Source organism: Quercus suber, unplaced genomic scaffold (genome assembly GCF_002906115.3).
Source record: "Quercus suber isolate HL8 unplaced genomic scaffold, Cork oak 2.0 scaffold_516, whole genome shotgun sequence".
NCBI lineage: Eukaryota > Viridiplantae > Streptophyta > Magnoliopsida > Fagales > Fagaceae > Quercus > Quercus suber.
Window position 1 is genome coordinate 452,878 of NW_027069965.1, and position 70,459 is coordinate 523,336.

The 70,459-nt window shown below is 35.6% G+C and overlaps 8 protein-coding genes and 1 long non-coding RNA gene across 13 annotated transcripts; 2 read left to right on the forward strand and 7 right to left on the reverse strand.

The window, feature by feature from the left end:
• The first annotated feature begins 363 nt into the window (after positions 1-363).
• On the forward strand, positions 364-9,141 carry LOC111986015 (light-mediated development protein DET1). Of its 3 annotated transcripts, XR_010625036.1 has the most exons (8): positions 365-493; positions 671-727; positions 6,616-6,696; positions 6,779-6,943; positions 7,158-7,253; positions 7,497-7,596; positions 7,802-8,011; positions 8,788-9,141. XR_010625036.1 is itself a non-coding variant. In XM_065763606.1 (7 exons), exons 3-7 carry the CDS (start codon positions 6,664-6,666, stop codon positions 7,939-7,941), a joined length of 534 nt encoding a protein of 177 aa, XP_065619678.1. In that variant the 5' UTR covers positions 365-493; positions 671-727; positions 6,616-6,663; the 3' UTR covers positions 7,942-8,173. The 3 variants fall into 3 exon arrangements, 1 of the variants encoding a protein (XP_065619678.1); XR_010625037.1 differs by lacking the exon at positions 8,788-9,141 and having other exon boundaries at positions 364-493; positions 7,142-7,253; positions 7,802-8,173; XM_065763606.1 differs by lacking the exon at positions 8,788-9,141 and having other exon boundaries at positions 7,802-8,173.
• LOC136063355 (uncharacterized) lies at positions 2,439-2,756 on the reverse strand. The gene is made up of 2 exons (XR_010625035.1): positions 2,659-2,756; positions 2,439-2,611 (listed from the first exon to the last, which is right to left on the reverse strand). It is a non-coding gene; the product is annotated as an uncharacterized LOC136063355 (long non-coding RNA).
• Positions 9,142-10,215: 1,074 nt separating the features above from the next.
• On the reverse strand, positions 10,216-10,548 carry LOC112002834 (ADP-ribosylation factor-like). The gene is made up of 2 exons (XM_024034980.1): positions 10,436-10,548; positions 10,216-10,363 (listed from the first exon to the last, which is right to left on the reverse strand). Exons 1-2 carry the CDS (start codon positions 10,546-10,548, stop codon positions 10,216-10,218), a joined length of 261 nt encoding a protein of 86 aa, XP_023890748.1.
• Positions 10,549-15,148: 4,600 nt separating this feature from the next.
• Positions 15,149-19,476, forward strand: LOC112002864 (uncharacterized). Its single transcript, XM_024035028.2, has 3 exons — positions 15,149-15,785; positions 16,351-16,557; positions 19,002-19,476. The coding sequence occupies exons 1-3, from the start codon at positions 15,255-15,257 to the stop codon at positions 19,143-19,145; spliced, it is 882 nt and encodes a 293-aa protein (XP_023890796.2). The 5' UTR covers positions 15,149-15,254; the 3' UTR covers positions 19,146-19,476.
• A 1,783-nt stretch (positions 19,477-21,259) lies between these two features.
• LOC112002838 (methylenetetrahydrofolate reductase (NADH) 2) lies at positions 21,260-26,559 on the reverse strand. Its single transcript, XM_065763611.1, has 11 exons — positions 25,999-26,559; positions 25,852-25,912; positions 25,684-25,766; positions 25,334-25,507; positions 24,675-24,848; positions 24,489-24,589; positions 24,257-24,368; positions 23,171-23,251; positions 22,908-23,085; positions 21,773-22,107; positions 21,260-21,654 (listed from the first exon to the last, which is right to left on the reverse strand). Exons 1-11 carry the CDS (start codon positions 26,395-26,397, stop codon positions 21,571-21,573), a joined length of 1,782 nt encoding a protein of 593 aa, XP_065619683.1. The 5' UTR covers positions 26,398-26,559; the 3' UTR covers positions 21,260-21,570.
• Positions 26,514-29,935, reverse strand: LOC136063356 (methylenetetrahydrofolate reductase (NADH) 2-like). Its single transcript, XM_065763610.1, has 6 exons — positions 29,315-29,935; positions 29,168-29,228; positions 29,000-29,082; positions 28,650-28,823; positions 27,988-28,164; positions 26,514-26,924 (listed from the first exon to the last, which is right to left on the reverse strand). Exons 1-6 carry the CDS (start codon positions 29,711-29,713, stop codon positions 26,514-26,516), a joined length of 1,305 nt encoding a protein of 434 aa, XP_065619682.1. The 5' UTR covers positions 29,714-29,935.
• Positions 29,936-31,855: 1,920 nt separating this feature from the next.
• Positions 31,856-41,000, reverse strand: LOC112002855 (histone-lysine N-methyltransferase ASHH3). Of its 3 annotated transcripts, none has more exons than XM_024035017.2 (14): positions 40,777-41,000; positions 39,981-40,128; positions 39,080-39,209; positions 38,579-38,690; positions 36,915-37,014; positions 36,217-36,295; positions 35,958-36,129; positions 35,789-35,869; positions 35,555-35,681; positions 34,763-34,790; positions 34,544-34,631; positions 33,425-33,473; positions 33,263-33,346; positions 31,856-32,367 (listed from the first exon to the last, which is right to left on the reverse strand). In XM_024035017.2, the coding sequence occupies exons 2-13, from the start codon at positions 39,996-39,998 to the stop codon at positions 33,275-33,277; spliced, it is 1,056 nt and encodes a 351-aa protein (XP_023890785.1). In that variant the 5' UTR covers positions 39,999-40,128; positions 40,777-41,000; the 3' UTR covers positions 31,856-32,367; positions 33,263-33,274. The 3 variants fall into 3 exon arrangements, with proteins under 3 accessions (XP_023890785.1, XP_023890787.1, XP_023890783.1); XM_024035019.2 differs by having other exon boundaries at positions 35,507-35,681; positions 39,080-39,158; positions 40,777-40,999; XM_024035015.2 differs by having other exon boundaries at positions 35,507-35,681; positions 40,777-40,998.
• An 8,313-nt stretch (positions 41,001-49,313) lies between these two features.
• LOC136063359 (F-box/kelch-repeat protein SKIP20-like) lies at positions 49,314-51,416 on the reverse strand. The gene has a single exon (XM_065763621.1). The coding sequence runs from the start codon at positions 50,918-50,920 to the stop codon at positions 49,616-49,618; it is 1,305 nt and encodes a 434-aa protein (XP_065619693.1). The 5' UTR covers positions 50,921-51,416; the 3' UTR covers positions 49,314-49,615.
• Positions 51,417-57,710: 6,294 nt separating this feature from the next.
• Positions 57,711-59,776, reverse strand: LOC112031058 (F-box/kelch-repeat protein SKIP20). Its single transcript, XM_024063735.2, has one exon. It carries the CDS (start codon positions 59,303-59,305, stop codon positions 58,013-58,015), a length of 1,293 nt encoding a protein of 430 aa, XP_023919503.2. The 5' UTR covers positions 59,306-59,776; the 3' UTR covers positions 57,711-58,012.
• Between the last annotated feature and the right edge of the window lie 10,683 nt (positions 59,777-70,459).

Here is a 70,459-nt window from a genome sequence, read left to right on the forward strand (position 1 = left end):
TCTCCTTTTATAGGAGCATGGTAGAAAGTAAAACCATGGGTTAGATTGGCGTATCTTTTTGGTTCTGTGATAATCTTTCATTTTTAATTCTCTTAGATGTTATTCAAATAATTTGTGGTGGACTTCCAACAAGCTCTATCTCAATGGTATCTTCTCCTCTTATAGCACCAAGGTAGAAAGTAAGGTCATGGGTTCATGTCCCATTGGTTGCATGTAATTACCAAAAAAGAAGTGGTGGACCTATATTACTTTTCAATTGTCATTAGCTTTGATGCATCAAGATTTATTACTGTTTCAAAGTTCCGCACCTAGTTATACATCCTTTTTAGTCGCATAGGCCCATTGAGTTTATGGGGCCTACAGCTGGAGATGGCTAATTTAATATCTATTCCATTGCTCTTACACCATCTTTTGGCTTCTGCAGAGGGTCCAGTGCTTGAAGAAGAAATTTTATTTCCATTTTCAAGATTATGTAGACTTGATTATTTGGAAGGTAGGTTATTGGCTCTTATTGTATACATGTTTGTGTGACTGTTTTGCAAAATTACTTAAAAGTGAACATTACCTGCATATCTTCCTTATACCATCTTTCTCAAATGTGTTGAACAAGTTTTATTGTGCACATCAAATTTGGCTAATAACAAGTTGTTTATGCACAACTCTTGGACAGGTACAATTCTTGGACCGGCACCACCTGCTGATCAAATTTGGTAGTGTAGAGGGAGTGGTGAGGCTTTCTTCTCCTTTTTGGGATTTTGGTTTGCAATGACTTAAACCTACTGCCTTTCTCCACATGCTTCCAAATAATTCAGGGATAATAGAACAGGACTGCTCTAGGGAATGAGCCTTTGAATCACTGTAGTTGGACTTTACTTTGGTTTCCCTAGATAAGACCACAGCTTGATATTACTTAAGAGATGCGTCTATGATGGTTATTTATCTCATTCTTTATGTTTTGAATTCATCGAATTTTTCATCTATAGAATTTTATTGTTGGTATTACCTTAATTCCATTGATTGAATTATGGTGGATGGAGAATTGACTTTGGATCCAGAAGCTATAGCGGAGTGTATTTCTTGCTTTTATAGGCGCTCTATTCTGAAAATGTGGCTCATAGACCTGTTCTAGATGATGTGGACTTCTTTATCATTTCTAAGGCAGACGCACTGTGGCTAGAGAGGCCATTTGGCCTGAATGGTTTTTCCATGGCTTTCTTCCAATCTTTTTGGAGTGTTTTGAAGGCATAAATTATGGAAGTGTTTCAGAATTTTCATTCTCAGGCTGTGTTTGAGAAGAGTCTTAATACTTCTTTTCTTGCCCTTATTCCCCAAAAAGTTGTTGCTATGGAGGTCAAGGTTTTAGGCCAATTAGTCTAGTTGGTGGGATGTATCAGATTTTTTCTAAGGTGTTGGCTAATCGGTTTCGAAGGGTGGCTGACGCAGGACAACCAGAACAAAACTGAAATAACGGAAAAATAAAAGATATGACCTAGGAGTCAGCACCTAGGCCTTGCTTGGAGTCAGCACCAAGCGGAGAAACCACTAGGAGTCAGCACCAGACCAAAGAAAGACCAAACGGCCATTGTTTTCATTCATCAAAATATCAACTATCTCCTCAAGGAGTACAATAGGTTGTTTATATAGGATTGCTAAACCCTAATTCTAATTGGCTAGGAAACCCTAATTGCCTTATTACAAAAATAACCTTGCTAATTGGCTAGGAAACCCTAATTGCCTTATTACAAAAATAACCTTACTTTTAAATTAAAATACTAAAAGCTCAATAACTAAAAGCCCAATAAACTAATAGACCTAAAACATAAAAATACAATGGGCTTGCAAACATAAATAATACTAAATAATAATCTTCTTGTGTCTCCCGCATCATTCTCCTCTGGTTGGAAAAAACTCGACCTCAAGTTCTAAAGTGTTGAAGGATTAGGATGCTGACAAGTAACACTTGCTTCAAATCTGGAATTACCTTAGGGAGCACAGGGAAAAGAAAAACCGTGAATTCCACCACATCAAACTCATTTGGAATAACAAAATCAATGTGTGGAATCAGTATAATCTCGTCTTGAACCTTATGAACCATAGGAAGCACTGTAGTTTTAACCTCTTCGACTTCACCAAGATTTAGATCTTCAAGGACTGTGGAGGGTTGATCAGAAACACATTCAACAACTTCAACTTTCACATCATGTGCACTTTTTTTTTTTTTTTTTTTTGGGGTATGTGATTTTTTTTTTTTTTTTTTCCTGATTCTTTCCTGCGGTAATTCTTCAACGGATTGGTGTTTGCTCTGATACCAAATATGACGCAGGACAACCAGAACGAAAACTAAACAATAGAAAAATAAAGGGATATGACCTAGGAGTCAGCACCTAAGCCTTGTTTGGAGTCAGCACCAAGCAGGGAAACCACTAGGAGTCAGCACCTAGGGTAGACCTGGAGTCAGCACCAGACCAAAGAAAGACCAAACGCCCATTGTTTTCATTCATAAAAAATATCAGCTATCTCCTCAAGGAGTACAATAGGTTGTTTATATAGGATTGCTAAACCCTAATTCTAATTGGCTAGGAAACCCTAATTGCCTTATTACAAAAATAACCTTACTAATTGACTAGGAAACCCTAATTGCCTTATTACAAAAATAACCTTACTTTTAAATTAAAATACTAAAAGCTCAATAACTAAAAGCCCAATAAACTAATAGACCTAAAACATAAAAATACAATGGGCTTGCAAACATAAATAATACTAAATAATAATCTTCTTGTGTCTCTCGTATCAGTGGCATATGGGCTTATTTCAGATTCTCATAATGCTTTTGTGAAGGGTAAACAAATTTTGTATTATGTTTTAATTGCTTCAGAATGTATTGATAGTAGATTGAAGTGAGGGATTCCAAAGGTGTTGTGTAAGTTGGATGTGGAGAAGGCGTATAATCATGTGAATTGGGGTTTTTTAATGTATATGCTTCAGCGGTGTGGTTTTTTAGAGAAATGGAGAAAAGTAATAATGTGTTGCTTTTCAACTGTCAAATTTTCCATTTTGCTTAATGGTAGCTCATCTGATTTCTTTGGAAGTTCTAGGGGGATTCAACAAGGGGACCCTTTATCTCCGTTGCTCTTTGATATTGTTATGGAGGTGTTGAGTTGTTTGTTGGATGTGGCTGCAACTGCTGGACAGCTTTTGGGTTTCTCTATAGGCAATACGGCTAGTTCTTCGATGACGGTGTCTCATCTGTTATTTGCGGATGACACTCTTATTTTTTGACATGCTGACCCTAATCAGTAAGTTATCTTGAGGGCGATTCTGACCAAATTTGAGGAGGTATCAGGTCTAAGAATTAATTTGGGGAAATTTGAGTTGGTTCTGGTTGGAGTGGTGCATAATATGGATGTTTTGGTGGGCTGTTAGGGTGTAAGCAATCTTCCCTTCCTTTGAAATATTAGGGCCTTCCCCTAGGTGCTAAATTTAAGGAATTGACTATTTGGAATCCTATATTGGAGAAGATGGAACGAAGATTAGCAAGTTGGAAGAGGCTATATTTATCTAAGGGGGTTAAGGTAACTCTTATTAAAAGCTCTCTCTCCTCTTTACCTACTTATTATCTTTCCATTCTTCTTATTCCTGGGAAGGTAGCTAATCGTATGGAGAAATTGTAGAAAGATTTTCTTTGGAGTGGAATTAGTGGTGAATATAAATTACACCTGGTAAAATGGGCTAAGATTTGTAAGCCTATGTAGGTTTGGGGGCTTGGTATAAGACGATTGAGGAATTTTAACTCTACCTTGTTAGGAAAATGGTTGTGGAGGTATGACATGGAGACATATGCTCTATGGAGGAGGGTTATAAAGGTGAAATATGAGAATGTTTGGGGTGGTTGGTGCACTAAAAAGGTGTCAAGTGCTTATGGTGTTAGCCTATGGAGATTTATTAGAAGTGGCTGGTTGAACTTTTCAAAACCTCTTAGGTATGATGTGGGTGAAGTTTTGGAAGCATGTGTGGTGTGGGGATTGTACCCTTCAAGAGGCTTTTCTGGAACTCTATTGTATTAGTAGGGCAAGGGAAACTTCAACGGTGGAGGTTATGTGTTGGTCTGATGGGAGAGTTCATATGGATGTTGAATTTTGTCATCCACCGCAAGATTGGAAGCGAGAAGCTTTTGATCTGTTTATAAATACGGTCTATTCTTCGACTGTGTGGGGGATTGGTCTTGACAAGTTTTGTTGGAAGCTAGCAAGGAATAGTGGTTTTGAGGTTAGAGGAATTTATCTTTCTTTTTACCCTCCTACCCTCTTATCATTTCCTTTCCTTGGAGAATGATGTGGCAATTGAAGGTTCCTTCAAGGGTAGCTTTCTTTTCTTGGCCTGCCTCCTTAGGTAAGATTTTAACTACCAACAGCCTTCTCAAAAGGCTTATTCTTTTGTTTGATTGGTGTTATATGTGTAAGAGTTGTGAGGAATCAATGGATCACCTTCTTCTTTATTACCCCATAGCTAGGGGTGTCAATGTTCGACCCAACCCGCGAACACGACACGAACCCAACACGGGTTTTTTCGGGTTAGGGTTGGGCCTTAATGGGTTTGGGTCATAAACGGGTCGACCCGAAAGCGACACGATAAGAAACGTGTCATAAGCGGGTCAACCCGCGTAACCCGTAATAGACACGTTTGACACGCCAATTTATTTGTGTCAACCCAAAATAATCCACTTAAAACAATCCGTTTAACTCGTATAACAAATAAATATATATTTTATTTTACATTTGTCAAATACCTTTTATATCCAACATATATTTTAAATTTAAAAAGAAAAGTGAGTAATTACAAAAATTTACAAGGGATATAATTGGAAATTGAAACTTTACAAACCCTAGAACTACTAATACTTTTTTTTTTTTTTGGCATAGAACTTGCACAAATGAAATTGGATGAGCTTGTGGAAGATGTTATGAATTTGGACATCAACAAAGAATCTATCGATGATAATCATGGTCATATTCAGGATTAGTCTACTGCTTGCTCAAATTCTTTCAATATTGATACTTAACATCTGGCGAGTTCCAAGGATATTATATTTTTGTTGAACTATGTTATTTTATTTTTGTTAGACTTTGTTATCTTGAATTTGGGTTGAAGTGTATGCACTTTTTTTGGAGTGTAAAGAACTTATTTTCTAGATGAATGTTATATTTTTTTTGAACTATATTATTTTGAATATGGGTTGAAGACTTGAAGTGTACGCACTGCTTTTTTTGATGTAAAAAAATTATTTCTAGATGGATGTTATATTTAATATTATGCAAGTTGAAATGGGTTGTGTTATATTCATGTCAACCCAACACGACTCGTTTATTAAGCGTGTCAAATGGGTTGGGTCAGGTCAACCCGCCTTATTAACAGGTCGGGTTAGAGTTGAAGGATCATGACACGATTATTAAATGGGTCGGGTTAGGGTTAAGCCATTTAGTCGAATACTCTTACCTCGACACGACACGAACCCGACACGCTAACCCGAATTGACACCCCTACCCATAGCTTGTGAGTTGTGGTCTTTGGTGTTCTGCCTGTTTGGAATTCACTGAGTTATGCCGCACTAGGTCATTGAGTTGTTTAAGTCTTGGTAGGGTAAGTTTGGACAACATTGCAACATAGACTTTTGCAGACTTGTGCTGCATTGTTTGATGTGGTATATTTGGCAGGAGAGAAATGCTCAAGGTTTTGAGGGATGTGAACATTCTACGCTAGAGACTAAGTCCTTGCAAACTCTCCTTAATTGGAGTGCCACTTTGTCTCATTTTTCTTGTTTTTCCCTTCTTGTTTTACTTGAGCGATGTAATTTTGGTTTTTGATTTTTGCCCTCGCAATACATCCCCAATGTACTCAGGTTGCCTTTTTTTTTTTAATAAAATTTTTATGTTACGTATCAAAAAAAAAATCAGCAACTATATTAACCTTCAACCAACCTTTTTGTTACGTCACAAATAAATTATTTAAGAAGAGAACCACCTCCTTAATGAATGGGTATTTTGACTTCCATTGAAATTTCGGCTTGAAACATCTTAGTTCTAGCCTTCTTTTCTTAGTCTTTCGGGTAAATCATTTTTGAGAATAGGTTGATTAGTAAGAGATCCTTTGATGATTTAGCTGCTGCTTATATATGCAAGAATGTTTTTTATTTCATATTTCTTAGTGCTGATTTCACATTATATCTCTACTTCTATATACTTTCAGTATCCCAAAATAAATCTTAAATTGATAAATTTGTAGCACCTCTCCAAAAGAATTTTTTGGATTTTGTGAAAATGTAAATATTGATCCCATGAATTCCAGTCAGTTCCTTTTTGTTCTCAGGTCATCTAGTCTCTAGCCTAAACACTGGTTAGTTTAGCTTATAATGTTCATGATGGCTCTTGGAGCTTTCAAGTGGTGGCCACTCCGGTTAACAGAATGGCGAAGCTTATTACGTCGTTGTAGATTCTTATAAATGAATATGGGTTATTTATTTTTTAACTTTTACTTTCTTGGTTAGAATATGCATTGTGCTCATTATTGGAAAATGTTCAAAATATTTCTAATGGTTTTACTTCTTTGAACTTCCTTCAGGTATCACGAATTGCCGATCAGCACCCTGCTTTTTTCGCTGTATATAACATGGAGACCACTGAAATTGTTGCATTTTATCAGGTAACTTCAGTGGCTGTCTCTTATGTTTTGTACCCCAAATTTTGGGACTAAGGCTTTGTTGTTGTATTTATACATTATGTAGAATTCTGCAGAGGACCTATATCATTTGTTTGAGCAGTATTGCGACCACTTCCACTCGACATCAAGAAATTCTTTGTATATGAATTTCATATCTTCTCACTCAAATAATATTCATGCTCTGGAGCAACTAAGATCCATAAAAAATAAAGCAACCAGCTCTTCACAGGTGAAATTTTCATATGCAGCTCTTGTTACATGTAAATATTTTTATATTTTATGTTTATAAGGTTGACTCCAAAAAATTTGGGATTAAGGCTTTGTTGTTGTTATTGTATGTTTATTAGGCATGATAAGAAGGTTGATGTATAGCTCCATCATTGCATACTCCATGTAACTTTGTTGTATTAACCTCATATCTCATCAGCCAATGAATTCTGCAGTTTGTAAAGAAGATGCTGGGCTCATTGCCTTTCAGTTGTCAGTCGCAGAGTCCTTCTCCCTATTTTGACCAATCTCTCTTTCGGTTTGATGAAAAGGTTTGATTCAAAAACTATTGTTTTCCCTCCTTTCTCTGTGCTATTACATACCCAGTACTTGTTTTTTAATGGCATGCTGTGAATGCTCTTTTGAATGACAAGCCAGAAAGTGACTGAAAGCTGACCATCAAACTAACCAACTTCTTTTGTTATTTTCTCACCCTCAGTTGCTACTGTGCAATTTGTCATTATGCCATCTGAAACTCTTACCATTATCTCATGTTTTTTGGTCCACTGTTGCAGCTGATATCTGCAACCGACCGGCATAGACCGTCAACAGACCATCCCATCAAGTTCATTTTAAGAAGGCCCCCATGTTCCCTCAAATTTAAGATCAAACTAGGTATATGTCTTTACCTTTTAGTATCTTTAAAAAACAAAACAAAACAAAATGGTCTCAGCGATGGTTGAATTCCATGATCATTAATTCACACGTTGTTTCTTACAACATGAGCTTCTGCTTGTGTTATTAAGGTTGACCTATAATTCCTTTGCTCAGTTGAGTTTTGGAGCATGCATGATAATTATGCTCTGGTTTTTTTAATTAGGTCCCGAAGCTGGTAGCGCAGATGGTCGGACAAAAAAGATTTCTTCATTCCTGTTCCATCCATTTTTACCCCTTGCTCTCTCTTTTCAGTATACTTCGTCCTCACAGCCATCAGTTGTGAATATTCATTTCCGAAGATGAAGATTCTATAAATCTCGTTGGCTGATTGCTCCAAGTTGTGACACCAACCTTTAATGAGATTCTACTCTAGGTTAGATATATTCAGCCAAGTTATATTTATTTTAGTAGTTGTATAATAATGCACATTCAACGCTGTACACACGAAGCACTTACCCATAACAATACATTCACGACTTCGTAACATTGCAATGAGCATTAACAAGCAAAAGTAACTAATTATTGGCTTAGGAAATTCTCCCTGAGATTCGATATATAGGTAGTGCCTTATATTAATGCTTTCACAAAAGAAAAAGAACAGATGCAATATAAAAATGTTGCTGATTGGAATTTGCAACCATCTGATTCTCACTCTTGACTTGCACTCGTTCTTTTTCTCATTCTCCAGTCAATGTCTTTTAAGGGAAGGTTAAACCTTACGAAAATAATGCTTGTTAAAGTCTAGCTTTTTACAACATTGCTATGAGCATTAACACTAGTTATTTTGAGAGGTATCAAACTATTTCTGGCTAACTTGACTATGTCCGGGGCAATAGATTTTTGTTTTTTTTTTTTTTTTACTAACATTTTTAACTTCATTTTTATTTACAATTTGTTCAAGTCTCTTTTTTTGTTCTATGTAAGATTATATTTTAAACAAATAAACTTTCAGTGGAAAGCTACATCTAAACACAGTTAGAGCAAATTCTCCCAGATAATCCATATAGGTTGTGCAATGCCTTAAAATTCTCAAATAATAAACAATAACGATAGGAAGAAGGGTGAATGAGAAGGTGTTTTAGCTTAGCATGTTATATTACACAATTGTCTGCCTTCCATATGTTAATACCTATATTTTAATTTTATCAGGTCAACAAATAAAGTCCCAAGCCCAGTAGAGAAAAATGGACCTGAAGGGCCTACCCGGCCAACGTCCTGACCGAGTTGGCTAAGTAGCCAAAGAAAAGGTCTCACTGTAGAATACCTTAGGATGAGGTAATTGTCTTTGAATACACCGCAGCTTTCCGGCATTGGCGCCAAATTACTTGCTCAATTTTAAGTGCAGGAAATCGTAGTAATATAATTTTCAGAGTACCAAGGTCGAACCACAAGGAACAAGGTGATTCAAAGTCAATGTAATCAAACAAAAATTTGGATGTAGAAAAAGAGTAATTTTTCTTTATGATTGTAAACAAGATTAATAATAATAATAACTTATTTAAATCAGTAGTATAAATATAAGGGTATTGAGGTGTTTCCCTATATCAATATGAAATTCTTTATGATCTAAAAAGAAATAAATTTTATAATTGATTTTTTTAGACAATATAAAACTTATGATTAAGTTGAATTGAGACAATTCAAGAACACATTGTAACCTAGATTGACAATGCAATTAGAATAGTTTCTAGAAAAACTCATTCACTTTAAAACTTATTTTCTATTTAAAACTATGAGAAATTCATTTAAACAATGAGAAAAATATGATTGAATTTATTAAAAGCATAGAAGAACTCATACATAAAGAGAAATCTCATTGAACAATCAAATATGTTGTCATCTCAAAGCTTAGGATGAATCACAATGAATTATCATACCGTATAAAAGAAACATAACTCCTAGCCTTAGTTGAAAGTTTAGGCTGCCATGAGAGAACAAGAAAATATAAGCTTTGTGTCCCCCCATTTCGTTTCCCACAGCCCACATTAAAACCTAACCAAAAAGAAATCAAAGAAAATAAAACTCAACTATTTAATTTCTGTCTAGATTTTCAATAGCAACTTGCCGGTAACTTTAAGCCTTCAAAAAGTGTGAAATTTCGAAAACTAAAAACCACAAAATTGTAGGGCTTTAAGTCACGGTTTTAGCCCATCTGACCTTGTGTCGATTGGATTTTGAGGAAAGAGTTAAGCCCAAAATATTGATAAATACTCAAATCTAATTTTTCCTTTTTAGATTATACCTTCGTGATTCTTTTTTTAATATGAATTTTTTAAAAGTAATGCTAGGACCACAACTTTTGTTACAATTTTTGCCACAACTTGCTCAGATGACAAGTTATGAGTAGTGGTATTGTGGACCCATGCTTTTACTCCACTACTCACGACTTGTCATATAAGCAAGTTGTAGTAAAAGTCGTGGTTCTAGTATTTCTCATTTTTCAAACATCGTACACGTCTCAAGCATTCCAATTGCACCTTCTTAGACATTTAAGTATGATCCTTTAGCTCCTCTTTCGTTCTAGTTTGATCACCATTTTCCCACAAGCAACACAGCCTCTCTTAATTCATCCTCATTCTACATCCTGTGCAGCTCTTCTCTAGCCTCAACAAGACGGTCTCGGTCATTACCATCAACCACAAATATAAGCCCTTGTGTGTTTTGGAAGTAGTGCCTCCATAAAGGTCGAATCTTGTCCTGACCACCAACATCCCACACAGTGAAGCTAATATTCTTATATTCCACAGTTTCCACATTAAATCCAATGGTAGGGATGGTGGTAACTATTTCTCCTTACTTGAGCTTATACAATATTGTGGTTTTACCAGCAGCGTCGAGACCAACCATAAGAATACGCATCTCTTTCTTAGCAAAAAGCCGGCTGAAAAGCTTGGTGAAGGACAGCCCCATTTCCTAGAATACAGTCATTATATACTTATTAATATACTAATTTTGTCGTGGGTAACAAATTACAGGGCTATATTTTATTATTTGTTTGGAGTGTTTGTTTTGCGTATACTATAGACTACTAGTTTTTTTTTTTTTTTTAGGACATATCTAGCCCAATTCTAGTCATGTCCATCCTGTAGAACGAACCAGGCGCAATACCCAACCCAGCCAGCTTTTGTCCAAGAAGTGTTCACAAATATCCTGACGCGTGTACTTTGAAAAAAAAAAAAAAAAAATCCCCTACACCATCCTACTTTCGTTAGTAAAAATTTGTTCTTCTTAAAGTTGACTTTTCATACATATGCACATGGTTAGAAGTTTTCTAATGATAATAAAATTGGTTCATCCAAAAAAAAAAATAATATATATATATTATCATTATCATTATTACTATTTATTGTGGCTTCCATATGCCAGTTTTTTATATGATAGTCATTTATGCAACTGTAATGAATTCTGTGATCGAATTCCATTAGACAAAATATTTCTCAATATGAGGGTGCTATTCCAAGCCAAATAAAACTTTTAAATTCTTAGTTAGTATTTTGAAACTAATGAGTAACGTATTGCTCCTGCTTAAAATGAACAAAAATATTTTTTTTTCATTTAAAAAATTTTGTTCTACTTATCCCCTCTTTTTGTGTACAATTTTTCTTATGAATTGTAATATGTGACTTGAATTTTGAAATTTGATTCAAACTGATTGTTTGGTTTCTTTTAAGTAGTTTATATTTGTTTTTTGAAAAGTTTATGTTAATTAGCTTTATTTAGTGACAAATTTGTATGTATTTTATTTTTATTTTAATGTATCTGTGAGGGGTTTGGGCCCAGAAAATCAATACCGACCCATTTAGCTAAGGCCCAAGATCGGCCTAAGTAGCCAAGTCCAGCCCATAAGAGGGTAATGGACCTTAAACTCGATTGGAGTGAGCTCAACCCAATAACACATGTATTGGGACAAATAAATTATCATTCGGGGGAAATCCTATAGCGCTCGGCCTAACACCGATTGATGAGATGGCGAGGAATCGATGAAGAATTGACCAAACTAAAGTTGGTAGCCGAAAGTTGTTAGTGCCTTTAGGAAACTCGCTACCAAATACTATTTGGCGTCTAGAACAAGTTTCAAGAGAATTTTCAGAAGGAATGATGATTCCTTGGGATTCTGACGAAAGTGGAAATGCATGTGAATTGGTGAAATAATAATGATTAGTATCCCACTAAAGAGGTACTATATAAGTGGTGGGAAGACAAACAAGAAGGGGGTTGGAAAAACATTAGGAAAAGGACCTGGGAAAAACACTGGGATACATTGGGAAACGCAAGAAAAAGAGGGAAAACACACAGAGGGAAGAGATTGTGAGCAAAAAGAGAGGAAGAAGAACTACCAGACCTCACCCTCTAGGTTTAGAGGTTATCAGGAAGGATACAGTCTGGACTATTTGGTTGATGCTTGAAGCACTACCTGTAGGATTGCTAGAAAGCCCACAAATAAATAAATTGGGGGCCCGAATCCTTCATCCAGCTTCACAGAAACAGTAGGTTTGGGGTCTATAATTGGCACTGGGATAAGAGGGAAAACACACAGAGGGAAGGGATTGTGAGCAAAGAGAGAGGAAGAAGATCTACCAGAGGGCGAGGTTTGTAGGTTTAGAGGTTATCAGTAAGGATACAACCTGGACTATCTGGTTGGTGCTTGGAGCCCTTCCTGTAGGATTGCTAGAAAGCTCACAAATAAATAGATTGGGGGCCTAAATCCTTCACCTAGCTTCACAGCCACAAATAGGTTTGGGGTCCACAATTATCTTTCCTAAACTTAATTGTATTTGGGGTAAATGTACTTGAGCCTCAGTTGCTATATGGAAAGCCAAATTTAGAGTCATTTCGTGACCTCAGGTAACTTGCTACAAGGTTGCAAGTTGCACGATCAATGTATTCTATTTTTTGGCTACTGTGATGATGCCAGCACACACCCTCACTGCTGTTGTGCATGACTAAGCCTTCAGATAAGGGTCATTGCAAACCCTAAAACATAAGTTGAATATCCAAGAGGCCACCCCTTGTAAGTAAAGAGAGAGCTTTTGGTTTGTAAAGTTGAATTTATTTAACTATGTGTTGGCTTTATTCCGTGCCAAATTTGCTTGTAATTTAGCATTTAAAAACCTTGTATTTAGATGAGAATAATGTAAAGGTTGTATGTGAGAGAGTGTGAAAAATTGATCAAGTGTGTGTAATCAAGAGGCAACTCATGACTGGATCTCGCGACTAACTCGCCAGAATTTGTCACATGAGTGGAGCATGCAAGAAGTTGAAAGGCCAGGATAGTTGGATCACTATAGGGCAAAAAGTACAGTATGGCCATTATGTTTTCTGGCAACTAGAACTCGCGACTTGTCCCAGTCACGAGTGACTCACCAGTACACTTTGTTTTGTTGAAAAATAACTTTTCACATTCCTTCTCATACCTTACTATAAATACTCTTATACCCACAAAATGTAGAGAGTTTCTAGAGAGAATTTTGAGAGAAAAACCCTAGAGAAAAACAAGATTGACTCATCCACAATATTATGCCTTTGAATCTCCAAATTTCTCTACTCTCATCCTCTCAACTGTCAAACCCTTGAAAGGATCTTAAGTCAAATCCTTACCTCACCATATTCATATCTGTGAGAAGGTTCTTGGTGTATTGGGAAGCAGTTCAAGAGAGAACCAATTCATATTGGTTGATGCAATAGGCTTATTGTGGGATCCGATAAGTTAGAGAAGACAATGTTAAGCATAACTCTGTTGGAACAAAAAGCTTGGAAAGCTTAGGTGCATCGGGTAAATTAGGCTTGGAGGGTCTATTGCTATTCATGTGTGCCAACTGATTTTCTAGTGGATCATTTTACCGTTTGAAGGGCGGCAGAAAGGCTTTTCGCCGAGAACTTCGGTTTCTTCTTCGATAACATGTGCTAATGTTATCTTGTGTTTGCTTCTCTCTAACCCTTACTCTTTGTTTTTAATTACTGCTGTGTTGTGATTAAATTATAGCTTAGAGTAGTTTGCAATATTTGGGTATAGTTTATATTTATCATTCCGCACATATATTGTTTGAATATAAGCTTGTGTTGGTATTTTTGTAATTAGGGGTTTAAACATTCACTAGTGTTTTACACACTAAGTGAGCTTTCATGGTTGTTGAGCAAAAAAACTTTATACATTTTTTTTCCATTTGTTTCAATCCTTGATTGAGATTTGTATTTCTTTCATCTCACCTATACACAGACCCTTGTGAGTAGTGAGTGAGGTTATTGGAAATTTAGGAAGTTACATTCAAAATCCAATCTATTTAGTGGAGTTTACATTGGCGCTTCAATGGAGGGTCTCTGATAAGCTAGAAGGAGAAAGGGCTTGGAGAAGCAGGTTACTATCTGGAGCTTGGAGGGCTTAGTACACCTAGGCTTCTGGGCTTGGAGGGTTCATAGCGTTGTATTGTACTGCAACTATCTTGTCTAGTTGAGAATTCTGACGGTGTAGTTTGGGGAGAGGTTTTTCTGCTCGGGCTTCGAGTTATCCTCTTCCTAAACACTTTAGTATTTAGTTGTGGTTTGCATGCTTATACCCTTTTTCCATATTGCTTTATATTTTGATATGCTTTGTGCAGATTAATTCTTACTTTATGGAAATTGGTTAATCACTTATACTTCAACTAAGTTGTTAGTTTAGTTTAAAAGCGATTTAGCCGTAATGATATATTGGTAGAGATAAATAGATGAAATAATTTTAGAAATAATTTAATTTTTAGAGAGAACAAAGTATTTTTAACAAATTTTCTCTGTGACTAGTTTATTTAAAGGTGTCAGTCATTTTATTTTTATATGACATATATGGCATTAAAACTTTGTGTAGTTTTAATGGAAAAAAGAATTGCACTTAGGAGATGTTCAACATATAATAAATTTCAAAATTTTTTTATATTTGTTCATTTTCTCACCACCAATCAGATGGTAGTGTAAGATAAATCTATCTTGATTTGATCTGATTTTGATATTAGAGAATAGAAGTTACTTCACATTATAAAATTTCTAAATAGCACATGATTATTATTATTATTATTTTAGAAGGAAAATAGCACATGATTATAGATCTAAAATGTGAAGAACAAAACTTAATGATTTATGAAACGGTTTTTTTTTTTTTTTGAAACGGGTATTCCCTAAAAGAAATAAAATAAATAAATAAAAACTTTGCCCAAAAATAAAGAGCATGATGAAAACTAGAAAAAAACTTGAAGTTATTAGCTGAATTCAATTAATTTCTCTTTTGTAGTTTTCCATCATTTTTTCAATAATTTAATGGATTGTAATTAACTTAATTAATAAAGTTTTTTGTTCTCAAATAAGAGAGCTAAGTTTGCCCTTCAAAAAAAAAAAAAGAGAGCTAAGTTTGAATTTCACTTACACAAAAAAATCAAATCAATTAGAATGTTCACCACTTAAATCACAATAATTTTAATTTTAATTAAAAAAATTTGAGAACAATGATAATAATAATGGTAATGCTTTTTGAAAAAAGAGAGTTTGTGTTTTGAGTTGTGACTTGTGGTGAAGGCAGGAAACGAAATGATGTGAGGATAATAATATATAGATATCCATATGACATTGATTCGTGAGTGTATTGAAGGATGATGGTTGCGATGGCAGTGCCAACGAATACAATAACAACAGCTTCCTATTGTGCAATTGCAAAGGTTTTGAGAGGCAGAGGCAGAGCGTTGCTGCTTTCGTCCTTATCACCACCATCATCAGTAACAATATGCAATAACCATAACCAAAATAATAATAATAATAATAATAATAATGGTCGTCGTCCATCGCCACTCACCCTCTCCTCCTTTGCAAGGGGACAGTCACAGTGGGTACCATCATTATCGTTATCATTTTGCACGGCGGCGGCTGATACTGATGCGGCGACGGTTGGTAGTAATACTAACAAAAATGAAGAAGAAGAAGAAGAAGAGAAGAAGAAAAAGGATCCGGACATAATAATAAAAGAAGCGGCGGAGATGCTGGACATAAGGGTTGGGCGTGTTGTTAAGGCGTGGCGGCATGAGGAGGCTGACTCTCTTTACGTCGAACAGGTCGATGTTGGAGAAGCTGAACCCAGAACTATCTGTAGCGGCCTTGTCAATTTTGTTCCCCTTCACCTCCTTCAGGTCACCTCTATCTCAATTCTCAATTTCACCTCTTCTTTCTTTCATATGAACCCATCCACGTAATTTAATTTCTTTCTAAATCTAAATCTCAATCTCTTGTCTTCTACCCAAATGCAACCTCTACTCCATGTAACATGTAGTAATAGCTAAACTAAACACTCCCAGAAATGTTTGAAAAAGACATACAGGGAATAATAGATTTCAAGAGATCAAATATACATACATAGTTTGATCAGGGTTTAATCAGATCTTAGCATTTCCATGATTCAACACAGAGAACGAAAGAAACAGTTATATCTGTTCAAACAATGAGATCTGACTAAACCTGATTTTTTCCCATCAATCTTTGGGAGAAAAATGTAGGAAGCAAATGAAATCATTTCCAAAGGAGAACACAAAAAGTAAAGTCATTTTCTTTACCTGCTCATTACTTTGGAAATTTCATAATGTTGATATTTACTTCAAAAAAATAAAATGGACTTTCACTCTTTGTCAGTGTCCAAATTAATTGTTTCAGTATACACTGTGAAACTGCATCAAATGTTTGATATACATCTACATGCAGGATAAAAAGGTAGTTGTTCTTGCTAATTTGAAGCCAAGGAACATGCGTGGTGTCAAGTCATGTGGGATGCTTATGGCTGCTTCTGATGCATCCCATGAGAATGTTGAGCTTCTAGTGCCTCCAGAGGATTCACTACCTGGTGAAAGAATTTGGTTTGGTTCAGAAGAAGAAAAAGAAAATCAACCTGCTGCTGCCACACCCAACCAGGTACCCACTTCTTTCCTTTGAAGCATTCAAGCATGTAATGTCCAATTAACACAGGAAAAGAAACAAGTGAATCAACTGCATCTCAAACGATACCCTCTCCCTCTATAAGAATTGCTGGAATGTAAAGTCATGGTCCAAGATTTGCTGAGTTCATGTGTGACTTACCATTAAAAAAAATTTCCCTGAAATTTTTTGGTTTGCATGTCAATCAGTGTTTGCACAATCATTGCACAAATATCTTGGTCAATAACACATAATTTGTCTTATTTTATTTGTGTGGAATCTATGTTTACTGTATAAAATAGTTAAGAGGTTTACTTATAAAAAAAAAAGAAAAAAAAAGGTTAAGAGGTTTGAGGATAGTACTTATATCTGCATAATAGGCACATGTTAACATGCCATTAGCTGCATTAATGTCAAATTATTTGAGATCATTATGTAAAATATTACACCAGTTTTTGATGATAATGACCATATTCCTGTCTTAGATATAGCTTATTAGACTAGTAGCCTGTCAAACCAGATATCCGGTGCGTTATTGTCCTGTATTTTTTTTTTTTTTTTTGCAAATCAATTTTCTGTTTACTCCTTCTATCTCCTTTTTTTGCAATGTTCAAAATGGCACAATTATTAATGAAAAGGTAAAGGTATGGTGATCTTCCTAGAATGTCCTTTATAATAGAGATGGCACTAATTTTTATGAGAATCTCATTTAGTTTTTGGCAAAAAGTGACTGCAGTGTAGAAAATAGAACGTCTACTAGTGGAAAGTTTCAATTATTTGGAGATAGCCCAAAGAGGAAGGGAGTAATTATTGAAAGAGGGAGGGAGTAACTGTTGATTCATCACTTTGAAATTTGATTACAAACAGAAGCCTTTCTACTGTTTCTACACATTTGTTGTGGATTCTTGTTCATGTTTAATGATGTACTTGCATTTCTTTCTCCTCCTCTTTCCCTGCTGTGAGTAATAGTAATGTGACTTATCCTGATAACTAGTACTTCGGTCTATAGCTATGTAGACTGAAGTGCTATAGCTTTTAAACTCCAAGGGTCTTGCTCCACCAAATATAGTAAAATTCAAAAACATGTTTTGACTCTTTGATGGTTTTGTTACATCAAATTGAAACATGGAAAAGCATAAATTGCTTGTTCATTTTATTGAATTCCCTTTTCTGACCTAGTTGAAGTTTATAGTCCCCAGCTCTCTGTGATTGTTACAACCAGTGTCTTCCAATTTCTTAGTCCTTATAACCTGGTATTTTCTCTTGTGACAATGTTGCAACCAACACCTCTAGAGTCAATATGTTATGTGTTCATTCAGGTTACTGAGAATCCCCTTAGCCAAGAGGGATTTTCTTGCCTATATGATTATCAAGCTAATTTGTGAGAGACTATGATTTAGGCTGGAAGTGCTTTGAAAAACATGTAGTGGACATTGTTCATGAGTTATAATCCCCTGCTCTGTGTGATATTTTTTGTTCAGTGCTCCTTTGTTTAATTTGCACTGAGAATGTGTATGCTATGTGCTAAAGTTTTTTGTCAGACATGGCTTCCAAATCTATTTAGAGCTTCCTTTGTTGCTAGGTTGCCTTTTCAAGCATTGTTTATTTTGAAGAGGTTGGGAGTAGGATGAGGTGTATCATCAAGATAAATGGATCCTTGGCTTGTAAGAAAAGTGATGCAATCTTAGGATTCCGAATCATTGTGGAGATATGTGTTAGGTGGGAATCAGTTTTTTGATTGGTGGGTAGGAATCAGTTGCTATGAACATGTGCCCACATAGTCTTTTTCCATCCAATAAAAAAGGGGACAGAAGTCTAACAGTATGGTCAATTGCATTATTTAGATAACACAAGGTTTTAAGAAGTCAATTTTGTAGTACAAGAGGGGTGTGTTTGATAAAGACCCATACCTTTTATAGATTCTTAGAATACATGCTAAACTCATTTGTATCTGTCTTTGTTTTTACACGAGGGTGTGAGAGAGTCCCACATTAAGCTTTTACAATAATTAGTAGTTTATCACTTGTTTATAAGGTCTATACTCTATACTTCATTTCTCCATGTACGTTCTGTTAGAGAGGTTTATACTTCGTTTCTCTATATACATTCTGTTAGAAGAGTAATGGAGAGATAATATAGAGAAAATTATACTGTAGACTTGTGCCGTATGAGTAATACTCTTCTAGAAGAAGTGTGGAATATTTAAGTGGTGTGGTATCCCTTGTGAGGTGTCCCTACCAGCTGTGACCAATGTAACATTCCCATATTATGGTAATCACATCTCCCATTAATAAATAATGAATGGTCTGATGGTGGGTATCTATGAATTTCTAGCACCTCCTTTTCTGAGCAATATCATGATCATCATTTATACCTTTCTTTAACACATTCAAAGAGACTAATTTTCTGCATTTTATTGTTTTCTGTACGACAATCTGTAGATTCAAAAGAGAAAGATTTGGGAATTAGTGCAGCCTCATCTTAAGACGGATGCTTCTTGTACTGCTATGCTTGGGTTGCATGTAATGCGGACATCTGCAGGTGCAGTCGTGTCCACATCTTTAAAGAATGCAAATATCTCATGATCAGATGGCAATTTCACACTTCTTAGTCTTGCATGGCTTCTTAATACCTAAATCTCCTGATTGCCATATGATATATTTCTGGCTATTTTGTGACATTATCATTTCTAGTTTATAAAAATACATTGCTAGAATCTTGAGGATTAAGTTTCTGTTAGCTGTCAGTGGCCTTTAGGCCAGTTGCCATCCAGATCCCAAATGTTGGTCTTGTACTTGGGTTCATTCCCCCACACTTGACATGCGGTTGTGATTGGCTGCTGTAATTTTAGATGATTGTTGGGTACATTCTTTCCATTCTCAATTAATAAAATTTTTGCTTGCTTAAGAATATAAAGTCTTTTAAGTGTAAGGGCATCTTTATTATCTAAAGTTCTAAGGGCCTTGTTTATTATTATTATTTTTTTCACTATCAAGAATTTTTGAAGTTTTTTGTTTTGTGCGCTCTTTTCATACCTCGGATAATGGCGTGATCATCCCACAGGAAATATTATATGGTATATGCTCTGTATCTGGTGCTTATCAATAACTGTGGTTGCATTTTTGGTTGTACAATCTTATATTTGTTGACACGCATTGTGTAATATGCAATGGAAATGATTCTTAGACAAAATAACTTTGATTTTGTTTGAAATGGATCCCTATTTCTAATATCTTTAATTCATTTACGTTGAAATCTTTGTTTCTTATTTTTCGAAGGCAATTCTAAAGAAACTGGAAGTACCTCCTTTCCTCCCTCTCGCACTCCTCTAAAACCGAAGGATTTCATTATATTCTATGTTGGCAACTGGTAACTGGTAACTACTACTTAAATCATTTGTTTGCCTTTGTTGGTGATTAAAAGTTAAAGCTGAAAGATAATCTATTGTTCTAAATCGGTCAAATAAAGCTCAAAATTATAAAAGTGGGCATTTTCCATTTTTTGTTTGAAATAGTAAAGTAAAAAGAGCTACATCTTTACTTATATTAATTGCAGACGCACTCGATGCAAGGAGAAATTTGACGATTTATTTTTGTTAGGTGAAAAATAAAAATAGTAGATGAAACTTAGTATTAGTCTCAATTTCTTCCTAAAATGATTCTAACAAAGTATAGCTAATACTATATATTAGTTTATTTAATTTTTATTTAATTTTTTATATAAGATAAGAATTCTACTCTAATATAATCTAAGTGTAAATGTGTGGGAAACTTCCTTCTGAAAACTTGAATCTCGGCTTTTGCCCCCCACACCCTACAAGCACTTATACTTGTGAAGTGATCAACTATCTATATTTATTATTTGAAAGTGTTTTAAATTTTGTAATTTTTTTAAGAAAACATAATACATTTTACATTCAATTATTATATTAGGTGAAATATTTGGTAAACAATATAATGTATAGTTTGAATTTGTTTTTAGTGCTTCTTACAAACGGTTCATCTTGTATAGCCTAAAGAGAAGCATATATATTAGTAAATTCATCAATTATATTTGGTGGGAAAAAAAAAATACAATAGTTTAATAACATAAGAAAATTGTAATTTTATCAAGAACATGCCAATATTACATTGAAAATGTGACAATTATTAATAAAGCAGTTCTTTTTACACAAATCGCTCCTCCCAAAACATCATCGAAATTGACCAAAATGGTTTTGATAGAAAAGCAAACGTAAATTGTTTTATCAATAGTTTATCTATAGTCAAGTAATAGGTTTTGAAATTTTCCTTAAACTAATTCGGAAGAAAACAGTCCATAAATATAAGCTTTGTTATCTTATTTTAGTCGAAGGAGCAACGAAAAGCATACGGACAATTGAGAATTTGAAATGGTGAAACGGATTAAAACTTCGTCCATGAACATATATAGTTATATATAAATTAAAGTTGGCTTTGCTTTTATCTTTTCCCAATGACAAGAGGCAGCGGGAACGCATATATCCTTTGATACAAAATACCACCTCCCAATGGTAAGCATACGGACCATTGAACGATTAAACAGTTCCCAGCCTATATTTACTTTTCGTAGTTATTGGTGTTTAGGCTGAGGACAAGAAAACCATGATTCAACAGCACATTTGACTAAAACTGGCAACATGAACGGAATGCAGTGATGTTCAAACTGATAACATCAAAACTTAAAGAAGCCAAGACACAGAATCAGGGGCCTAGCATTACCGTACAAAGATCGGTGTTTTCTACAAATTCAATATAGATTGCCTCCGTGAAATCCCATTGAACTAGCGGGACACTGGCATACTTCTATTACCTAACCGTGATTACTTGTTATTCCAAATATAAAATTTGCATCATGAAGGAGGGGGAGTTATCAAAATCCCAATGAATTATTAATACAAGCCAATAAGATTATAAATTGACACATTCCAACAACAATTATATAAACCAACTTGAAACCAGAATTAAAGAGAGACTGAGATCACAGTTCATCTCAGAAATCTGCAAAAACAGCAAAAAGATCACCATGGATGTAATCGTTATCCACCAAGCTGACCAAGTAATAGCTGCTCTGGACCTGCAAAATAAAGGATATCATAACATCAATATTACATATATGAATCCTTTGTCACGTGTGGCTGTGAATGTGATTGTGTCATAAACATAAGAATTTCACACATATGAAGAGAACTGACCTCTTCAAGCAGTTTTCTGGATGGATCACCCTCTGGGAACAAGGAAGCCCACCCCCTTGACCAGATTTCAAAGGCCTCATCCTTCCACACCATAAAGCTGGCAGGATCCACAACGGTTGGTTGGATTATCTCCTTTGCAGGGAAGACTCCCCATGTCACAGCATTCACAGCAGTTTGGTGGACATTGGATATCCAATTCCCTTCTTTGTTCACAGCCATATAGGTTAGAGATGGGAAAGCCTTGCTTTTGTTAACAAGTGCATCCAACTTCTCCCCGGAACAGAAAAACTCTACATATGCCTTCTGATAAACATACCCTCCAGGTCCACCCCATCCTGAATCGTGCCAAAATAAGTCAAGAGGCATCAAAATTTAAATAGCCAGAAAAATCAAAGATCTACAAATTATTTTGACAAAACAACTACAAATATTAAATCAGATCACCTTTCAAAATATGAAAATAGAGAGAATACTGTTTAATTTGACAACAATCTTTGAACAAAATAAGTGCCAGGCATACAAGACATCTTAAACATATGCATTAATAATTTTTTTATTTATTAATAGAATTAAATAGATAGAACAATGTCAATTCATATATAGATGTCTTTATTTAATAACTAATTTATATAGTAAAAGGGAACACTCATATAGCAGAAATGGAAAAGGATGATGAAACTACGAAGTACAAACTGAAGCCAGAAGGTGAAGATCAACAACCAGAATAAACCACAACATGAATCCAGCAACATACTATTGGTAAAAGGACACATGCTTAAATTTGGAGTCATACGTTCTCTCTTGGAACTAAATATTATGGAACCCCTAACAAAAAAGAGTATTATTTTGATCTTCATTAATGGGAATTGAAACAAAATCTCTAATATAATATCCCAGGAATCAAAGTTCAATATCAGCTTATAGCACAATAGAGTTCTCTATGTACTTTTTATTTTTCAGCAATTTAAACACTTCAAAGTAAGATTCTCAACAGTAGGAATCAAAAGAAAATTAAATCAGTACTAACATCTAACTTGTGCTAGAGACACTCACATAGACATAAGATATGAAGTTATTTCATAATTTTTAGGATGACAAACCCACACATGCAATGCATATAACAGTTTTTACTCACCAACAGATGGGGAATCGGATTTTTCCCCATTGACTGCTGGTTGGCTATTGACAGTGAGGAATCCCTTTGTATTAATCTTCCCCAGCTGCTCATTTATGATTCGTGTCTCTGGCTGAAGCCCATCTAACTCTGACCATGGACTGCTTCTCAATTTTCCAAGGCAGTATTTCTTAAATTTCTGATATAGAAAAAATTCAAAGTAAAATTATGGGAAACTCTCTAGCAATGAGGAAAGACTATTACGCCCAAAATGGAGACTGTACCTCCTGAATATCATCAACATTTGTCAAGGGTGTAGCCCATTCTTCAAGAAGTTTCTTGTCACGTGCTCGTGGCCGCATGAACTGTTCAATAAATTATGACTTAGGTTATAGATGGCCATGACTAAAGAAAATAAATTTAACAGTACATGTAGCTTAACCAAATCACGGTTACTTCCATTTATTAAAACTAAATTATTCAATGAATATTTTCTACACAAGGAAGCAGTTGCCAGATACACAAAAGAGATGAGGTCCTAGGACTTCATATAAATGAAAAAAAATAGAAGAATGAAACAGCTATTCAAGGTATTAGTATTCATTATGAGGACTGAGACAGAACCAAAGAGGTTTTGTATTCTCTACTTGTATCAAGATTCTCTTACAATCCAGGCAATCACCACTTGGAGAGTGTGCATATTATGCCAGAACCCATATAGGCAACATACTACCATTCAGATGATTTTATTTATTGATTCCACCAAGAGCCTTGACAAACTAACTCCACAAGGGTTAACTTTATCTTAAACCAGATCACATATTTCCTTACCACCATCGGGATGATGTACTATTGTCGTAAACCTTTTTAAAACAAAAAATGTAATGCTATTGTTCCTAAGACCAAAGACCATTGACATTTAGATAATATATGTATGTAAAACCAACAAAAATAGATATGATTGCAATGCCAATAAAGAAACAACCCTTTATTATTACAAACCAACATTTTAAAATTGTTCAGTTTTACACACGCACGCAGTGGGTCTTGAAACCATGACCTTATCCTCCACCTTGCTTTTACAAGGGGAGGAGGTGCCATCAATAAATATCAGCCTTATGAAATGAATGCAACATTGTTTTAAGTATTAATTATTCATATCAATGAAATGACATAATACAAACTGCAAACATAAAACAAATAAGCTTGTCATCAAGCCATACGAGATTACCAAATATATTTGCTAATAAAGAAAGTAATTCTCAATGTTTTCCTCAGAGAATTTAAAGATAGTGAAAGGTTCAACATGATGAATTTTTAATATTTAGTACGAAACAATAAAAAAATAGAAGCTAAATGATCGTGCCCACCTGATAGTCACTTAATGCTCCATATGATGGATTGCAAGAATCACCCCACCGCCCATGCGGGTACTGGTCCCAGCCTATAGTCCTTGATATGTAGCTCTTTGGACGATTAGCCCTACCATCAATGGCTCAGAAGATAAGAAGTCTTGAAATTTAAACAAACAATAAATTCTGTGCATCCCTAATTAATTGCTGGATTTTAGTCCAAAATATAGCATTTTCAAATGTTGCATACCAGAAAATTGGACGAACGTCTTCCTTCACACGGAAAACATTAGCCGGGCGTCTCCAAGGCAGGGACCTTGAAATTTTGGTCTCTTCAATCAGACCAAGATTCTGCCAAGTACATCCATTATCAGTACCTAAATGTTGTATGAGTACTAATATGTCACACACAATTGACTAGGATATGAGAAACAACCATTAATATAGCTAATGCTGTCTTCTCCATGTTTAGGGTATAAAGATGCAATGTCTTAATCCCATGAGCTAAAATCTTCTTGCACATTTCAGTTCCAAGATGAATTCCATAGGCTTTGACAGCTTCTTCATTGTCCTTGATAGGCTCCAAGGCGGCCATAATTTCAGCAGGTATCTACAAAATGCCAATAGATGCAAACACTCTTATCACATTGATATGCACTGAGAGAGGCAGAAAGAGAACCACCACATTTCACAAGTTATCAACAGAACACACCATAACAATAACGAGTAACCATTTAGCAAATACATGCAAGGCAGGTTTTTCCACTTCCTACATTTATGAAGTTTGTGTCCATTTAAATTATTATTAATACAACAATAAGAACATCACCAATAAATCCTTAGTCCCAAAATTTTGGGGTCATGCATGGATCCTATAATAGGTGTGAGCTACATGTATTCTTCTCTGTCATACTATCCTATCCAAAATCATACTCTCTTTAACCTCCTTAATGAACAAGTCCTTTTAGGTCTCCCTCTAGCTATTTTTCTTCACTGAAGCATATAATAAGTTTGACATAATTCAAGAGTTCTAAAAACTCTAGCATATACTAGGAATTAAAAAAAAAAAAATGATGGAAGTAGTCTGTGAATTACCTTAGTTTTGCAAAAACCAGTCATGCGAATGAAGCCCTTGTAGTTATTAATAGGCATAATTCCAGGAACAATGGGGCAAGTAATTCCAATTTGGCGACAATCATTCACAAATTTGAGGTAAATGTCAGTGTCATAAAACAATTGTGTGATGATTACATCTGCTCCGGCATCCACCTAAACACCATAACATAAGCACAAGAGAACATTTTATTAATAAAAACATTTTTTTTTTTATAAAAAAATTCTTGAATCAACCATTAATTAATTACATCATATACAAGAAGTGTGAATGTAGTACAAACAAAAAGCAGAATATATATATAATATAAAGAGAATGGAGTTGGTGTTACCTTCTGCTTGAGATAAGCAAGATCCTTGTGATAAGCTTCGAGTGTAGCCAACCCATTTTCTCCGATCGCATCGGGATGTGCCTCTGCAGAGAGCAATTATTATTATTATTAAGCAGCAGAAACGAAAGAATTAAACAAAAACACAAAAACAAAAGAAGAAAAAGAAACCTGGATAACCAGCAACGGTAATGCCAAAGTAGTCACCATATTGGGCTCTGATATGTTTCACCTACAACATTAACAGTAACAGTAAGAGATGAGATACATTAGAATATGAGAGAGAAAGAGAGAGAGAGAGAGAGAGAAGAGAATTACGAGATCGAGTGCACAAGCAAAGCCACCCTCGATCTGAACAAACTTGTCCTGGCCTTTAGGAGGATCGCCACGGAGAGCGAGGACGTTCTGGAGACCGTTAACCTTGATGGTTTGAAGAGCGTGATCGATCTTCTCCACAGGCATGTTGGTGCAGGTGAGATGCATCATGGACTCGACGCAGATCATGTTCTGCATCCTGTTGGCGATGTCGAGAGTGAGATCGGCGGTGGAACCACCGGCTCCCCAAGTGATGTCGCAGAATGCGGGGTTATGAGCCACCATACGCTCCATCCTCTCGAACAGGTTGTCCACTGCATCTTCAGTTTTGGGAGGGAAGAACTCGAACGAGAACACCACTTTTTCTTCCCCTGCCTCCCGGATCTTCTCTATTACCTTCATTTTTCCCACTCCCACACTCAGATCTGTGAAATCACCACCGACACTCTACTAATAATAATAAAGATGATAAATTAGATTAAATTTCACTCTATTATAAGTAAGAAAGAAATTAGAGATTAGAGATAGAGATTAGAGAGGAGTGAGAATACGGACACAGAGAGAGATTGATTCTGGAGACCGTTAACCTTGATGGTTTGAAGAGCGTGATCGATCTTCTCCACAGGCATGTTGGTGCAGGTGAGATGCATCATGGACTCGACGCAGATCATGTTCTGCATCCTGTTGGCGATGTCGAGAGTGAGATCGGCGGTGGAACCACCGGCTCCCCAAGTGATGTCGCAGAATGCGGGGTTATGAGCCACCATACGCTCCATCCTCTCGAACAGGTTGTCCACTGCATCTTCAGTTTTGGGAGGGAAGAACTCGAACGAGAACACCACTTTTTCTTCCCCTGCCTCCCGGATCTTCTCTATTACCTTCATTTTTCCCACTCCCACACTCAGATCTGTGAAATCACCACCGACACTCTACTAATAATAATAAAGATGATAAATTAGATTAAATTTCACTCTATTATAAGTAAGAAAGAAATTAGAGATTAGAGATAGAGATTAGAGAGGAGTGAGAATACGGACACAGAGAGAGATTGAGTGTTAAGTGCTTCCCATTTTATAGAGAGAGAGAGAGAAATCCCACAAAACTCTCAGCTCAACAACCCCGCGCTCGAGGAGCCGAGGAAATGAAACTCCACGTCAAATAAAAGGGACCACAGCATTTTATCTTTATGTGTATATATCGTCAATCATCACGTTGGCGGCAGATCTATCATCCTTATCGTGTGTTCGCGCAACACCTTATCCCACCCCACAGGGACGGAACCAGGATTTGAACCTAGGGGGGGCGAAAGCATGAACCAAAAAAATTTCAAGTGACATGGTTTATTAAAAAAAAAAATTATGGTAGACAAAACAATTGCACTTTATTACCATAAATATTTAAGTCAAGAAGGAAGTAATATGAACCAAAAAAGTTGAAAGTCACAATATGATATTCAAACCTTTTCGAAGAAGAGAGTAAAAAAAGAAGAGGACTTCAGATCTCCAAATTTTGGATAATTGAAATTAATATGTTGATTTTATCACATTGACCAACTCACCAATATGATAAACCTATACTTTTGGATGCAACTAAAAATCACACTAATGAAGTTTTCAAAACTTTGTTTGAGGATTTTAAAAAATTGGGAAAATATTAAGAGTTGACAATGCTACATCATCAATATTGGCTTCTAAAAGAATTTTGCATTTTATCTTTTGAAAAAAAATTTAAATATTGTAATTGACTTTCCCATAATTTATAAATTAATTAAAAAGTTATATAAATTATTGTCACCCCCATAAGGGAATTTATTTTTCTATGAGATTTTTTTGATTATGAGTTATTGAATTATGATATTGGTGATTTGTGGATTTTTTGTTGTGTTGTATTTGGACTATGAAGGGGCCATGAGTCCAAAGAAATGGTTAAGTGATTAGTTTCTTTTAGGCTATTTGGACAAATTCAAAAATTTGAGAGGGGCTAATTATAAACTCTAAAATATGGGCATGAAAAAAAATTCTCCATGTTTAGGGTATAAAGATGCAATGTCTTAATCCCATGAGCTAAAATCTTCTTGCACATTTCAGTTCCAAGATGAATTCCATAGGCTTTGACAGCTTCTTCATTGTCCTTGATAGGCTCCAAGGCGGCCATAATTTCAGCAGGTATCTACAAAATGCCAATAGATGCAAACACTCTTATCACATTGATATGCACTGAGAGAGGCAGAAAGAGAACCACCACATTTCACAAGTTATCAACAGAACACACCATAACAATAACGAGTAACCATTTAGCAAATACATGCAAGGCAGGTTTTTCCACTTCCTACATTTATGAAGTTTGTGTCCATTTAAATTATTATTAATACAACAATAAGAACATCACCAATAAATCCTTAGTCCCAAAATTTTGGGGTCATGCATGGATCCTATAATAGGTGTGAGCTACATGTATTCTTCTCTGTCATACTATCCTATCCAAAATCATACTCTCTTTAACCTCCTTAATGAACAAGTCCTTTTAGGTCTCCCTCTAGCTATTTTTCTTCACTGAAGCATATAATAAGTTTGACATAATTCAAGAGTTCTAAAAACTCTAGCATATACTAGGAATTAAAAAAAAAAAAATGATGGAAGTAGTCTGTGAATTACCTTAGTTTTGCAAAAACCAGTCATGCGAATGAAGCCCTTGTAGTTATTAATAGGCATAATTCCAGGAACAATGGGGCAAGTAATTCCAATTTGGCGACAATCATTCACAAATTTGAGGTAAATGTCAGTGTCATAAAACAATTGTGTGATGATTACATCTGCTCCGGCATCCACCTAAACACCATAACATAAGCACAAGAGAACATTTTATTAATAAAAACATTTTTTTTTTTATAAAAAAATTCTTGAATCAACCATTAATTAATTACATCATATACAAGAAGTGTGAATGTAGTACAAACAAAAAGCAGAATATATATATAATATAAAGAGAATGGAGTTGGTGTTACCTTCTGCTTGAGATAAGCAAGATCCTTGTGATAAGCTTCGAGTGTAGCCAACCCATTTTCTCCGATCGCATCGGGATGTGCCTCTGCAGAGAGCAATTATTATTATTATTAAGCAGCAGAAACGAAAGAATTAAACAAAAACACAAAAACAAAAGAAGAAAAAGAAACCTGGATAACCAGCAACGGTAATGCCAAAGTAGTCACCATATTGGGCTCTGATATGTTTCACCTACAACATTAACAGTAACAGTAAGAGATGAGATACATTAGAATATGAGAGAGAAAGAGAGAGAGAGAGAGAGAGAAGAGAATTACGAGATCGAGTGCACAAGCAAAGCCACCCTCGATCTGAACAAACTTGTCCTGGCCTTTAGGAGGATCGCCACGGAGAGCGAGGACGTTCTGGAGACCGTTAACCTTGATGGTTTGAAGAGCGTGATCGATCTTCTCCACAGGCATGTTGGTGCAGGTGAGATGCATCATGGACTCGACGCAGATCATGTTCTGCATCCTATTGGCGATGTCGAGAGTGAGATCGGCGGTGGAACCACCAGCTCCCCAAGTGATGTCGCAGAATGCGGGGTTATGAGCCACCATACGCTCCATCCTCTCGAACAGGTTGTCCACTGCATCTTCAGTTTTGGGAGGGAAGAACTCGAACGAGAACACCACTTTTTCTTCCCCTGCCTCCCGGATCTTCTCTATTACCTTCATTTTTCCCACTCCCACACTCAGATCTGTGAAATCACCACCGACACTCTACTAATAATAATTAAGATGATAAATTAGCTTAAATTTCACTCTATTATAAGTAAGAAAGAAATTAGAGATTAGAGATAGAGATTAGAGAGGAGTGAGAATACGGACACAGAGAGAGATTGTGTGTTAAGTGCTTCCCATTTTATAGAGAGAGAGAGAGAGAGAAATCCCACAAACCTCTCAGCTCAACAACCCCGCGCTCGATGAGCCGAGGAAATGAAACTCCACGTCAAATATAAAGGACCACAGCATTTTATCTTTATGTGTATATATCGTCAATCATCACGTTGGTTCGCGCAACACCTTATCCCACCCCACTTCCCTCACCTAAAACCAAATTGCTTTTTTTTCTTCCCCTGGGAGATAGAGACACACACACGACTACAGGGCCAGGCTGCATCATTGATCATACCATAACAAATTGCATGTCAACTCATTTGAAAAATGTTTGTTTCTTCACGTACTTGACCAAATTCCCAACCCACATTTTCTTCACATTTTTCACTATCTACTACAACAAGTACAATCAACTTCAGGTACGGTATTTTAAACCAAAAAAAAACTTACAAATTAACGTAGTAATTATTGATTTGTGCCACTTTAAAATTATAGTAAGTTATAAGTGAATGTTTAAATTTTTTTTTTTTTTCCTATTATTGATGATACATCACTTTTGTATTAAAATTTGTATTATCCATTAACAACTGGACTCTCATATTAATATTTCACATTACCACTTATGTGTAAAATACTTGAACACCAATTAAAAACTAAACATAATGGGTAAAGTTTAGGTATGGTATTTTATTTACAATACATTACGTTCCCAAATTAAATTCAATTTAACTCTATCAAATATATATATATATATATATATATCAATTTTACTATATATTTAAATTTAATTGAAGAATCTAATATATTGCATTTAAAGTACTATATTTAAGTTTTACTTTTAAATGAGTTTTAATTAACTCAATTAATAAAGTCTAATGTCATCAAATAAGAAATTTAGAATTCAATCTCATGTACACAAAAAACCCAATATCTTGACCTTATAATTAAAAATTAAAAAATAAATCATAAGTTGAAATATTATTGTATAAAAAAAAAGTTTTACCCTTAATAATAAACTCAATCCAATGATATTCTTTAATATAATTTAAAGGAATAAGTTATAGTAACATTTCAATTTTGAACACCACTCCGATTTCATCGTGGAGACACGTGTAGAATTATAAAAAGCAAAGTAACAAATAATACTAATAGCACGAGGCTTAATTTTTAATGTTGCTTTCTTCCTGTACATAATACGTTTCTTTCAACGTCTTTGGTTGGTGACGAGAGAAAAGGCTTACTAGTCTCATCAAATACAAATCCAAAATGGACCAAATTAGGGGAGGTTCAAACAAGGCTTTAGCTCTTATTCCTTTTTTTTTTTTGTAGCTAAAAAGGAATCATTCTCGGTTAAGACGCAGTTAGGCTTTAAGGGTTGAATCCTGATTGGTGGAGGGTCACCCACTCGTCACCATCCTTTTCCTACTACTGACCGAATCTCCACTCTCTCTCTCTCTCTCTCACCGGCACCCCGCATAATTGAAAAATACAGAGAAAGTAAGTTTGGTTGGTGGGTGGGACCACCACACCAACCTCCATTCCTTTCCATCCCCATTTCCTCGCCAAATCCTCGTTGCAGGATGACAAGTATTTTACACACTCATCAATGACTTTTATCAAATTCCCCCATCCATCCCCAATCTCTAATCTCATTTGTAAACACAAATAGGTCAGCAACTGTAAGGGAAATAAATATCTACAACCATACCAACCCTATAAATTATAATAATCCAAAGAGATTAGAGAGAGAATACCAATATAAAAACCAAGGATAATGAGTTACAAACCATCTGTTTATTCAATGCTTTTATTATATATGGAGCAGCCCCATAAAAATATTGTATTTTATAAATCTTGGATGTCGATGAAACAGGAAAATATGGTTGGTAATTTCAACTCCCTGATTGGGCATCAAGCCTCTCAAATTGTTAAGGAACAAGCTCCTCATGCCAAAATTCAAATTAAACATCAAGATATTGGTTGAAAACTAAAAATGGAGACTACTTGTACTCAATCTACTTCTAAGAACATATAATTCAAATGACATTTCTCAGACATAGAATACAAATCAAGTTGATTTTGAAATCAAGTGCCCAGCACAAGATCTCATTTTCTTGGATATAACTATGCATTCCCCAAGGCGTGTATGTTATCCACCTTCTTAGGACTTTGTAGTGTCACAAGCATTACACTTAATCCAGAGGGGTGCCTTTACCAGCCAAGTATTCCCCCCCACTTCACCAAAAAATAAAAGCATCATATATATTCAATGGAATCAGCTTATGAACTCCTTATTAGAAGAATTAAGAACAAATTACATTTGGTACAGCATTCTTGTGAACCCTGTGAAGGGAATGACAAATCCTTATTTATGTGAGAGCACAGCTAGGGTTCCTACATTTGGTATAACATTCTTGTGAGTCAGGTGCAAGACAGAAGGATCTTTGTTTCATGAGAAACAAAGAAGGCAACGGTAAATGAAGTAGTGATACCTGAAATTCAAACAATAAAAATATCTGAGTTTGACCTAATTATGTATTGATTTCACAGCCATTAACCAAGCCCAAAAAAGGAATATGCACATACAGTGAAACATGTTAGAAATGCTTATTATCATCTGTGGTATCTTTACTTCAACAAAATCCTTCAACCATGAAAAAACAACAAAAAATAACAAGCGAAATCATCAAACATTGTGCATGCTAAACTAGAAAGACAATGCAGACATTATAAGAGAAAAACATTTATTCTATACAACTAGAAGCATAAAATAATATTTAATTTGCAAGTACAAACATCTAGATTGTGGAGCTCTCTGAATACAGAAGTAACAGAGAGAGCAACATTACGTGCCATTAAGAGTGGATAGACCATCTATTTTCTTTTTCTTATTTTTTAATAATAAGTATAAACCATCATCATCATTCATACACCTGAAACGTACTTAATTTTTTATACAATAAATATGCTACCTTTACCAATATGGACAAAGCCTACTTCAGTGCCTTTGACCATCACCCTGCTCAAAATAAAAATGCAGACAACAAGCAAGCTTCCACCATTTCCCTAAATCCCCAATGAAGGCTAACAAGTTACCCTTACCAATTTGGACAAATCCCATTGAGTGCCTTCAAGTAACACCCTTGGTCAAAACTCAAAACACAGACCAGAAAAAAGCTTTCACCATTTCTCCAAATCCCCACTAAGAGTGAGCATGTGCCCCCCCTTAAAATATTACTTTTTCTTGGAATATCACAATTTTGCCCCCCAGTTTTGCTAATACAAATGCTCAAAGAGTTGGCAAATATATTTCAAAGATACAGATAACATTATATGACAGTCTAGGGATGAAAAACATAAGCCATATTAAGAAAAAGTTGTACTCACCTCATAATTAAATCACAATGTTACAAGTTCCCAATCTTCTTTGGTCATGTCAAGAAATTCAATAGCACCATCTTCAAACATGATCTGCCAAAACATACATCTATTCAGATGGGCTCATCATACTCGTCAAATCAACAGAAACCAACAGAGAAAATCCCTTACTGAGTGTTTTCTGGAAAATTTATCAAAACGTTTAATAATACCAAAGGACCTGCAGCATATAAAGCAAGGAATAATTTTAGCACACTAAGTTATAATATAACATAAAATGTCAGTATGTTAGAACTCAAAAATTGAGAAAAAAAAAATCTAGCAAATGACAATTTTAATAACATAAAAAATGGATAAATTAGTAAATGGGACGTAAGAGTATAACAGAGGGATTAATCCATTAAGGTCAACTCAACTAAACCAAATATATTAACAGATTGCATCATTGCCAAATTTTAGTAATAATAATAATTTAAAAAATATATATATATATATTAACTTCCAACCTAAATTTAACAAAAACAAACCTAAATCAGGAATGAATAATTCTTCAAAGTCCATTTGCAATCACAGATAACACCTCTGGTCTTGCATCTCAACTTTTATCAAAAGACCAAGTTCTAACACAAAATTAAAAAAAGCATAGAAAGGCAAGCCACTTTAACAGAAACAAACCCTATTAAATACCACTGGCTTTTGCTGAATTACTTAAAAGAAACCATGAACTAATATTTATATGAATCAATTATAAAAGCTAAATGAGTTATCTACATATTATGATTACAATTAAATAGTTGCAGAAAATTCAGACGGAAATTCATATCACTTCAGATGAAAGAGAGCATCACGCAATCTGCTTAGGATATGATGAGTTCATCTAAGTAACCTATTTGGCCACAAATGAATCCTTCTATTACAACTAGGTTGGTCCAGTAATGCATTGATAGGCAATAAGCAGCACGAAAGGAGTCACAAGCAATAATTGACCAAATTATTATAAATTTAATAATTGACCAAATTATTATAAATTTTTCTAGCAAAAGTGTAACCAGCCTATATGACCAAGGCTGAGAGAGAGGCTCCCGCAAGTGAATGGGTGGGTAGTAAAAGGCTCCAGTTGGGAAATGGGAAACTGAGAAAAGGCATACCAGGCACACCACTTAAAATAAAGAAGTACTAAAAGAATTACGGCTATTGCAGTTTTTCAAATTTAGTTTTCTTGACATTGTAATTAAAATAACACTTGCAAAATGCAGAATACTAGGAAAGGAGCAGACATTCTGCAAATACCTTTTGTTCATGGGGCGAGTTATCATGATAACTTCACCAATACAATTACGGGAGCATGTTCTTTGTTGCTCACTAACATGCGAACTCCCTGAATGAGAAAGTTAAAAAGTATGATAAACAAGTAAGAGCTCTGAATAAACCAATCATAGGAATCATTACAATTTTAAATGCAGTTGATATATTAGAAGACAACAACATACAAAGGAAAAAATTCATTACCTACATGTAAACCTCCGTTCTGATAAACCTTTCCAAACAAAAACCCAATGATTAGTCCATGTTTGATAGAACTTCAAATTTAAGCATGTATTACACAGAAAATAACTTAACAAGCCATTGATGCTGATAGAAACTTATAAAACCAAAATGCATTGTGATTGTGAGCAGATAGAGAGATAGAGAGAGAGAGAGAGAGAGAGCTTTTTAATGGCTAAGTTGTAAAAATGCTGGATTATCAAAACCTAAAACTAAGCACTTGGAATTGTACTTACTGTTTTACTTCTTACTGATCATAACTAAAGTTACTAAACCAAATCCTTGATTCATACACTAAGCCAGATACTCACAAGCCTAAATGTCAATTTCATGGAGGAATAAAAAATTTTGGTGTTTCAAATACAACCCTAAGCATTCCCCAAACACCAATTCCATGATTAGTATTTAGGATGTTAAAAATATTTGCATACTCTTTGTAGAGAGATATAGCCACACTCAACAAGCAAGACAATTATTATTATTATTGTTTTTTTTTTCTTTTTCTTTTTTTTGGTTCATTTACAACAATGGGGGGAGGGGTGATTTGAACCCTAGACATCCCCCTTGGAAACACGAAGAGGTGCTAGTTGAGCTAAAAGGCTCTAGGAACGATCAAACTAAAAACACGAGATAAAATGGAAAGTGAGATTGAAGTTTCTAAGTCATATCTTGACAATATCATACTATCAAACAGCCACCTATACATACATCTTCTCCAGACAGAATTGCTTTCAGTTTAGGAGATGACACAGCCACCTGGTATGCCACTAGCTTTAATGCAGCATCAGAAGACATCTTAGGCTTGGTAGGTCTAACCCCCAGCTTCCGCCTGCAGCCAGCAGCACCACAATGGCAATCTTGATCTGCACCAAATTGAACAAACCTGCTAAATTTGTTAGACTTTAGTACAAGAACACAAAATCTCATGAATTTATGGCATATGTATTGCAAGTGAAAGGACACATCTAAGAGTTATGCAAAGGCTCATACTGATAATCATAGGTCAGATGCTCGCCCTTATTTATGTCACGAGTTGCAAATATGCCAATTCTTGTTTCCCCATCAATTATCCTTGAAAAAAAGGGAACAAAACAATAAATATAAGAACAAATAAAAAACATTATAACTACAAAATCGGCATTAAGGATCAGTGGATAACCATTTCTGCATCTCGGTATTGGGACAACAGCTATGGTTTATATATCTTGACTTGTTTCCCTTGTATGTGGCATCAATTACCATATCTCGATTAATTTCACACAAGTAAAAGTTTGTCTCTCCACGGTGTTTCATATTCCAAAGCCTTTCCTCACATGTCTTGTCATCAATAACTGCATTAAACAGCATCATTTAATCAGCATCCAAAACAATACAAAAAGCCAGATAGAGATGGCGTCAATAATGATTGAAGAGGTCACCTTCTCCCACATACTCTATTACAAATTCTCCGTGCTTGATATCTTCATCCGCCACAATTCCAGAGCCACATTTTTCAGTCTGCAAGCAAGCAACATCATAAAATGAATTGGTATTTTTATGTGCATGTACATGCTGCAACAAAAAAATTTCAAGTGATCCAATGTACAAGAGATGAGAATGCTAAAATAAAATATAAAATCAATTGAAAGGGGCATGAACTCTCAAAAAGAAAATAAAGGATTCCCAAACAATTAACTCAAATGACAATGTCCAAGCAAGTGTGTGTGTGTGTGTGTGTGTGTGTGTGTGTGTGAGAAAGAGAAAGAGCCTTATTGAAAACGAAATCTGCTAACTGCTGGTTGCTAAACTTTGTTGAAAATTTGTGGTGGTGGTGGGTGGGGGGGGACTACATACAGCATAAACTATCACATTAGTATGCCATTTCTAATGCTTGGTTGTTTTTACTCATAGACTGTAGCATTTGTACTTCCTTTTGTCCTTTACAGTATCTCCAATCCCCATCTTTGTAATATTTTTCTTATTTTATTATAAAATCTAACAATAAATAAGGGTAAGAATATATATATATATATATAAATTAATTTAAAAATAAAAAATAAATAAATAAATAAAATAAAAAAACCTTGCTGCACAGGATGCAAGTCACTTCAAATAAAAACCTCAATCAGAAATATACCTTCACCAGTTTCATCTTCTTCACAGGTCGGTGCTGAAATGGTTTGTTGAGGCATGAACTCCCGCATTTACAGCCAGAAGAACAGCTAGACAGAAGCATCCTATAGGAATAAACTGTCAAATTATGCACAGGAATCCTTTTTGTTAACTAAGAATCTTGTGGTCAGATGTAACAACAGTTGAGGTAAATTTCAAATCACATTTTGCCCGTTACAGAAACCACCTCCTTTTGAAACAGGTAATCAAATCCAGATGGTTTAAAAATACTTGTAAGACAAGAGTATAACGAAGATGATATAGAAAAATATTACTTTCCTATTACATTTTTTTAACAACCCAAGACTCCATTGTTTGAGTTAATGAACAAATCATGGATGTAATTTGATTCAAATACATTGGACAATAGCCTTTTCTGGTATTAACTTTTGATATGATAAAATCTTAATATTCAGTTAGAAAAATTACATTCATTTATGCACCAATTTGACCTAATCCCATTGCTTGGCCCGAAATGAATAAAAAACGCAACAAATTATGCAGTCATACATGTATTTGTATTACACGTGGAGTCAAGGACATGTATGACTGATAAATATGGGATGCCCTATGAATGAGTAAAATCAATTAACAATAATTTGCTTTTGCATTATTTGGGAACTTGGCAAGGTAGTCAAAGGCAAAAGGCAGCCTTAAGACGCCAAGGCCTTGCATTGCCCAAGGTGTGAGGCAACAAAAAGGCGCTAGCCTAAGTAAAGCAAGGCACCAAATTCTAAATATATTTATTACACATATAGAACTTAAATCATGTGTACCTAGTGTATTGAAATATGATGATGAAGTGTTTCTAAATGTGTTGCATGAAGAAATTAAGTCTATCAAATGATTTCGAAATAGAATTAACATAGTTTAGGCTCTATTAGTTATTCCAACAATAGGCTTTACAACAAGCTTCTACTATAAATTAATTAATCTAACGATAAGTTTTACAACAAACTCTTGTAAATTAATTTATCTAACAATAGATTCTATAACATGATTATTTAAATTAATAATCTAATACTAGGTTTTACAACAACCTTCTCTATAAATAAATAAAGGGTCATGTTAATGGGTGCCCTTAGGGTAAGTGTTAATAAACCAATTTAGGAAATTTTTAACACCACTTTCATGGGAAATATGAAAAGCCGCTAAATTTTTTTTTTTTTTTCCCATAAAAGTTTTCTAAAATTATTTCTTAAACCAATGCCCTTAGGGCATCCATTAACTTTTTCCATAAATAAATTTATTAAAATAAATAAATAAACAAGACTCTCGCCCTTAGCACCTTTTTCATGGCTGCCTTGCTCGCCTAGGCTCTAAAGGCGCCTTGCCTTAGAGCCTTTAAGTCGCCTCAGAGCATTTAAGGCACCTAAGTGGTGCCTTACCTCACCTTTGACTACAATGGAACTTGGTGAGCATACTGTTGCCACAATAACTTGCTTTCTTGGTTGATTCACCATAGCACTGCTAGAGTGATTTGGATTAGTATCAAAGTGGTTCTAACTCAACCAAGGGCAAGTTGTATACTGTGACTTGAGAAGGGATAGGCAACCAATTTAAATTGTTAACAGACCTATTTCAAGACATACAAGGTAAAGCAACCATAATTCCAAAGACATTCCTTACCCACAATGGCAATCTCTACCACAGACGCCAGAAGATCCAGGTGATGGGCTACAGGAACAGAATATTCCATCGTCCTCAAGGCGTCTTTTAATTCTCTTCGTGAGATATATATCTTAAATTTGTCAATATCAACAAAAGGAAGCTATAGAAATATTTTGAGAGGGGGGGGGGGGGGGGGGGAGGGGGGGAGAACAAAACACTTTAGAGTATATTAAACTATAAATCAAAAACTGATGTGTCAGCCAATATACCACAGACTCAAATCAATTAAATCAATGTAAGACAAGTCTAATTAATAAGATATATGAAATAATAAATTAGGTTTAAAGATATGACAATAAAAATGACTAAAATTGTACCAATGCTAAACTTGCTATAACTCAATCAATCCCACTAATCAGGTCAGCAGCAAACCTACTATGAGAAGCTCAAATAAATTTCACATGATATCTTACAACTATAATATGGTTACATAACTGAAACTGCATTTTAAAAGGATACTTCTCCTTATAAAGGTGTATGGCATTGGTTTCCATTTATTAAACCAATCTGGAAGTTCGAAATCAACAGGATTCCCAATCTGCTTCAGCAAGTTGTTAAAAACATTCCCGACACGATTGTGCTCAGGAGTCTGAGTAAACACAAGACAGCAAGAAGCAAGAGCAGTAATCACAATAATTTGATTAGCATTATACACAATATGGTAGCCGGAAAACAGATTTGACTTAAACCAATAGAACAATCATTTCTTGAAAATATCATAAACAAGAGAGCCAACCAAAAGAATTTAGGCAAACATGTGCGTTTTGCCAGCTTATTTGTTGACATGTGAGAGAAAAAGGAACTTTAGGCAATAAGGTGGCTTAATTCACCTTTAAGTAAATGTGCTAGCCTATAGCACAATCAACCATAATTTTAAAAATGAATAAAAACTCTAGTTATCTGATCTGATAAATACTGTGTCTCAAATAAAGTCACTGCATAAAACAAATAAATTTTTAAAAAATAAAAACTATAGGCTCCTAAAGTGAACTTCAATCATACATTGTTTGGCGAAAAAAAAGAAGTTATCCGGGTTGTAGAGATGTGAACCCCAGGGTAACAATATTTCAATAAGGGAAACGAGCAATGAAAGAAGATGTTTCACAGCTTTGGCAAGCACATTGTGGTTTTGGAGGAATGAAGTTGATATAGCAAAGAAAGTCATACACACACACACACACAAACACTTGTAGAGTATGCAATTCATGAAAATCAAGTTGCTACTTCCTACTACCAAGCAAGGAAAGAAAATGAAACCATCTTTATCACACATACACATATATCCAAGATATAATAAAGAATTGCAGAGTATACATAAGTTCAATTCCAACAAAGTATGTATAAGAAAAGATTAAACAACCTTCTTTGTAGCAGGCATGGCCTCAACTCAAGTAGAGTCACTGCATAAAATATTGAGAAATAAAGGCCTCCGCACAATTGAGTAGGGAAGTCAATATCTCAAAGCAAAATAAAGCTCTAGGTCGAATCAAACTGGGTGCGACTCTAACCTACAAATCAGGAAAAGTATATAACATTAGAAAATGAAAAATCAATAGCTTACCGTTCCAAAAAACAAAGGCTAAAGACTTACAGTGAATTCAGCAAAACATAGGTATGAAATAATTAAGTTTGTGGTTTGGGTACAATAAAGCAAAGAAACAAGTTCAGGTGAATAAGAAGTTGGAAAAAGAACAAAAATTGATGAAAACTTGTGCATGTTAAATTTAGGAATAACATAGTAGTGGCCGTAGTATAAAGAAAAATGAATGGAAGATGTCAAGATTCAGAAATGTATAATGAAAAGTTTGAAAAGATTTGAATCTTGTAAGGTTCATAAAAAAAAAAGAAAAGAAAAGAAAAACATTTGAAATTTGTGGGATGTTGGAATTTGGCAATAAGTGAAAGAAAGAAGTTGCATATATGAAATTTGGAAAATTAAGAAGATAAAGAGTAAGAGCAGAGAATGGTTAATAATACCTAATTTCACAGAAGAAACTGAAACGCGAACGAAATGAAGCAGTTATTAAAGAAAAAAGATTCAGTTTGTTTGTGAGAGTGGTTGGGAAATATGAAACCACAGACAGTAGGTTTTTAAGCAAAGTGAACAAAGAAAGTAGCATAGCATGATAAGAAGAAGAAGAAGAAGAAATGGTTACCGGGAGGGAAGAATGAATGAAAATGAGATCTGGCAGTAGAGACAGTGAGCCAGAAAAACGAAAGGTAAAACTAAAACTAAAACCACGACAAGACAATAGAACGTGACTTTGCAACTGGACCAACCCAATCCATCGATACATAACCTAAGGTTAAGGCTAAGGCTAGGCGCGGCCGCTTCTTTTTCGCCCATTTGTCCATCTTCACTTTACGACTAACCCACCCGACCCGTCTTCTTTCAGTTTACGCTCCATAACATTAATAAATAAATAAATAAACCGTTTTTTTTTAAATAATAATAAATATGTAGCAACATATTTTATAATAAAAAGTTACGTTGATTTAAGACCATTTTGAGAAAATCTTTTAACAAATATTCTATTCATATTTCATATCACTTAATATTTCCACTCTCTTATAACATCAATTGTCAAAAATATTATAGCTCAATTGATACTAATAAATATTTTATTATTCATATCATTTTATTTGCTTGCTCTCTAATAATATTAATTACCAAAAGTCTTGTAACTCAATTGATATATTTTCATATTTTTAGCAAAGTTTAATTATCAAATTATATTAAAAAATAAAACAAAGCATTATTAGGGGAAAAAAATTTAGAAATCCTAGGCTCAAGATTCTTTTAGACAAATGATTACATCAATTGGAGTAGTAACAAAGTAGATAAGTTAAAAAGGATAAGTTTTAGGATAAATTAGCTTTTTATTTAGCCAACCCCCGAGTTGAAACAGCTAAGAATATCTGTAAAATTTATATATAGCAGCTATTCATTATGCTTTAAAATAGATATAGTAACATGATTAATGTTGAAAATGTGTAATTAAGGAAGGGTTCACTTGAACCTCTTTAATGACCCATTTAATTTAAGATACTTGGACCACTTAAACCCATTTAAGCCACCTAACCCAGCTAACCTTCATATCCAAATAATAAAAAACCCACTAACCTCATAATCGGTCTATGCATGTAAGCTCCCTAATCTTTTCCTTCTCACATCTTTAGGAATTAGGACACACTCCCTCTCAAAAGAAAAATTAGAACAAGCTCTCAATTCCCCTTCCTCTCTCTCGCGGTTAGGAACATCAAAGGGTTAAATACTTAAATCCCTTCAATCCATCTCATCAATTCCTTCAAATCTTCAAGCTAGGTTGAAGACTAGCACAGTTATTCAAGAACCCGAAGCTAGGTAAGGGAGAGTTAGTGCTAATTCTTTTAAATTATGTAATTTCCTCTAGTGGTTTTGATTGTTGGCAAAATGGGTTTCAAAAACTAAAATTTGTTAGGAAGTTTGTGAAAATTTGAACATGCACTAGTTTGGAGCTTTGAAAATGTGATATAATAGTGAGTTTATATTTATATTCTTTATATTTTATCTCACAACGAACAATTTTTTGGTTATCCTGGAGTTAATATGAATGAGATTAGGACTTAAGGGTCAAATGGTTATTTCTTGCACATAGATCAGACTTCAGAGCATTATATTGAAAGCTCATGCAAAATAAAGTTTTAACTATTGACAAGCATACTTTACTAGGGCTGTCCACGGGTCGGGTTTGGGCCTAATCCAGGCTCGACCCAACTGGGTCGGGTTACCAAAAATGTGACCTATACTTGACTGAGTATAATGCGGTTCAAGTCATTGGTTGAACGGGTTGGATTCATCAGTTAGGTGGGTTTAGGCTTCGAATTGGGCCAATTTTGTGAATTTGCATGAATTCTTTTTAAACCTATTGTTGACAGGCCTTTTGAGCCCAAATTAATGGGCTTACTTTTAACAAAGATTTATATATTTGAGAACAAAAAATATATATATATATATTCATATGGGCCTCTTTTTACATCATTTATTTCAAATTGGGTCTTCAAGCTTAGCTTGTATGCCACTACACAACTTTGAATCTTTTGGGCCTCCAAGCCTTCTCAGTTCAAATTTAATGTTTCTAGCTTACATATAATGACAACAAATATAGTAAATAACAAGTAAAGACCTAGGCTAAATTAGCAAGCACATGAAAACACATAATATCACTTTTTAACCACCTGTTAAAACCACACAACACAAGAAAGAAATATTTTCCAAAATGCCTTAGCCTTAAGACCTAAGCAGTACCTTAAAAATCCAAAAACAAATCAAGAAAGTCTAGTAGGCATAAAAGCCCATCTCAACCTATTAAACCTGCCAAGTTGTGCCAACCATTCCATACATGTAGCACAAGCTAGTAAACAAATTCCAACATATAAATCAATCACAACCACACCATAAGTATAGCAACAACAGATAATAAGAGCATCTTGCAATATTTCCATTAAGTCAGAGAAGGCAGAAAGGTAGTTATTGCAAGTGTGTAAGGCAATAAACTACCAAGGCAGTAGCTAGTTATAATTAGTTACAATTAGTTATAAGGGTCATATGGTTATTTCTTGCACATAGATCAGACCTCAGAGCATTATATTTAAAGCTCATGCAAAATAAAGTTTTAACTATTGACAAGCATACTTTACTAGGGCTGTCCACGGGTCAGGTTTGGGCTTGACTTGGGCTCGACCTGACTGCGTCGAGTTACCAAAAATGTGACCCATACTTGACCGAATATAATGGCTAGACCTAGAGGTTCGAGTCATTGGTTGAATGGGTTGGATTCATTAGTTAGGCGAGCTTTGGCTTCGAATTGGGCCAATTTTGTGAATTTGCATGAATTTTTTTTAAACCTATTGTTGACAGGCCTTTTGAGCCCAAATTAATGAGCTTACTTTTAACAAAGATTTATATATTTTTGAACAATGTATGTATATATATATATATATATTCATATGAGCCTCTTTTTACATCATTTATTTCAAATTGGGCCTTCAAGCTTAACTTGTATGCCACTACACAACTTTGAATCTTTTGGGCCTCCAAGACTTATCAGTCCAAATTTAATATTTCTAGCTCACATATAGTGACAACAAATATAGTAAATAACACGTAAAATCTTGGGCTAAATTAGCAAGCACATAAAAACAAATAATATCACTTTTTAACCACTTTTTAAAACCACACAACACAACACAATAAAGAAATATTTTCCAAAATGCCTTAGCCTTAAGACCTAGGCAGTACCTTAAAAATCCAAAAACAAATCAAAAAAGTCTAATAGGCATAAAAGCCCATCTCAACCTATTAAACCTGCCAAGTTGTGCCAACCATTCCATACATGTAACACAAGCTAGCAAACAAATTCTAACATATAAATCAATCACAACCACACCACAAGTATAGCAACAACAGATAATAAGAGCATCTTGCAATATTTCCATAGAGTCAAAGAAGGCAGAAAGGCAATTACTGCAAGTGTGTAAGGCAGTAAACTACCAAGGCAGTAGCTAATTATAATTAGTTACAATTATGAAATACCTAAGTATTTCCAAAAAATAGCTTTTCTAAAGCATTAAAGAGCAACTACTCTATTCTCTATAGTTAGGTCCATGACTTATAGAAAAGAAAACCTATAAACTATTAAGTTTTCTTTCCTATAAGCAAGAGTTGATTTATAAATTATAAGTTAGAAAAGCAATATGTCCAAACGAGCTTCCAAAATGTATCCAAAAATCTGCCTCCTATACAAAATGTGTCCTTCATCGTACAAGAAAATGGGCAAAAAGATATTTATCAATAGAAATATAAGGACAAGACCAAAAAATACAGAATAGTAATAACCAAAAACGATAGAGAGGGTAGAACCAAACTCAATAGAAATAATGGTAAGGGTAGAAACTTACCCGGTTAGTGATTAGTCATCAACACTAATTGAGATACCTTTGCTTGAGCTTGAACTTCCACCACCTGCTGCTACTTGACTTTTAACTAGAAAAGAGAAAATATGAAGGCTATTAGATTAAATTTCATTCGAATAAGACATATTTAATAGCACTTAATAGACAAAAGGTTTTGAAGTTAAAATATTGCCTAAATCATGAAATTCATCTTCCAAGGCCTCTAACTCATCCTTTGATTTGCAAAAAGAAATTGGAACCAAGGCTTGAAGCCAATCTTGTGCACAAACAAGATTTTGAACCATGAGTGGAAAGAGTGAACTCCGAAATGGATCAAGTATGCGTCCTTCGATACTAAATGCTAACTCAGAAGCAATAGTTGAAACAAGTACAGCCAGCACATCTCTAACCAATTTGGATAGCACTTCATACCTATTTGAATTGGCCTTCCACCACCCCAGTATCTCATATTTCACATCCCTTATACTTTCACAATTTTCAACAAAATATTTGTCAATCTCATTGCTACACCCTATGGACTACTCAGCCTCTAAGAAACTCTTATACCTAGAATTAACCATCACATATGGATTGGTGCAACCAATTGACTCACCTTCTATGTGTGTCCTCACACTCCCACTTAGTACTTGTATATTTGGTGAATCAACACAAGAGTAATAATCATACAACTTGACCAAGGTACCCCTCACCAATTCAATCATCTCATTAGCCACTTCATTCCCATAAATTTCAAAAAAAAGAAAACTTCAAGAACCTAAATTTCTTTCTTGGATCAAGAACCACAACCACATACAAAAGATGATTAATTTTATCCCCTTTCCCCCAATACTTATCAAACTTAGATTCCATTTTAGTTGCCATGTTTTTCAAGAGGTGGTTTTGAGATTTACTTAAATGAGCAATATTCTCTTGAATAACAAACATCTCATTAAAAAGGTGTTTGAAGTAACATAAAAAGAACCTGAAAACTTCTTTGTTGCATTATAAAAACGTTTCAAAAAACCCACAAATGTCCTACAATTTTGAAAATCAATACCACTAGGAGATCCCAAACCACCACTATTTTCCTTATTCATAAAGTATGAAGAATAATTATCATCCTCAAAGTCCATTTGTATGAATACTTCCTCAAAATTTTCTATGGTTTCTAACATGAGGTAAGTAGAGTTCCACCTAGTTGGTACATCTAGACAAAGAAGAGACTTAGACTCAATACCTAATCTCTCCACAAAACCCATAAAAGTTTGATTCCTATTTGGTAAGGACTTCACATACCTCACAACTTCACGCACCTTAGCAATGGATGCATCAATTTCTTTCAAACCATCCCCCACAATCAAATTTAGAATATGTGCATAACACCTCATGTATAAGAACTCATGTTCTAAAACAGTCACCTTCCAATCTTTAGTTACAAATTGCAACAACTTAATGGTGGCACCATTTGAGCTAGCATTGTCCACTATTAAAGTGAATATGCCATTAATACTCCACTCACGCAAACACATCTCAATTTTTCTACCTATAGTCTCCCTCTTATAGTCTTCAACTCAACAAAAATTCAGAATTCTTTTATGCAACTTCCAATCATCATTAATAAAATGACATGTGAGTGACATATAATTTAGATTTTGAATACTAGTCCATGTGTCCATAGTAAGACACACCCTACGATCCTTCAAGGCCCCCTTTAGTTTCTATCTCTCTCAACACCATAAATACCAATCACATCCCTAGCCACAGTTTGACGAGATGGGATATCCTTAATTCACGACTTAGGCTGTAAGGTTATCAAATATCTTTGAAACCCATACCCTTCAACAAACCTAAAAGACAACTCATCTATTATAATCATTTCAGCGAGTGCATTTCTAGAAGCCTCAACAGTAAAGGCTATTGGTACAAGCTGAAACCCTTCCTCCCCATCCATTTTGGGTTCAAATGCTAAGGTTTGTTACCCCTTAAGTGCATCTCTATTAGGGTTCTTAACACAAATTGGCGTATGATTCAATAAATTAGTAGTACCATACCCCTTACTATCAACTAGATAAGTTTTTTGGCAATAATTGCAAACAACCTTAAAATGACCCTCACCAATATCTATTTTTTCAAAATGGTCCCAAACAGTAGACTTTTTCCTATTATTACACACCTTGCCTTTACCTTTAGGTGGAAGTGGGGGAACTTCAACATTAGTTGGAGTGGCAATAGGTTTAGCTTGGGCAACAGGTGTTGTTTGGGAAGGGGGTGCATCACTAAATGATTCCATAACCTAAAGACATCAAAGTTGTGCATTAGCAAACTACCATAACAATGCTACTACTAACCCATTAGGCTACTTAAACAAATTTCAACTCTTGTATAAAATTAAGGTTTCAATTTTTTAAATTAGGAAAACAAAATGAATCAAACTAATTAGCAATAACATACAATCAAATAAACAAAATAAAAATGTGTTAGGATTTCATCTTTTAAAATTAGGGGTTCATCTTTTTCTTTTTCTTTTTCTTTTTTTTAAATTTTACAGTGAAGTATATTACTCATTAAAAAAAAAAAAAAAAACAGAACAAGGCATAATATTGGGTAGATACAAACCACGCGGTCCAACCTACACAGGATAAAAATGAAGAAAAAGAACACAAATGAGCACACTCAAATTAGGGTTTAATCTTTGACCCAACAAATCAAATCAAGACAATTAGGGTTTCATCTTTGAATCCAATCACTTGGTCTGTTTTGGTCCCCTAATATTTGAATCAAACAGAAAAGTATAGAGAGAGTGACTAAACTAGATACTATGTTTCGTAGTGGAATCAAGCACATGCAGCTCTATGGCAGTACGACTAAGAAATTTCTCACAACTATGATCTTTAAGTTTCAATAATTTGAACAAGATGAAAAACCCATATCTCAAAATAGAGAAAAAGATAGATGAAAAAGGAAGAAAATATACTTAAGAGTCTGAGACTAAGCTAAGACCTAGAGCATGAGAAGACTTAACCCATGGCCATGGTGGAAAGTGAGGCGAAGCAGTGTCAGGTGTGGTGGTGATGAGGCGGCGGTAGCAACAGCTAGGGTTTGGAAAGGACTGTGGATTGTGAAGGGTATGGAGTGAAGGGTTGAGACTAGAGAGACTTGAGATTGAGAGTAGAGACAATGGAGACTGAGATTGGGAGTGAGATTCTGATTTATGAGAGAGTGAGATATTGAGAAGTTTGAATGGGATTGAAGACTGAGGCTTTGCGTGTAGAACTATTAAAGACAGATTTTCATTTGAATTTTAGCCATTCTGAACTTCTTCTTTTTTGATGAAAAGATGATAACATTAAAAACTAAGCACCAATACAAGGTTCAGGACATATCCTATTGAAATACATCCCATTGAGGCTCCCTCAACTACATCTAAAATGTCCACAGGCGGACTATCATAAATAAGGAGATCAGCATTCATCCTACAGCTCATCCTAGCTAAGCCATCAGCACATTGATTGGCTTGCTGGAAGCAATGCTTAATACGAACATGGTGGAACCGTGTAATCAGTTGCCTACAGTCATCTAAAATAGGGGATATAACGTTGTTAACATAATTTGCATTCTGAAGCACCTTAACAATGGACTTGGCATCCATCACAATTTCAAGACAATGAATATTTAAATTGCAACACAGCTTAAGGCTCTTATGCAGCCCCCATAACTCAACGGCAAAGCTGCTAGTGATCCCAATACGCTTGCTAAACCCGATTACCCATTGCCCATCCTCATTCCTTACCACTTCCCCACAACCAGCCAGGCCGTGAAGCTTATTGCATGCCCCATTCGTGTTCAACTTCCTCCACCCTTGCTCAGGTCTCTCTCACCGAATGCTCCTTAAGACTCTATGGGTTTGCAATCTTGGTGCAGCCACACAGTAAAGATACTCCTTAGCTTGATACACAATATCCATTGCCAATTTTGGACTCCGGCCTTTCCTATTGAAAACAATATCATTTCTACTCTTCCAAATGCTCCAAAGAGCAAAGGGAAACACAATTTTCCATGGGGTACCCAAGCTATGTAGCTCATCATTATTCCTTACATTCAGTGACAGCCAATCCAACAAATTAACATGCCAAAACTCATGATTAGAAGCCATGACCCCTAGCTGGTTCAACACATGTTTCAGGCTGTTCTAAACTTCTAATGATTTGATTTTTGCTTCTAATGATTTGATTTTTGTTTTGCATTTGCGTGTAAGTGTAGATAGCATGTAGCTCTTAATAAGTTAGTGACAGTGCTTTAGTCTTATTAGGTCTTCACTCTTTAGTTTCACGTGTTCACCTAAAAAGAACTTTATTTTTTATTTTTTTTTTTTTTTAATTTGAAACTTTCAGTCGGGTCGGGTTATATGGGTTTTTAATCCCTTAACCCGCTACCCAAACTGAATATTCAGTTTTTCATAGAGAAGGACCCGAATCCAACTGATCATGGGCTTTGGGTCGACTCGTTGGGCTTTGGGTCAATCGGATCCGGTCGGATTGGTCGGGTCCTGGACCCGCTGGACAGCCCTATACTTTACAATGGAATGGTAGGCTGATTATAATGAAAAAGTGATCAATGTCCAATGTGTTTCTTGGTGCACATTCCAGTGTGAGTCGATGAATTGACATTTAACATTCGATAAACGAATCCTTTCCAGCAATTCTTGAGTCATACCACTACTATTTGCCTTTTGAACTATATAAACTACAAAACACACAAATAAGACGAGACAGTACTGCTACTATTGAAAATGCAGCTAATACTACAATTACTTCACTACAGGCACTAGAAACTCAAGCTAGAGCATTTTAGACTGAATTTTGAAAGCACTCTTAGATCAACTTTTAATCTCTATGGCTCATTCTCTTCTCATAAATTCCGGAAGTTATGATCGAAGTGATAAACTAAAACTAAACCAAGTCCACATAACTACAAGAAGCAAGTACCAAAAGAAGCCCAAAGAACAAGAACTGAAAAGTTCACGAGTTAAAAGACTGATGGCAGTTGTAAATCTATTAGTTTTCAGATAAAAATGTATGAAGCCGAATATGGGAAGCTAGCAAATGCAACAGGAGTGTGGACATGATTCCATTTGTAGATGCTACCACCTTTACTTTTGATCTCCCTCTCCAACATATATGCCCCCTTCCCTTCACATTCACATTCACATTCTCCGCAATTTGATGATGACAATACTCCTCTGCCACCACTACTACTCATCACGAAAATCCTCTGCTGCTGCTGCTGCTGAGGATGATTATTGATACAACATTGATTTTGACCCTGTCCAATAGCTGTGACACATAGTGATGTTACATTTATGTCATCGGGAAGCTGAAACTTAAGCACATTCCACAGGATCTCATTGTTGTCCCTAGATTGCTTAAATTGCTGTCCTCCCAAGAAGCACCACAATTGGTTTTGGTTGCTGATGGTGATTGTGGTGGTGAGGCCTCTTGGACTAACATTTGGAAAGGGCCAAACCCCTTCAATTATGGACCAAGATCCTGTCTTGGGATCATAACATTCGGCATCAGATCTAAATAGTCCTTGGGCTTCAGTGCTGTACCCACTGAGCACCCAGAACCTGGAATCACCTTCCCAGGTGAGCCCTTGACACTCGTCCCTCTCCTCTGCCATAGGTGGCAACACCATCCACTCATCTGCGTTTACGTCATACACTTCTGCTGATTGCAGCGCATTCTTCTGATTGTCATGTCCCCCTGCCACATAAACCATTGAATTTCCTACCACTCCACATGCGAAGAAAGAGCGTGCCACTGACATGGACGCTGCACGTTTCCACTTGAAACCACCAATGAAGTCCAGGACATACACATCAGTCACTGGTTCCAAGCTCTTGGGGTCCCAACCACCTAAGAGCATGAGCTTCCCAAATGCTGGAAGTGGCACGCACTGACAGAACATGGGGATATGTCCGGTGTTTGCATTGGGTCCCATTATCCGATGCCAAGTCTGGTGTGAGGCGTTGTAGATGCTCAAGCCATATTGAGGTGGGCTTGAGGTCTTCTTGGGTGACTCTGTCTCATTTTGTGGTGGTGATGGAATTAGAATTGGAAGAGGTTGAATAAGGCACACCATATGCTCTGCTGTGCCGGATCTGAGTCTTTCTTTGTAGAATGAAGGATGCATGATTAAGGTTCTCCAACTCCTGCACACTAATTTCATGTTGGAATGAAATTGGTGGGGCACTCTCACTAAACAATCCATGGCTATCTCATCAGGCAGACCTGGAATCAACTGCTTTTGCTGATGCTGCTGTTGTTGTTTCTCATAATTCTCGGCACTACTCTGTGCTTGTCCCATTATCTTTTCTTTTTCACACCCTATACTAAGTCTCTCACTAGACTGAATAAAACTCAAAGCAAACTTGCTTTGAATGAGAGATGAAAATGGATGCTAGGAAAAGCTATATATACTAAAATGTTAAAGGTCTTTTACGATGGGAAGAAATAGAAGGTGGAAAGGTGGAGGATTTCTGGTTACTTTTGGTGAGATTGAAGGATGGATGTTGTTTTTGTGTGTAGAAGGGAGGGGAAGATGTACTCGTAGGTTTAAAGAAAGTAAGAGACAGAAATCAACGACCAGGACCTCTAGGAATTGGAATAGGATTAATATAGGATAGGACTAGTAGTGGGATAGATACATATATATAATGACTAGAATAGGCACTCCCTCATGGGTATGTTGGTGAGAATTGAGATAAGATGACAGAGAGAGAGCATCTTTAGATTATTAGTGTATAGTTAAATTGTTGCATTTCCATAAGTACCTTTCAATTAAGTTCTATAGCCTGCAAAATTTCTTGTCTTCTAATATATAAAGTGAGGGAGGCCAGAGAGGAATCTTAGCATCAAAGACATCTAGTATGGGCTTGTCTTTTGAGGATGAAAAACACACACTTTGCCGTTGATTGAGGATGGAGATCTCCTAAATAAATTTTTTTTTACTAACTATGGCATTTGACCAATCAACCTATCAATAATCAGACTAAACCCTTCTCAATTTCAAGAGTATCATTATGTTATACTTTTTCCTTTTGGCTGGAACGTTATGTTATGCAATTAGCACTTTAATATATATATATATATATATTTTTTTTTTTTTAAAGAATATCATTATGTTATACTTTTTTCCTTTTGGCTGGAACGTTATGTTATGCAATTAGCACTTTAATATATATATATATTTTTGGTTGAGGGAAAGCACTTTTTTTTTTTTGCTGAGAATTGAGTGAAAGCACCTTAATATGTTAGACATGATTCCTTTATGGCTTGTTTGGAAGTTTAGAGAGGGAGGAGAGTAGAGGGGAGTAAAGGGAAGGGGAGTAGTGGGGAGGAGAGTAGAGGAGAATGATTCACCTCCACCTTATTTGGATGTTTTTAAAATTAGTAAGGGGAAAGGGAGTAATTAGCCCTTCTCCTTGTGTAATTTTGTTAATATAATTTTGTTAATAGTTTATATACTCTACTCCCCCTCCAAATCTCTCCAATTTGGGGGAATTAAAATTGGGGGGCCTAGAGGGAGTCAAAACCCCTCCAAACTCCTCCAAACCTCTCCCCTTCATTCTTTAAAAAACTTCCAAACAAGATAATTGCATTACTCTCCCTCCCTCTACTCTACTCCCCCTCCTTTTTTAAACATCCAAACATGCCATTAATTTATGTGTGAGTTTAAGTATGCATTTATGTTACATATTGTTCTAATTTGAAGCTCATAAGGCCTTGGTAAAGGTGTAATTACTCTAACTCTATGATACAATGTCCAAAACGAAAAAAAAAAAAAAATCAGTCAGCACCTTCTGTTTTTGTCTTTTGGTGGATTTTTATTGAGTTATTCCATATTGTTCTTAACCTATGACATCATACAAGTTATATGAAGATTTTTTATTTTTAATATTTGGAAAATTTTAAAAATAAAGTTTTTAAGATTATTGTTCACTATATTCTTATTTATGGATTCTAGATTTTTAATCCTGTGGATTGAATTGGTAATATTAGGTTAATGAATCAAAGCTGCCTCACTCTGCAGTAGTAGGAGTCTGCTCATCCCCAACTATAACTTTTTTCAATAATAAAAGAAGGAAAGAAGACAAACAAAGTGTTATCATATCAAGTGATACATCTCTCTCATGATCCAACAGCAAGTATCATATTGTATGCAAAAGAGAAATAGAAGGAAAGACAGATTTATTAGAAAACACGGAAAGAGTAAAGACAAGAATTGCACAAGGGGAAACTTTGTAAGCAAATAAAGCTGTCCACCTTATATTACATTAAGTGGCTATAAAAGTGATGCCCACATACAAAACCAAACTAACAGAAATCCATCAGATCTTCTAGAAGACCAGCCAAAATAGCGGTGATAAATAAAAAGAAAAAAAAAAAATCTTCTAGAAGGCACAGTGTCGGTTTGCATATGGTTCTTTTCCTCTCCCAGAATAATAATGGCCCATGGGGAAGATTATTCCATCCTCAACCATTAGCTGAAAAATGAAAGTCGTAGATATGTACAAATGCAACGTATCATTGATGGCATGTGGTTTTGATAACAATTGTCTTAATTTGTACGAATTTTACATGAGGGACAGTTAATACAACGCAACAAAAAATCAAAATTACTATTTGTAAAGTTGGCACCTAACATTCTTATTTATTTCTATCTTTCATGAACTCTATTATCCATGAAATAAAGATTTATTTTGTCCTTAAGCTTGAAGAGATATATTATTTTTATCTTTACTTTGAAAGACCCACTATTTGGAAATATGGAAGAAGACTTCTTGTTACATATGTTGGTTTTTAAAAAAAATTACATTTATGTATAGAAAAAATGGAAAGCAAGAAGGCTTGAAAGAATCACATAATACATACATAGGTTTCTAGACAATGTTTTGAAACCTAAACTGAACTATGTGGCCTAACTAGGTTAATCAGGAACCGACTTTTGGGACTTTTTTTGGTCACAGGATTTGGCAACCATTGCGCTACAAGTTTTGTGTTGGTCAAATCTGAAAATTTATTATATATAAATACAATTTATTAATTGTATTTATTTACAAAGTAATTGACACGTTATGGTTCAGCCTTCAAAATTTTAAACCTTTGTCTAGTTAACATGAAAAATAGTAATAAAATAAAATCAAGAGATTCGGTGTCTCGACATTTTACAAATAGTAAATTTTATTTTGAAGAAATTACCCTTTATTACACTTTATTACCTTAAACTATACCTCATATTACATTTGCACCCTAAACTTTTCGAATGCACATTTTGCATTCTAAACTATGACCCTGGTTATACTTTGCACGTTGACATTAAGTTTGAAGTTAACTTGAATGAAAATTCAAAATTTAAGGTATAGAGTGTAATCAAAAGTACAGTTTAAGGTAGTAAAATGTAATTCATCTTTTGGTTTTAAAGGGTTGAGAAGATGGATAATTAGGTCTTTTCACATGATGTCATATTTTTCCATTCAAGTTAACAACAAACTTAATGTTGTGGTGCAAAATGTAACAAGGATCATAATTTAGAGTGTATAACGTACATACGAAAAGCTTGGGGTGCAATGTGTAATGAAGGGGTTTATTTTAGGGTAGTAATGTGTAATTTTCCATTTTATTTAATTTTATTTTTTGTTATGTTGCATGAGTCGTTGGCATGCGAAACAACTAGATTTTTTCTTAGCCCGTTTGATTTGAGAAATTAGGAGTTGTTTGCTATCAGTGTTTAAACAACAATAACACTTTTGACACGTATTTCTACAACAATAAAAACTGAACAACAATTCTGAAAATCTCCAATAAAATGGGTCCTAAGACTTCGGTGATAGATTCAAAAGTTCTTTAAATGGCGGTAATAGGGTGGATTAATAATAATAATGAGAGGTTTGTGTAGTATACGCAACCATTTCATAGGATAGGGTGGGAAACATGATGAGAGTTGCGTACATGGATCATGTGCAAGACTTCTAGAAGCATAGAAATTAGAGTGTAGTGAAGCGGCTAATAAGTGTTAAAAAAAAGGGTATCAGTACACGGCAGGATGAAGAAGAAATTAAAGAGCCCACTCTGAGATAGTGATAGTGACAGTGACAGAACGAAAGTTAGGTGTGACCTTTGTAACTTTTGCCAAAGTAGTAAGGGAATGAATGAAGAAAAAAGAAAAGTGTGTAGAAAGTGGAGCGAATCTCAATCATTCATGAAAGATAAAAGGGAACTGTACGTGAGAGTTTTCTTTTCTAGCTATCACACTTTCGTGAAAACTAAAAATGGAGTAGGGAGAGGGAGAGGGAGAGGGAGAGGGAGGGGCCATCTTTCATCTTTGATGATGAGTCACAGTATCATGTCAATTTCACAAAGGAATCGTGACTATGGAGTAGGGACCAAAATGAAAGGTCATAAAGAATTGTTAATTAAGATAAGATAATAATCCAGCTTCTAGAAGCCTTCCCGACCGTATTGCGTTTGCGTTGCGTTGCGTGCAGAAAATTTGATGGCATGGGACCCAGTCGGAGTGCGACTCTGATTTGGGGATCTCTCCTCATCTCATCTCATCTCTCTGTGACAACTATCATAGTCCTATATATTGTTATGATTCAGGAGAGAGATCTTAATTTTATCACTCTTTTACAATTGCCACTCATTGCTAATTTAAAGATAGGCAGGCTCCTTAATTTAAATACACTCTTGCTCCTTAACAATTTAAATACATGATGATGATTCTAATTAGCATATATGCGACTTGACTTTCCTAGTATACAAAAAAATCTTGCCTCTAATAAAGGATTGAAATAAGCTTCTGGTTTTAGGCCTGGGCCAGAACCTGCCCAATTTGCAACCCGGAAAGACTGCAGCAATTTTCTTTTTCATCGGAGAGCATGAGCATCAGTCCAAAGTATATTACTCATTAAAAAAAAAAAAAAAACAGAACAAGGCATAATATTGGGTAGATACAAACCACGCGGTCCAACCTACACAGGATAAAAATGAAGAAAAAGAACACAAATGAGCACACTCAAATTAGGGTTTCATCTTTGACCCAACAAATCAAATCAAGACAATTAGGATTTCATCTTTGAATCCAATCACTTGGTCTGTTTTGGTCCCCTAATCTTTGAATCAAACAGAAAAGTATAGAGAGAGTGACTAAACTAGATACTATGTTTCGTAGTGGAATCAAGCACATACAGCTCTACGGTAGTACGACTAAGAAATTTCTCACAACTATGATCTTTAAGTTTCAATAATTTGAACAAGATGAAAAACCCATATCTCAAAATAGAGAAAAAGATAGATGAAAAAGGAAGAAAATATACTTGAGAGTCTGAGACTAAGAAGCTAAGACCTAGAGCATGAGAAGACTTAGCCCATGGCCATGGTGGAAAGTGAGGCGAAGCAGTGTCGGTGTGGTGGTGATGAGGCGGCGGTAGCAACAGCTAGGGTTTGGAAAGGACTGTGGATTGTGGAGGGTATGGAGTGAAGGGTTGAGACTAGAGAGACTTGAGATTGAGAGTAGAGACAATGGAGACTGAGATTGGGAGTGAGATTCTGATTTATGAGAGAGTGAGATACTGAGAAGTTTGAATGGGATTGAAGACTGAGGCTTTGCGTGTAGAACTATTAAAGACGGATTTTCATTTGAATTTTAGCCGTTCTGAACTTCTTCTTTTTTGATGAAAAGATGATAACATTAAAAACTAAGCACCAATACAAGGTTCAGGACATATCCTGTTGAAATACATCCCATTGAGGCTCCCTCAACTACATCTAAAATGTCCACAGGTGGACTATCATAAATAAGGAGATCAGCATTCATCCTACAGCTCATCCTAGCTAAGCCATCAGCACATTGATTGGCTTGCCGAAAGCAATGCTTGATACGGACATGGTGGAACCGTGTAATCAGTTGCCTACAATCATCTAAAATAGGGGATATAACGTTGTTAACATAATTTGCATTCTGAAGCACCTCAACAATGGACTTGGCATCCATCTCAATTTCAAGACAGTGAATATTTAAATTGCAACATAGCTTAAGGCTCTTATGCAGCCCCCATAACTCAACGGCAAAGCTGCTAGTGATCCCAATACGCTTGCTAAACTCGATTACCCATTGCCCATCCTCATTCCTTACCACTTCCCCACAACCAGCCAGGCCGTGAAGCTCATTGCATGCCCCATCCGTGTTCAACTTCCTCCACCCTTGCTTAGGTCTCTCCCACCGAATGCTCCTTAAGACTCTATGGGTTTGCAATCTTGGTGCAGCCACACAGTAAAGATACTCCTCAGCTTGATACACAATATCCATTGCCAATTTTGGACTCCGGCCTTTCCTATTGAAAACAATATCATTTCTACTCTTCCAAATGCTCCAAAGAGCAAAGGGAAACACAATTTTCCATGGGGTACCCAAGCTATGTAGCTTATCATTATTCCTTACATTCAGTGACAGCCAATCCAACAAATTAACATGCCAAAACTCATGATTAGAAGCCATGACCCCTAGCTGGTTCAACACATGTTTCAAGCTGTTCTAAACTTCTAATGATTTGATTTTTGCTTCTAATGATTTGATTTTTGTTTTGCATTTGCGTGTAAGTGTAGATAGCGTGTAGCTCTTAATAAGTTAGTGACAGTGCTTTAGTCTTATTAGGTCTTCACTCTTTAGTTTCACGTGTTCACCTAAAAAGAACTTAATTTTTTTTTTTTTTTAAATTTGAAACTTTCAGTCGGGTCGGGTTATATGGGTTTTTAATCCCTTAACCCGCTACCCAAACTGAATATTCAGTTTTTCATAGAGAAGGACCCGAATCCAACTGATCATGGGCTTTGGGTCAACTCGTTGGGCTTTGGGTCAATCGGATCCGGTCGGATTGGTCGGGTCCTGGACCCGCTGGACAGCCCTATACTTTACAATGGAATGGTAGGCTGATTATAATGAAAAAGTGATCAATGTCCAATGTGTTTCTTGGTGCACATTCCAGTGTGAGTCGATGAATTGACATTTAACATTCGATAAACGAAACCTTTCCAGCAATTCTTGAGTCATACCACTACTATTTGCCTTTTGAACTATATAAACTACAAAACACAAATAAGACGAGACAGTACTGCTACTATTGAAAATGCAGCTAATACTACAATTACTTCACTACAGGCACTAGAAACTCAAGCTAGAGCATTTTAGACTGAATTTTGAAAGCACTCTTAGATCAACTTTTAATCTCTATGGCTCATTCTCTTCTCATAAATTCCGGAAGTTATGATCGAAGTGATAAACTAAAACTAAACCAAGTCCACATAACTACAAGAAGCAAGTACCAAAAGAAGCCCAAAGAACAAGAACTGAAAAGTTCACGAGTTAAAAGACTGATGGCAGTTGTAAATCTATTAGTTTTCAGATAAAAATGTATGAAGCCGAATATGGGAAGCTAGCAAATGCAACAGGAGTGTGGACATGATTCCATTTGTAGATGCTACCACCTTTACTTTTGATCTCCCTCTCCAACATATATGCCCCCTTCCCTTCACATTCTCCGCAATTTGATGATGACAATACTCCTCTGCCACCACTACTACTCATCACGAAAATCCTCTGCTGCTGCTGCTGCTGAGGATGATTATTGATACAACATTGATTTTGACCCTGTCCAATAGCTGTGACACATAGTGATGTTACATTTATGTCATCGGGAAGCTGAAACTTAAGCACATTCCACAGGATCTCATTGTTGTCCCTAGATTGCTTAAATTGCTGTCCTCCCAAGAAGCACCACAATTGGTTTTGGTTGCTGATGGTGATTGTGGTGGTGAGGCCTCTTGGACTAACATTTGGAAAGGGCCAAACCCCTTCAATTATGGACCAAGATCCTGTCTTGGGATCATAACATTCGGCATCAGATCTAAATAGTCCTTGGGCTTCAGTGCTGTACCCACTGAGCACCCAGAACCTGGAATCACCTTCCCAGGTGAGCCCTTGACACTCGTCCCTCTCCTCTGCCATAGGTGGCAACACCATCCACTCATCTGCGTTTACGTCATACACTTCTGCTGATTGCAGCGCATTCTTCTGATTGTCATGTCCCCCTGCCACATAAACCATTGAATTTCCTACCACTCCACATGCGAAGAAAGAGCGTGCCACTGACATGGACGCTGCACGTTTCCACTTGAAACCACCAATGAAGTCCAGGACATACACATCAGTCACTGGTTCCAAGCTCTTGGGGTCCCAACCACCTAAGAGCATGAGCTTCCCAAATGCTGGAAGTGGCACGCACTGACAGAACATGGGGATATGTCCGGTGTTTGCATTGGGTCCCATTATCCGATGCCAAGTCTGGTGTGAGGCGTTGTAGATGCTCAAGCCATATTGAGGTGGGCTAGAGGTCTTCTTGGGTGACTCTGTCTCATTTTGTGGTGGTGATGGAATTAGAATTGGAAGAGGTTGAATAAGGCACACCATATGCTCTGCTGTGCCGGATCTGAGTCTTTCTTTGTAGAATGAAGGATGCATGATTAAGGTTCTCCAACTCCTGCACACTAATTTCATGTTGGAATGAAATTGGTGGGGCACTCTCACTAAACAATCCATGGCTATCTCATCAGGCAGACCTGGAATCAACTGCTTTTGCTGATGCTGCTGTTGTTGTTTCTCATAATTCTCGGCACTACTCTGTGCTTGTCCCATTATCTTTTCTTTTTCACACCCTATACTAAGTCTCTCACTAGACTGAATAAAACTCAAAGCAAACTTGCTTTGAATGAGAGATGAAAATGGATGCTAGGAAAAGCTATATATACTAAAATGTTAAAGGTCTTTTACGATGGGAAGAAATAGAAGGTGGAAAGGTGGAGGATTTCTGGTTACTTTTGGTGAGATTGAAGGATGGATGTTGTTTTTGTGTGTAGAAGGGAGGGGAAGATGTACTCGTAGGTTTAAAGAAAGTAAGAGACAGAAATCAACGACCAGGACCTCTAGGAATTGGAATAGGATTAATATAGGATAGGACTAGTAGTGGGATAGATACATATATATAATGACTAGAATAGGCACTCCCTCATGGGTATGTTGGTGAGAATTGAGATAAGATGACAGAGAGAGAGCATCTTTAGATTATTAGTGTATAGTTAAATTGTTGCATTTCCATAAGTACCTTTCAATTAAGTTCTATAGCCTGCAAAATTTCTTGTCTTCTAATATATAAAGTGAGGGAGGCCAGAGAGGAATCTTAGCATCAAAGACATCTAGTATGGCTTGTCTTTTGAGGATGAAAAACACACACTTTGCCGTTGATTGAGGATGGAGATCTCCTAAATAAATTTTTTTTTACTAACTATGGCATTTGACCAATCAACCTATCAATAATCAGACTAAACCCTTCTCAATTTCAAGAGTATCATTATGTTATACTTTTTCCTTTGGCTGGAACGTTATGTTATGCAATTAGCACTTTAATATATATATATATATATTTTTTTTTTTAAAGAATATCATTATGTTATACTTTTTTCCTTTTGGCTGGAACGTTATGTTATGCAATTAGCACTTTAATATATATATATATATATATATTTTGGTTGAGGAAAGCACTTTTTTTTTTTTTTGCTGAGAATTGAGTGAAAGCACCTTAATATGTTAGACATGATTCCTTTAATTTATGTGTGAGTTTAAGTATGCATTTATGTTACATATTGTTCTAATTTGAAGCTCATAAGGCCTTGGTAAAGGTGTAATTACTCTAACTCTATGATACAATGTCCAAAACAGGAAAAAAAAAAAAAAAAAAAATCAGTCAGCACCTTCTGTTTTTGTCTTTTGGTGGATTTTTATTGTGTTATTCCATATTGTTCTTAACCTATGACATCATACAAGTTATATGAAGATTTTTTATTTTTAATATTTGGAAAATTTTAAAAATAAAGTTTTTAAGATTATTGTTCACTATATTCTTATTTATGGATTCTAGATTTTTAATCCTGTGGATTGAATTGGTAATATTAGGTTAATGAATCAAAGCTGCCTCACTCTGCAGTAGTAGGAGTCTGCTCATCCCCAACTATAACTTTTTTCAATAATAAAAGAAGGAAAGAAGACAAACAAAGTGTTATCATATCAAGTGATACATCTCTCTCATGATCCAACAGCAAGTATCATATTGTATGCAAAAGAGAAATAGAAGGAAAGACAGATTTATTAGAAAACACGGAAAGAGTAAAGACAAGAATTGCACAAGGGGAAACTTTGTAAGCAAATAAAGCTGTCCACCTTATATTACATTAAGTGGCTATAAAAGTGATGCCCACATACAAAACCAAACTAACAGAAATCCATCAGATCTTCTAGAAGACCAGCCAAAATAGCGGTGATAAATAAAAAGAAAAAAAAAAATCTTCTAGAAGGCACAGTGTCGGTTTGCATATGGTTCTTTTCCTCTCCCAGAATAATAATGGCCCATGGGGAAGATTATTCCATCCTCAACCATTAGCTGAAAAATGAAAGTCGTAGATATGTACAAATGCAACGTATCATTGATGGCATGTGGTTTTGATAACAATTCTCTTAATTTGTTCGAATTTTACATGAGGGATAGTTAATACAACTCAACAAAAAATCAAAATTACTATTTGTAAAGTTGGCACCTAACATTCTTATTTATTTCTATCTTTCATGAACTCTATTATCCATGAAATAAAGATTTATTTTTTCCTTAAGCTTGAAGAGATATATTATTTTTATCTTTACTTTGAAAGACCCACCATTTGGAAATATGGAAGAAGACTTCTTGTTGCATTTGTTGGTTTAAAAAAAAAATTACATTTATGTATAGAAAAAATGGAAAGCAAGAAGGCTTGAAAGAATCACATAATACATACGTAGGTTTCTAAACAATGTTTTGAAACCTAGACTGAACTATGTGGCCTAACTAGGTTAATCAGGAACCGACTTTTGGGACTTTTTTTGGTCACAAGATTTGGCAACCATTGCGCTACAAGTTTTGTGTTGGTCAAATCTGAAAATTTATTATATATAAATACAATTTATTAATTGTATTTATTTACAAAGTAATTGACATGTCATGGTTCAGCCTTCAAAATTTTAAACCTTTGTCTAGTTAACATGAAAAATAGTAATAAAATAAAATCAAGAGATTCGGTGTCTCGACATTAGTAAATTTTATTTTGAAAAAATTACACTTTATTACCTTAAACTATACCTCATATTACATTTGCACCCTAAACTTTTTGAATGCACATTTTGCATTCTAAACTATGACCCTGGTTATACTTTGCACGTTGACATTAAGTTTGAAGTTAACTTGAATGAAAATTCAAAATTTAAGGTACAGAGTATAATCAAAAGTACAGTTTAAGGTAGTAAAATGTAATTCATCTTTTGTTTTTAAAGGGTTGAGAAGATGGACAATTAGGTCTTTTCACATGATGTCATATTTTTCCATTCAAGTTAACAACAAACTTAATGTTGGGGTGCAAAATGTAACAAGGATCATAATTTATAGTGTATAACGTACATTCGAAAAGCTTGGGGTGCAATGTGTAATCAAGGGGTATATTTTAGGGTAGTAATGTGTAATTTTCTATTTTATTTAATTTTATTTTTTGTTATGTTGCATGAGTTGTTGGCATGCAAAACAACTAGATTTTTTCTTAGCCCGTTTGATTTAAGAAATTAGGGGTTGTTTGCTATCGGTGTTTAAACAACAATAACACTTCTGACACGTATTTCTACAACAATAAAAACTGAACAACAATTCTAAAAATCTCCAATAAAATGGGTCCTAAGACTTCGGTGATAGATTCAAAAGTTCTTTAAATGGCGGTAATAGGGTGGATTAATAATAATAATAATAAGTGAGAGGTTTGTGTAGTATACGCAACCATTTCATAGGATAGGATGGGAAACATGATGAGAGTTGCGTACATAGATCATGTGCAAGACTTCTAGAAGCATAGAAATTAGAGTGTAGTGAAGCGGCTAATAAGTGTTAAAAAAAAGGGTGTATGTCCACGGCAGGATGAAGAAGAAATTAAAGAGCCCACTCTGAGATAGTGATAGTGACAGTGACAGAACGAAAGTTAGGTGTGACCTTTGTAACTTTTGCCAAAGTAGTAAGGGAATGAATGAAGAAAAAAGAAAAGTGTGTAGAAAGTGGAGCGAATCTCAATCATTCATGAAAGATAAAAGGGAACTGTACGTGAGAGTTTTCTTTTCTAGCTATCACACTTTCGTGAAAACTAAAAATGGAGTAGGGAGAGGGAGAGGGAGAGGGAGAGGGAGGGGCCATCTTTCATCTTTGATGATGAGTCACAGTATCATGTCACACGGCAGGATGAAGAAGAAATTAAAGAGCCCACTCTGAGATAGTGATAGTGACAGTGACAGAACGAAAGTTAGGTGTGACCTTTGTAACTTTTGCCAAAGTAGTAAGGGAATGAATGAAGAAAAAAGAAAAGTGTGTAGAAAGTGGAGCGAATCTCAATCATTCATGAAAGATAAAAGGGAACTGTACGTGAGAGTTTTCTTTTCTAGCTATCACACTTTCGTGAAAACTAAAAATGGAGTAGGGAGAGGGAGAGGGAGAGGGAGAGGGAGGGGCCATCTTTCATCTTTGATGATGAGTCACAGTATCATGTCAATTTCACAAAGGAATCGTGACTATGGAGTAGGGACCAAAATGAAAGGTCATAAAGAATTGTTAATTAAGATAAGATAATAATCCAGCTTCTAGAAGCCTTCCCGACCGTATTGCGTTTGCGTTGCGTTGCGTGCAGAAAATTTGATGGCATGGGACCCAGTCGGAGTGCGACTCTGATTTGGGGATCTCTCCTCATCTCATCTCATCTCTCTGTGACAACTATCATAGTCCTATATATTGTTATGATTCAGGAGAGAGATCTTAATTTTATCACTCTTTTACAATTGCCACTCATTGCTAATTTAAAGATAGGCAGGCTCCTTAATTTAAATACACTCTTGCTCCTTAACAATTTAAATACATGATGATGATTCTAATTAGCATATATGCGACTTGACTTTCCTAGTATACAAAAAAATCTTGCCTCTAATAAAGGATTGAAATAAGCTTCTGGTTTTAGGCCTGGGCCAGAACCTGCCCAATTTGCAACCCGGAAAGACTGCAGCAATTTTCTTTTTCATCGGAGAGCATGAGCATCAGTCCCTCTCCTTATCCTCCTTACAAGATAGAAGACACACCAGTCATCACTGCCTTCATGTCATACACGAACCAAATTGAATTCCACTGTCGCAAAAATATAACAATATAATTGCATTTGGGTATTTTTGTTGTATTGTGGGGCATGATGTGCATTATACTGTTACGCGTTTAACAAATGTATATTTCTTTATGTGCCATTGTTACATATGAAATTTCAAATTTGTTTTCTCAATTATTTTTGTCTTGAAAGCCATTATGGATTCAATATTTCACTTTAAATTTGTTGGCTTTGCTTTTGCTCTTTTCCTTTTGGTAGAGCAATTGAGGATGGATTCCAAAACAGACATTTTCATTGTCGTCTGTTAAAATCTCAATGTGATTAAAGAACTTGAAAAATAGAGAAAGAAGATTCACAAAATGATCTAGGAAAATTTCTAGAAACAGAGAGAAAACTCGATGAGACAATAGCTTCTTATTGCTAAAGCTCTGTAAATGAAAAACTGTCTATAACTAACTTGATGTACAAGATCTGTTTATATAATGTACAGCAGATCAACGGAAGAAGAAATAAAATTGGGCAGGAAAAATAACTAACTTTCCTAATAACACTCCTCCAATAACATTAAGACACCTGTCAAGCTAATCCTAACCAACTATAACCGCTTGCTCGTGAATGTCACATGCTCAACTTAAAGCTTCAAACGGCAAGTAGTTCCTTCAAAACTTTCATCCAAAACGCAGGCGTTTCACTAAATGAAGTCAACCTTTTCTTTGCTTTGACTATGTCATTTTGAGCCTTCTTAACTTTCTTCTTCACTTTTGGCTTCTTCAACACTGCTTTGTTCTCAACAATCTTCATACCCTTCTTCTTGACAGTCCCCCTCAAGACCAAAGCTGCCTGTGAAGTAGATACAGCAGTTGTGTCTTGGAAAGGCCTTGGATAGATGATGCTTGCACTGAAGACATTTAACAATCCCAGCCTACTTACTAAGTTCATAAAAGCAGGCACACCAGGAGATATAATTAGTAAAAACGTCAGCCAATTGAAAGTTAGTTCTAACATGAAAAGTTTTAATCATCCCAGCCTGAAATTTTATCCCTTATCAAATGGCAGTCTACCTCTATGTGCTTAGTCCTCTCATGAAACACAAGGTTTGTAGCAATGTGTAGTCCTGCCTTATTATCACAATACAAAAGTGCTGCCTTAGTGTGTTGTATCCTAAAATCCTTAAGCAAATAGAATAGCCGAGTGATTTCACAACAAGTTAAGGCCATGGATCTGTATTCTGCCTCAGCTAAGGACCTTGAAACCGTTGTTTGTTTCTTTGATCTCCACGAAATCAGGCTATCTCCAAGAAATACACAATATCCAGTCAATGATTTCCTTGTATCTGGACATCCAAACCAGTCTGCATCCCAAAATGCCTTCAACTAAAAATCTGAATTTGTTGGAAAGTAAATCCCTTGGCCTAGAGTACCTTTGATGTATTGCAAAACCCTTTGTGCTGCTAACATGTGGGGTTGTCTAGGCATACTCAAAAACTGACTCAACCTGTTAACTGCATAGCAGATATCAGGTTTAGTTAAAGTTAAGTACATCAATCTTCCTATCAACCTTCTATATTGAGATGGATCATCAATCAAATCACCTTCATCTTTGGACAACCTAAGATGTTGTTCCATAGAAGTCTTCATTGGCTTGCAACCAAGCATGCCTGAATCTGTCAACACTTCCAGGGCATACTTCCTTTGGTTCAAACTGATACCCTTTTCACTTCTAGCCACTTCAAGCCCTAGGAAGTACTTTAGAGCTCCCAGGTCCTTTATCCCAAACTTACTATCAAGTAGCTTCTTCAAGTCTGCCACACACTGTGAGTCATTCCCAGTAATGAGACTATCATCAACATAAAATAAAAGAGCTATGAAACATGAGCCTTTTGAATGAACAAAAAGAGTATAATCTGACTTGGACTACACAAAACCAAGCTCAGTGATTATTGCTGACAACTTAGCATGCCATTGTCTGCTGGCTTGCTTTAATCCATAAATGGATTTCCTCAATTTGCAAACAAGAGGCCTAGCAAATCCAACAGCAATATCAATACAATAATAATAATAATAATAACTCTTTACCACTCACAGCAAATCCTAGCAAATCCAACATATATTATTATTATTATTATTAAAGATTTCATGTTAATAATAAATGACTCTTTACCACTCACACACTGCGCTTATATTTCCTTTTAAATTTTTGTAATTTAAAATTTAAAATTTAATCAATGGGGGGTGGGAGCCCGAAGAGAAGGAACCATCAACAAGATTTACCTGAGGTATAATTGGACTTAATTGTTCATCAAATCAGGCCCAGCCCAATTAGGACAATCAAAGTGCTAGGTGGATCAGGGAAGGCAAGAAGGGCTATCCACTCGAGGAGGCCGAGGAATATATACTTCTTGTAAGGCGAGAGATAAGCCATGAAGGCTATGAGATTGGAAACTTCCAGACAAAGTATCTATCATCTCTGAATTTAATGCATAGCACCAACTTAACCTGCTGCATTAATGGCAAAATGATCCCAGCCTAAACAGTGCCCTCATAGCCTGTAACTTACTTTACCGCCATAAGCAAGGTGGTGATGGGATAAGTATCCAAAGAAAGATTAATACCTCTAAGTGGAAGGCTGGGATGCAATTCAAATGACTATAAATAGGAAGGAAAGTCATGCTTGTGGGGGGATCAAAAAAGGTGGAGAGAGAAATAGAGAGAGAAAAAGACTAGTGTAATACCAAGAATTGTATTTCTTAAGAACAAGCTATCCTCGGCTAGCCCGAGGAATGAAATAAATAATAATCTCTTTTTTCCTACTAAGTTTCTATCAAGTATTATCATTTTAGCTAATCCCATTCCTTTAGTTATCAAGCCGTAGTTGCAAGGACAAAATGTGTTGGCCTTAACTCCCCATCTCTACAAATTAGTTGTATTGAGCCTCTATCCTTGCCCACTCTTAACAGGCTGGGCTTAGATTTAAGAAACCGCCCCTACATAATCTTTAAAATTTTATTTGCATCAGTGCAAGTCTTCCATATACATACATACATATATATATATATATATATATTACCTAGATGCAAGTCTTCCACATTACATAAATCCCAAACCCCAAAAACTTTTTCTTTTTCCTTTTCTCTTCTCCCTTTTCTCATCCACTTGTTCACTTCTTCCTTATCTTCTTATTTCTCATTTTCTTCACCTACCTAGTTACCTCCACACATAGCCACACATGTCTCTTCCTCACTCTCTTAAACATGTATTACAAAAGTAATCCTTTTGCAAAATGAAATAAATATTAGAGAGAGCAATTGCATCCGTGGGTGTAAAATACAAAAAATGCAAAAATTTACACAATATAGTATAAAATAGACGCGCATTAAAGCTTGCAAAGGTTTGTAAATATCCAAACTTGCTACAATAACCGTATATATATATATATACACACACACACATGGGTTACTATAGCTTTGTATTTATTTTTTTAATAGTTTTTTTCTCTCCCTTCTCTCTCTCTCTTCTCCATTGTTGATGCTCATTTCGGCAGAAAAGCCTAGTAGCAGGAAGAAACCCAACAATATGGGTAGAAAAGAGTTAGTAAATTGAGAGAAAAAACCATTAAGCTTGAATGGCAGGAATAATGGATCATAGGCCTAGAAAATAATAAATGGGTCTCAAAGGAAGCAAGCGGGCCTAAAGGAGCCCAGAGAAAGAAGTAGTAAACCCATGGGCAGTATGAAAGCAAGAATGGGCCAAAGCAGGCCTAAAGTGATGAAGTAAGTGAGTAAGGGGTTGATGGAAAGCTCATGAACCTCAAAGGTAAAGGATATGGTAATTGGGCCAGAGAAGCCCAAAAGAGTTAGCAAAAGCCCATAGGAATGTAGAATTGGAATGGGCCAAGGATGCCCAAGGAAAGAAAATGAGTCAAGGATGCCTAAGGAGAAAGAAATGGGCCAAGGAAGCTCGTAAGCAATGGAATGGGTCAAGAAGGCCTGAAGTAGCATGAATGTAAGCCCAATGACAATATTGGGTCACTGTAATTAAGTGAAAGAAAAGCATACAGCAGGCTCCAAAAAAAAAAAAAAAAAAAGACCCAGCAAGCACAGATCAAATAACACTACAACAAGAATAATAAAGTGGCATGACAGGAATGCTAGCAAGTTTACAGAAGGAGCAAAGAATGGGTTAAGGAGAGAAGAGCCCACAATCAAGCAAGGCCTAACCCTTGAAGGAAGCAAGCCATAAAGAATGAAGGATCAGGAAACCAGTTCACGCCATAAGAGGTCAAGAATGAGTAGCAAAACACACAGACAAGCCTCCAAGCCATGACAAATGTATGAGTAACAAACAAGCTTTGGACACACATAGAAGTGGAGCATGCACAAGGCTTAGGTATCACCAACATGTACCTAGCCAATACAGGAATGGTGGGCCATGGGCCAGAGGTAAGAGAGGGTATGTTCTGGCGGTGGGGAGAAGGGGGAGCCTATTTTGGGGCTTCCGCTCAAACTCTTTTAGGGGAAATGTTTGGCTGGGATGACATACTACCCAAAAGAGGAAAAGATGAATTGGAACCACTAGATGCATGCCATGAGAGATAGCGAGAGAGAATGTCCACCTTGTTCCGGATGGGAATGCCACAGTGAACAAGCAAACAAAATAGAATTCTTTGTTTGGTAATGAGATGTAGCACGACCAGCACATGTAAATGGTGGAGGCAGCTGACAAACCAGTGAGTGGTCTGGAAGGACACCCACACCCAGACAAAAGTGGTTAAAGGGTGAAATGGTAAAAAAAAACCAGTCACAACAGGCAGTATATAAAAAGCCTCCTTCGTGCACAATAGGATCATCAACACAACAACAATCATAACGAGAGAGTCACAACATTACAACAATCACATCATAGCAACATAAGGAAAAACAACATCACATGAGCAAGAACTAAAAAGAAAAGAGTGGAAGAAAGCAGAGTAACAAAATAGGGAGAAAGAAAAAAAAAAAAAGTAGGCAAAAGTGTGATGGCAGGTATGCACCAATAGGCTAATCTCTTCTCTCTCTCTAAAAACCTACCCTCTATTAAGGATTAATGATTTCTCAGGGCACAAGCCATTTAGGCCCATCTTCTCAAAGCGGGTAATTTCTATAGTAGGACCTTCCTGTGAGGTTATCCACATTGAGGAAGTGGTTCCCTCCTTGGTCTTAGTTCCGTAATGCAACTAAGCACAACAGACTAATCATTTCTTTGATTTTGTTGATTAAGTTTCAGTGTTATTTCCCTTTTATCCTTGCCATTTTGCGTTTCTATTGTTGTGCTATTCTTCTTTTTTATAATATTTGGAATTCTTTGCTTGTTTTGACTAACAGTAAGCACTTATCCTTTATTGTTGTTATATTATACCTGTCTGCCGACGCCGTAACTCTTTTGTAACAATTTCATCTGCCATAGGCGTATGACCAAAGTTTCAACAAATGGGCTTTAGTTTACGCACAAGCCCGCTCAATGTGAGTTGCAATTGGACTGGTCCTGACTTTCATACCCAGAACCTTTAAGCCGTAGTGTGGCAGGAGGCAACCCAGCCCACAATCTCAAAAAGGCCCACCACATCCATCAATTCTCTCTCTCTTCAATCCCTCTGACTCTCTTCCATCTCTATCTGCTCCATACAAATCATCAAATCTAGACAAAGAAGAAGCGGCTATAGCAGTAGTAGGAAAAAAAAAAAAAAAAAGCAATGGTAGCAACAACAGAAGAATAATTAGCAGCAACAATAGCAAAAGAAGAAGCAACGATAGCAATAGATGAAGGAAATGGAGGTCTAGCCATGGAGGTTACCCTTTGTAGTGGTCATGTGAGCTTCAACCATGACCATGGAGGTCCAGCCATGGAAGTAGAGAGCTAAGAGATGAAAGAGAACATTTGAGAGATGAGAGAGAATGTGTGAGAGATGAAGGAGACTGCGAGAAGAAATATAGGTAAAAATAATAATAATAAATAAATAAATAAATAAATAAAAATGATTATTTAAATAATAAAATTGGTGTATAATAGATAGTTTGATGTGAGTGTTTTGTAAAAGTGACATTGTGAAATAGAAAAAGTAGGTTCTTATGCTAAAATAGATAGAAAATTTTACACATATTGATGCTGATGCTTGCTCTAACTGGGAAGAAACTACTTCCTATTTCTATGTTGCTTTGTCATGTTTGTATTGTGAACATGTTGTATTTGATTTTGAATTTTCTAGGTTTTTGTTTGATTTTGAATTTGCTAGGTTTGTATTCTTGTTTTATTTTTATTTTGAATTTCTTAATTTAATTAAAATTTCAATTTTAAAAAATTAAAAAAAAAAAAACTTAATTTTTGGTAATCAAAATTTTTTTTTTTTTGGTTGGTTTTTGGCTATAGTGGCATTTTGAAATGCTGCTATAGCCATTTTTAAAAAAAAAAAATAAAAGGGCCCATAGTAGTGTTTTAAAAACACCACTATAGGGTATGAACATATAGTGGTGTTTTAAAACGTTGCTATAGCCTAATTAAAAAAAAAAAATTGGCCTATAGCCTAATTAAAATGTGAGTATAGGTCTATAGTCACA

Bases quoted from the DNA above. Each gene is read 5' to 3' on its own strand.
- LOC112002838 (XM_065763611.1), bottom strand. From the start codon at position 26,397: ATGAAGGTAATAGAGAAGATCCGGGAGGCAGGGGAAGAAAAAGTGGTG. The intron at 25,767-25,851 runs GTTTCTTTTTCT...TGCTCTCTGCAG, and splicing joins TACCGTTGCTGGTTATCCAG to AGGCACATCCCGATGCGATC. The intron at 25,508-25,683 runs GTAACACCAACT...TATGGTGTTTAG, and splicing joins TTGCTTATCTCAAGCAGAAG to GTGGATGCCGGAGCAGATGT.
- LOC112002834 (XM_024034980.1), bottom strand. From the start codon at position 10,548: ATGGGGCTGTCCTTCACCAAGCTTTTCAGCCGGCTTTTTGCTAAGAAA. The intron at 10,364-10,435 runs GTAAGGAGAAAT...TAAGAATATTAG, and splicing joins ACAATATTGTATAAGCTCAA to CTTCACTGTGTGGGATGTTG.
- LOC112031058 (XM_024063735.2), bottom strand. From the start codon at position 59,305: ATGGGACAAGCACAGAGTAGTGCCGAGAATTATGAGAAACAACAACAG.
- LOC111986015 (XM_065763606.1), top strand. From the start codon at position 6,664: ATGGAGACCACTGAAATTGTTGCATTTTATCAG. The intron at 6,697-6,778 runs GTAACTTCAGTG...TACATTATGTAG, and splicing joins AAATTGTTGCATTTTATCAG to AATTCTGCAGAGGACCTATA. The intron at 7,254-7,496 runs GTTTGATTCAAA...CCACTGTTGCAG, and splicing joins TCTTTCGGTTTGATGAAAAG to CTGATATCTGCAACCGACCG.
- LOC112002855 (XM_024035015.2), bottom strand. The intron at 38,691-39,079 runs GTATCCTTTTAA...GACAAATTTAAG, and splicing joins ATACACCTTTATAAGGAGAA to ATATATATCTCACGAAGAGA. The intron at 34,632-34,762 runs GTAATGAATTTT...TTTCTCATTCAG, and splicing joins GAACGGAGGTTTACATGTAG to GGAGTTCGCATGTTAGTGAG.
- LOC136063359 (XM_065763621.1), bottom strand. From the start codon at position 50,920: ATGGGACAAGCACAGAGTAGTGCCGAGAATTATGAGAAACAACAACAG.
- LOC112002864 (XM_024035028.2), top strand. From the start codon at position 15,255: ATGATGGTTGCGATGGCAGTGCCAACGAATACAATAACAACAGCTTCC. The intron at 15,786-16,350 runs GTCACCTCTATC...ATCTACATGCAG, and splicing joins TTCCCCTTCACCTCCTTCAG to GATAAAAAGGTAGTTGTTCT. The intron at 16,558-19,001 runs GTACCCACTTCT...GACAATCTGTAG, and splicing joins CTGCTGCCACACCCAACCAG to ATTCAAAAGAGAAAGATTTG.
- LOC136063356 (XM_065763610.1), bottom strand. From the start codon at position 29,713: ATGAAGGTAATAGAGAAGATCCGGGAGGCAGGGGAAGAAAAAGTGGTG. The intron at 29,083-29,167 runs GTTTCTTTTTCT...TGCTCTCTGCAG, and splicing joins TACCGTTGCTGGTTATCCAG to AGGCACATCCCGATGCGATC. The intron at 26,925-27,987 runs GTTTATAATTAG...TATTATTAGTAG, and splicing joins TTTCATGCCCATATTTTAGA to AGTGTCGGTGGTGATTTCAC.